This window comes from Fulmarus glacialis, unplaced genomic scaffold (assembly GCF_000690835.1).
Source record: "Fulmarus glacialis isolate BGI_N327 unplaced genomic scaffold, ASM69083v1 scaffold8191, whole genome shotgun sequence".
NCBI classification, from domain to species: Eukaryota; Metazoa; Chordata; class Aves; order Procellariiformes; family Procellariidae; genus Fulmarus; species Fulmarus glacialis.
In genome coordinates, this window is record NW_009194659.1 from 1 (window position 1) to 63663 (window position 63663).

Consider the following 63663-nt stretch of genomic DNA (forward strand, 5'->3'; position numbering starts at 1 on the left):
GATTCTATGATTCTATGGTTCTATATTGTCGCCATTAAAGAACTCCATCAGGTGAGGCAGGACTGCCATTTACAGAAGTCATGTTGGCTCTTTTCCAACAGATTGTCTTTATCCAGGTCTTAATTATAGACTCAGCAGTTTACAAGATGTTGAAGTAGACTCACCTGCCTGTAGTTCCCACAGTACATCCTAGGGCTGTTTTTTGTAGATGGGAGTGGAGCACTGATCTATCAGTGCAGCTCTGTAGTCCCTAAATCTAGCTTTTCTATCTAGACACAATTCCTAAAAGCGCTACGTCATGCAATCACATTACCACTGGAAAAAGCAAGTCATTATTAGGTGCCAGAAGAACTCAAAAATCCTTTTGCTTCCATTTTTCTAATCCTCAGACTACCTAAGCGTTGCCTAACTTTATTTTCCGTCTATGTCCTCAGCACGGAGCTTGTAGAGCAAGTAAAGGCCAAAGTGAATTTTACAACCTTACTATAAAAGTATGAAGAGAGGATTTGGTAATGGAGGCGCATGATAGTCACTTAGCAGTAATGCCACTGTTGAGAAGTAGAATGTAACATCCAATTTCTTTATATGCTATTAGTTCCGATAGCCATTGCTCACACACATGAACTGTGTTGACCAGTATGGTAACAGAATAATGCGCTGCTGTTGGTTGAGATGCTACATCAGCATAAAAAGCATTTAATCTCTTTGGACATATCAGCAAATAGGTAGCAATTCTTCCCATTACTGTCTGAAAAGCTGTCTTCTGTTGCATGGAACATAACTAATCACTTCATTTTCATGTCACCTCCTAGAGACTTGTAGCTTATCACAACATCATTTGAAAAGTTTGCTTGTCTGGAAGTGTCTGTGTCCTCATTAGCTGCTACTGATGCAAATTGGTAAAGATGTTGCCTTCCAATACATACAGTATTTTATGTGAAGGCATAAAACAGGATTAATCATGTTCTTCACCTCAGTGCTGCAGTACCACAATGGCTACTAACATACTTGCAATCACACTTCAGAAATCAGAGTAATAGTAATTAAAATGTTAATAGGTCAAGAAAATCCATTTTGTTTTCTTTTGAATTTGTGAAGCAAATTTATGGAGATAAATGCTTTCTGTTAATCAGATTTTGGAGCTGAATGGCTCTAAGTTTTCTAGTAATAGATAAAAACTATCTGAAATAATCACTGAAGTTTTATGTTCTCCAAGTCTGTTGAAATGCAAAATAAAATGGGGTTTTGTAAATTCTATTTTGTGGTTTTATTTTGCATTGCGATGGACTAGAAAGAGCAACATATGATCTGTTATCTTGTCTGAGTGGAAGTGCTGATTAAATTCCTTCAATGGGAACGAAAACATTGATTTGGTCTTGCGTGTAGGATTAGTCTTCAGAACAACAATTAACAGGAGTTGCTACTACCGAGATACTCAATATGACTCAGATCAGAACATTGGATTGTGGAAAAAGCACTTGAGCTACATGAAGTAAGCAAACAATTTGATTAGCTTCAGAATGATTGAAATAGCCAATAGCTAAACTGTGCGAAATTGAGCTTGTGCTCTGCAGCTGTGTCTCCCCAACGTTATGCTCTCAGCAATTTTCAAACTCCAGACCATATAATGAGAGGTTGAATAGCTCAAGTCCAAAGCACCGCTTCACTTGCGCTAGAGATTTTTAGGTATGAGTAAAGGTCTGATTAGCAAAACCAGATTTATAGCTAATGTGGATGCAGTAGTATACTATCCCTTTTGGGCAATGATGATTTTAATATTCATATTAGAGATCTGCAGAGTTTTAAAATTAAAAAGTCAGTGTTCCATACACAGCTCTTGTAGAATTTAGGATTCATTCCAAGTGAAAATCTGCCTCTGTGTGGGAGGGACTATAGAGGGCTTAGGGTTTGCTTGTATTTAAAAGTGATGTTTTAAGAGATGACATAAGAAGCAATAGCTGCTTGTGGGGGAAAAAAACCTGTCATGAACTCAAGAGCAGATGAGATGGCAGTGAGAATGTGCTTGACAAAAAAAAGGAGGCCGATACATTCAAAAAAAGGGTATGTAGGAATATACCTACTGTGTCTGTGTAATCTCCAGCTGTACACTGTACACTGTAATCAGTGCTATTGGACTACTGAAGCCAAACCATGAGACAATTAATTGGATAATGAGCTGGGATATGTGACTGTCCTTCACAGTACCTCCACATAGTGTGTTTGCTCTGTGCAAGTATGACTGAAGCAAACTGAATGTAAAAAGCCAAACAGAGTGCTTCCAGTAACTTAAGATTTTAGCTCTTCTTCGGTCTGTCATAGTCTACATTGACTCATATGGTCTGCATAAGTAAGCAAAGACAGCATCTTCTGGAAAAGGAAAAGTCTCCTTGGGATTCTAACTTCTCCTGGAAATTAAGATGTAATTCCTCCAACTAGAAATTCTTTTACTTTTTAAAATATACTGATTATCCATGCAGCTAACGGCAAAAATTTAATTTGGTATAGGAAAACAGACAGAATTTTTGTATGTTAGGTATCATTCTAACAGACTGTGACTGACTGGGACTGAAATATATTCATACTTAATTTTACCAAAAAAATGTGAACTGCAAACACATTTCTATGAAGCATTCTGCTTAAGAATGGCTCCCAAGAAGAAAAAAGAGCTAAATCAATGAACAAATTTATTATCATTATCATCATCATTATTATTATTTCATGTAGCACTGTATAATACTGGATAAAGTGAGGTATTTCAGAGGCAAATCCTCACCCATTGTAAATCAATAACACTTTAAAGTCAACAGAACAATGTCAGATTATTCCTACTGAGGAAGGGCTCTTCTGTGTTGGTTTGACACCAGGATTTACCAGTCTGTGAGCATTGATCTGAAAAGAACTATTTGGAATCAGAGAGTCACAGAAAGTTTGAGGTTGGCAGGGTCCTCTGGAGCTCATTTAGTCAAGCAGGGCCACCTAGAGTCAGTTGCCCAGGACTATGTCCACTCAGGTTTTTAGTATCTCCATAGATGGGGCTCCACAACCTCACTGGACAAACTGTTCCAGCATTTGACCATTCTCACAGTAAAAAACCAAAAAAAACCAAAAAACACCCAAAACTTTTTTCTTCCTTTCAGAAGGAATTTCCTGTGTTTTAATTTGTTCCTATTGCCTCTTGTCCTATTAGTGGGCACTACTGAAGTGAGTCTGGCTCCTTTGTCTTCATTCCCTCTCATCAGACATTTATACACATCATTGATAAGATCCCCCTGAGCCTTCACTTCTGCAGGTTGAGCAGTCCCAGCTCTCTCAGCATCTCCTTGTAGGTCAGATGCTCCAGTCCCTCAGTCATCATGGCCCTGCGCTGCACTGACTCCAAAAAGTCCATGTCTTTTTAATAGTGGGGAACCCAGCACTGGACATAGCACCCCAGATGTGTCTCCCCAGCACTGACTAGAGAGGGAGGATCACCTCCCTCAACCTGCTGGCAATGCTCTGCCTAATGCAGCCCAGGAGGCTGTTGGCCTTCTTTGCCATGAGGGTGCATTGCTGTCTCATGGTCAACTTACTGTCCACCAGGACCCTCAGGTCCTTCTCTGCCAAGCTGCTTTCCAGCTGGTCAGCCCCGCAGCGTGTACTGGTGCATGGGGTTGTTCCTCCCCAGGGGCAGGACTTTGCACTTCCCCTTGTTGAACTTCATGAGGTTCCTCTTCAGCCCATTTCTCCAGCCTGGTGAGGTGCCTCTGGACGGCAGCACACCCATCTGGTATATCAGCCACTTATCCCAGTTTTGTATCACTCGTCCCAGTTTTGTATCATCTGCCAAGTTGGTGAGGGTGCACTTTGTACCAGTGTATAGAATTAATGAAGAGTTTGAACAGTGTTGACCCCTGTATTGACCCCTGGGATACACCACCAGTGACATCAGATGTAATACAGACAGAATGAGGATTCACTTGTTTTTTTAATGGTAAATAGCTTTTTGAGGTTTGATGTGGGTATTTCAACTTGAATCACTTTGTAATTCCAATTCCAAAGTCAAATCAGCCTTCTCGTGATCATGTTTTTCAACAGAAAAATTAAAGTCTAGAATGTTGTTTATTTGCTGTTATGCTCATCTTTTCCCAGGCATATGTTTTTAAAAGACTTTTTTCCATAAAGCCCAAGTATGTTAACTGTCTAGTAAATCTAGCTTTGCAGAAAAATATATAATCCAATATTTTTAAAGTAATGTCTTTTCAGTGTTTTTAATACTTGTCTGATTCATTTCACTTAATTTTAGCCTCCTAAACCTAAACACTAAGTTGAAGATAGTGCTCTAGGCTTGTTCCCTGGTAAGTAGCAACAGAAAAGATGATTACATCTGTCTTAAGCACTTTCTTACTAGATAATGGAATAATGGAAATCATGGATTAGAGTTGCCCGTTTCTTCCCACAGATGACAGAAAGAGCCTAAGCAGCTAATTCAGGGTAGATGTGCAACTTTTAGATGGCTGAAGCTGGGTCACATGAATTGTATCCCTTATGTTTGCTTTGTTTGTTTAGCTATTTTAAAATATAAACAATTTGGAATAATGTCCTCTTTGTGGTGAAAAGAGATGTTGATAAGGAAAAACAAAGGGGTAAGGGGAAAAAAGTATATACACAGATTTGATTTATGTTTAAAATACACCATGGAGTCACAAATATTACATTTCATTTTACTATGCTGCTGTAGTAATGAAAGACTTCTTTTACCACGCATATGCAACAATAACTTTTTGAATCTTCATTCTGAATTTTTTCCACTCTAATGAAAGTCCATGAACTTTAAATTAATTCTGTATTTTTAACAGGGCTTCAAGCCCTGATCCTTAAAGCTGCTTTACATGAATATAAGGTTATACCTACATCAGATGGCTTCCAGGAACACGATCTAAATGCCAATATCTGAATTTCCAGTTATTAAAAAGTTAGACGCATTATAGAAGAAGATGGAAACAGCTTAGAGGCCAAAAGAACTGTTGTTTCTGGGTAGTCAGATTTAAACAGCAGTCATTTGCATGCAGTTTGTGTTCAGTACTGTGGATATAGCTCATATTTAGTATATCACTTCAGCAGTATATTGCAAGATATTGCCATTTTTTTACTTCTTTCTGAAGAACATGTATTCCATTGTAAAGCAGAATTCATATTAGTGCTGCTAGTAGTTTTTAAACAATTTCAATGAATACATCTTGTAACGGGTAATATTGTCATTTCTAGGAATAGTTCCTGTTCTGATGGGTAAAAAAAAAACAACCACAAAGACAGAAGGAATGTCTCTAGGCAGCAAAATGAGATTTGCCACATGAAAAGCACATCCTCTTCTCCTGGCAAATGAACATTCTCATTGTCAGGCTGGCTTTCAGGAATGCTAATTACATTGATGTTGTAATCCCACTGATTTCCATTCTAGACCTGCTAGAAAAATGCAGATTGTCTTTCAGTGTAGCTTTATCTTGTCTTTCCAGTTTTACTTCCAAGAGAAGGTTTGGGTTTGGTTTTTTTTCAGTTGCTTTTTGGAACAGGCAGATTTTGAGAAGCAGCAATCATTAAGCACATAGATACATATGTCATGGGCTGTCTTCAGATTAGCAGTAGTTGGTTAGCACTTTTAAAAAAAGTAGTATCAGCATCTGGTTCCTGTAACTCATTCAGAGAATCAGGCAGAGCTTCAAAACAGTCAGCTGGTCAGAATCCAGGTATTTCACCTCTCCTGATAGGATTTAACAAAAGTTATAAAGGACATCAGTGAGATTTCCTGTTCAATTAGCACCTCTGAAATTAGCATTCCCACCAGCTAGCACAACTGAGATTGTGTATTTGCATCAGCTGGTCACTCCAGTTGAGAGGCAGAATATGAGCTTTCCAAGTCGTGAACCCCATTTTGCAGCACTGGTATGAATATTCTTTAGCTTGCACTTTTTTTCCCTGGGAGTGCTGTCAGTTCCTGGAAATAGTAATATTACCAATTTAGGATATATTCGTCCACTCTATTTAAAAATTACTAGTTTTTCTAGTACAAATGTTGGCCTGTGACAGAAAAAAAACCATGTCCTTTGGAATGAACTAAGGGAGAAAAGAGGATACACTACAATATAATGTATTTGCCACATAGGTAAGGTTTTGTCTGTGTTGTGCGCTCCATAGACACAAAAAAAAACCCCAAATGAATGTAAATATAAGACCAAGGAACTCTGAAAGAAGTTGTCTGAGCTATCTTAAAATCAGGCTGAACTTCCGCAGAATACTGTGTCTCATTAGCAAATGTCCTAACATAGCTGGAAAGCTGCTGAGTTTTCTTGTATTCTTTGAAGAAATAGTTCTATCAATACTCGAGGAGAGGAGAAGTGCGTGGATTGTGCAGGGTTCAGTTCGTGTATTGTGCAGGGTGCAGCAGCAGTAAATAAAAAAGATTATTTTTAAATCCAGCTGGTTCCTAATTTCATTTTTACATGCCTAAGTTATGCCTAAATTGTTAATTGGCTGTGCTCTGTGCCACAACCATTTATAATGGCTAGAAGTAAAGGAGGTAATTAATAGATCCACAACTCCACAGATCTCCACCACCCACAGCTGCCCAAGTCCAGATCCACCAAAAAATTTTGGGATTGGTAAATAGAACTTGGAATCATGTATCGTTTCATGTCATTGCAACCTAAGATGATAATAATAATAATTACTACTGTTACGCGGCAGTTAGGGGCTATGGTTTCTGCGTCTGCCATTCCTTAAGTGTGTAAGTATGACCACATGTCAATTATGTTGTAGTATGGCTTGAAAACTCCTATGAATTTAACTACTACAGTAAGAATGTAGTTTAATTCTTGTGAAAAGCTTTTTTAGTTTTATTCCATAATTTCTGTTTTATTCAGATTAATCTTAGTAGCGTTTAAGTGGCTATGAGTTATGTAAAACTGGTTAATGTCGCTACTCAAAGATGGTAGAAATGTTATTTTTCACAGTGCCAACTTGAAATGTAAAAATCATTTTTCACATAAAGATTAATATATTTCTATATGAGAGCTTAGCAGAGGAGTTTGAGAAACTAAACTCCTCTAACTCCTTACTGCAATATAATTTAATTTTTCTTTTTTTTAAGTCATAATCACTGCTTGAAAACAGAATAAAATAAAGGTAACGTGTATCAGTGAATTGTTGAATGCTGTAACTTGAATAATGTTATAAACTCAGAGGAGGCATTTTGTATTTGGTGGTTAGACAACGGTCCTTTCTGAAATCACCATGGAGTGGTAGTAGTTTTCTGCTGTGGCTGTAAATTGGCCATATGGTGCATCACAGTCAAGGTTCAGCCGATCATTTTTCTGGGTTCTAAACTCTCCCCTGGATTTTGGGTTGGGCCTCCAGTTAGTCCAGTAACTCATATGGCAGGACAGCTGTGCTCCTTCACACTTTGTGCTACGCCATGTACTTGGTGTAAATTGTGATTATTTGGCATCCCCAGGTAGAAAAGAGAATAGGAGAGGAGACAGATACACTAAAGGCTATTTTAAGAAGAGGACATTGTTGTCCACGTTCATAGGATCAGGACAAGGAATAATAAATGGAATAAGAAAGATTCAAGTTGAACTTCAATCAAACAACAAATGGGATTGTTGAATGTTCACTACTGGAGCTTCTGAAAAAAGGCATTCAGCAAACATTTGTCAGGAATGGCATGGCTGTAATGTAGTTGACATGTCTTGGGATAGAGACTTTTCCAGATCATTTGAAGCTGTGGTTTTCTCTGGTAGGGATTCACAAACAACATGTCTTCATTCTGGAAGTCCTCTTCCCAGGCCAGTTCCATTAAAAGCATTTTCAACATGCCTAGGGATGCTGTCAATAACATTAATGTGATGGAGTTCAGCACAAACATAGCAGCAACAATCACTTCATGGAGCAATACTAAAAAAGTGATTTTTCTGATTACATCTTTGCAGATACGAGATTTTAGATGTACCCTTCTTTTTGAGCATAAGAATAACCATGCTTGGTCTGATGACAGTCCAATAGTCCTGCCTTGGACAGTGATCTGAAGTGAATGCTTAATGAATGAGTGTAAGAAAAGGGACGAGCACTAAGTGATGGTTCTCCCATTGTATTTTCCCAGCTGCCAGCAGTCTTCAGTTTACAGAGTTCCTAAATCAGAAGTTGTATCTTCCTTTAATTATATTCCTGTTGGATAGGTCCCCTCTTCAACTGTGCTGTATGTTGCAATTCCCCAGATGTTAATCCCAGTGCTTTTTGTGGGGAATTTACAATCCTATCTATTCTACTCAACCGGCAGAATGTGGAAATTGCCAAACTAGAACTGAGCAAATTAGTCCTGAATAACAACCCTCCATTTCAGACACAGCACTATATACAAAAGACATAATCTGCTTTCAGTGTCTGAGCCGTCGTCTCCGTATACTCCTGAGCTATGCTGGAAGTACAAGTTTTTGCAGACTTGCTCGGTATAGAAGATCCCTCTGGATGACCATCAGAGGAATGTGAATCTCACCCTGGGGACTGCAGGCCAATGTGGGAAAATGCTGATGTTCAGAGAGCTGAAGTCTCTGTGGGAAGGAACAAGAAGAAGAAATAGGAGGCTGAAGCCTAGATTGCATGGTGGGGAGCTTATGCGTGTATCAGCATTAATTACTGCAATATCAGAGGTCATCTGTAATCCCGTTGTGCAATGGTGAAGTTGGCAATTGGGGACCATCATGTCACTAAAACTGTGAGAGGGTCCACCGACATCTCTAGTAGGAAGGGAAGCTGTGTCTCCCAGCCACCTCTCTGCAAAAGCACTTTACATAGTATTTATAAAGAAGAGAGGATTCTAGCATTATCAGGTCATGATTGTGAAAAAACAAGCCCTACAAGAACATCCCTTCATACATTGCGTATGGATGGGCAATTTAATAGCAGACTGCTAAATGATTGTCCATATCCATCTAACGAGCTCCTGTAAAAACAAATTCACTGTTATCTCAAGAGAGCTCTCCTTGACAGAACAAACTGGGCAAGGATGTGTGGGTGGTAGGAGGAACAAGAAGAAGAAAAAGGAGGCTGAAGCCTAGATTGCATGGTGGGGAGCGGCATTAATTACTGCAATATCAGAGGTCATCTGTAATCCCGTTGTCAGGGTTTGTGTTCAGCACAATTACCGTGCTATGCTAAGCACAGCTAGAGTAATCTCATTCCAGAAAATGAGGTGCTTGGAGAAAGGCAGGATTGCAGATGTCTAAAGCAGATTTGTTTTCTGCATGCCTTCAATTTTGCATCTGTTTGTTTTGATGACGTTAGCTAAAGACAAACCAACAGAGGAAATGAAAGCTATATATTCATGCTGCAAAATCAGGCATGTTTCGTCGTCAGTAACAAGAAATCTTTTTATTCTGTTTGCAGAGGCATAATCCTCACATTTTCAAGCAGTTTTAAACCATTTGGAGATTTTGCTTAATTTGTGGACTGACATAAATGTAGAAGTCCAATTTAAATATACTAAAGTAACATGTTTACCCAGTGCTTTCTGCTTATTATCTTCTACTGTTGTAATTATTTATCTTAAAATTGTTTGTCTTTCCCCTATTAAGAGGGGAAATCAGTAACATATCTCCCTATTCTCATTTAACTCTGAAGAGATATCAGTGTAAACCACAGTAAGCTGTCATCTTCTTCTATTTCCTTTTGCACAAATATTTTTGTTCAGCTGGAGGGATTTATTGTTGTAAGAGGTAAGGGTGGAAACGCAGAACTCATCTTTTGTCTGGGGAGCTATTTGACCCCCACACCCTTGGTCTGGAAGTGAAATCTGGACTAATGATCATTTGCTTTATGGTGCAAAATAGTACATAACATTTCAGATCTAGTTAAGTTTGAGATTGTAAAAGAAGCCTTCAAGGTAGTTTTATAACCATGCCATCTTCACGTGAGTTGGTGGGGATTCTTAGGGGAACTGAAAAGATATAAATGAATCCTTCACTTTTCCTGTGTTGTTGACTTTCCCCATCCCTCACTGGATCCATTCACAGTCATGTAGTTTATTGGCACACCTTTGCATTCTTCATGGACAATGGGGCATTGTGGGCATAGGTTTGTGTTTGATGAGAACAAGAGAAGCGTCAATAGGGTTTTGTTAGTGCACACCAGTTGTCACTGTAGGATTAAAAACAATATTGCCTAAGTTAGTATTTTGCTATTTAATGACACTAAAGTAACAGCTCCAAGTGACAAAATCTTCCTTGTGAATCTGTATCATGAACCTGTCAAGCATCTTTTTAACTGCTGTTTTATTTTTTTTTACTTTCTTGCGTCAAGCTGATTGTCATACCCCAGTGTGTCAGCATTAACTAGTAAAAATGGTTTTCTATTTAATGACTGACACTGACCAGACTGAATTTTACAGAGTCACTGTAGTGATATTATTACTTCCTTGGAGACTGCGGTTTCCCAAGCTGTCGTGATTTTTGTTAAATGAACTGTGGATTTAATAGAAACAGATATATAACAACAAAATATAATACATCTTGTACTTGTTGTGCAAAATATGTATCTCAGTTTTGTTTAAAAGACAAACAATCTCCAAAAGCTGCATTTGCTTGTTTCCTTCATTGTTAGTAGTCAATGGCATATCACAGCCCTTAAGCACCAAAAGAAATAATTGATATCTTAACTTGAAGGAAAGTATTGTTTGTGTATCAAATTGAATATCTTATGCAGAAGCTAGTCTGTAACCAGTCCTTTACTGATACATCATGTTTGATGGAACCAGAGGTAGGTTATTCAGCTGACAGTTTTCAAGCAAAGAAAATTTCTTGGGAATTTAGAGAGTAATAGCCCCATTAGAGCTTTTGTAAGGAGAAAGCATGACTCACAAATCTATTGGAGTATTTGGAAGAAATTAATGACCATATGGCTAAGAGAAGTCCATTTGCTGTGTGGTATTTGACTATCCAAAAATGTGTTCAACTATTTCCTTTCAACTGATAAAGTAAATTGAAAGGTTTTCTTGTAAAATAATCTCTGATTAAAAATAAATACCTAAAGAGTGGGTAGATGGGCAGCTTTAACATTGGAAGGAGCTTACTCACAGAGTCCTCGCAAAATCTCTGGTGAAGTCCTGTCTGTTCAATAAAACAGAAAGATAGCGAAATGTTCCGATAATTTTAAGTGTACCTAGCATTATTAAAATGGAGTGAGGAGTTTTAAAAATATCTTGAAATACAGATTGACCTGGCTATGAAACAGAAGGTTAAATTCAATGTGGTCAAGTTCAAGGTAAGACTACTCAAAAAAAAACCTCAGGATGCATGTGGTGGTACCTGATGTCTCAGGAAGAGATAGATAACCTTGGGTGGGCTTCCTCAAGGCCCATCTGTGAGACCTGTGCCTAGGGAAATGCTCAATTTATCAACGCTGCTGTGGTCAGAGTAGGATTGCCTTGCAAGTTCTGTGATTTGGACCTGCAAGCAGGTCTTGAGCAGGTCTCAAGCTTCCCACCTCATGAGAATGATCTGATGTCCTTCAGGGCAGTGAAAAAAGTTGGTCGTCTAAAGACAGATCTTAGTGGTGCGTACATATATATTACTTTGTAAGTAATATTTCCTATGCATCTCATGTTGTTATGCTTGAACTGAACACTGAAGTAGAAGGTATCTCTAATGTGGTAGTTTTAATTTTTAGGAGTGGTAAATTTTGTGTTTAAATCACATTGAAAAACTGACAAACATGACAAACCAAGACTGGAACTGCAATTAAAATAAGAAGCTTGTGCAATGAAGCACCTATTCCCTGAAGGCAGAGATTTGCTTTGGCTTTCAGGAATGATCCTCCTAAAGCTAAGGAAGGTAAACACTTCTGACCATATATGGTCATAGCTGACAAAGTAGAGTTAAGTGCTGTACTTGGTAATTTAACTGCCTTCAATTTAGAAAGGAAAATTGACCTTTCTCTTGTAAGGAATTCACACATATTTCAAACGTCATTAATGCATCTCAAGCATGAGAACTAACATGCCTTCAAATCAAAACTTTCCACAGTTCTGCACCTTTAAACAAAGGATGATAAGCAAAAACAATGAACGTCCACATCTCTTCCAAGTCTGCCAAAGCTAGGTTGTCTTAGGAGATCAAGGGTCTCATCATAAAATACATGTTCTTCTTTTGAAAATTAAATTATCTGCTAAAGCCAAATACCCTTATTCTGGACCCCACTCAAAAGCAGCTCTGACACATGCTGGCAGTCTGTCCTTGTGCACACATATTTCCCATTAGGTCACTGAATAATGCTAGCAGGGCTGGCAGGTGTCCTCATCCCTGTGGTCCTCACCATGAGAGGAGAATATTTAAAAAGAATACAGCTCCACATCCATATTAAAACACCTACGATGCCTCCTTTTTAAGCTCCTCTTGGAAAGCTCTCTTCTGTTTTCTCACGTATCTATTTTTAAATACTTATCAATCTATACCAGCTGTTAGGGGTGGTTAATTTCACGGCAAGCTGGAATCAGTCCTGTGTGTACGTGCGTGTGTTTGTGAGTTACACATACATATAGAAACACGTGTGCACTTTCTTTTCCATCGTGAAGCAGCAAAGACATTTTAATAAGTAAACATAAGAAACTTCTGAAAATAGGCAGTTTTCTTAGGAAAGTAGAGTAGTCTACCTCTGGCTTGCAAGCAGACATGGCAGTTTATACACCAAAGGACTTTATTCTGATTAGATGAAAAGATTTCAGAAACAGAGCTAAGATTTGAATAGGTCTTTCAATTTTTAAGTAACACTTGATAACACAATGAAAAATGACACTTTTCCAACATACGTGGGTTTTTTGAATACATCCTATACAGTGCCTGCCTATGCTGGTGACAAAGAGTTTGTTTTCTTCTGGCACTACTACGCACCTGGCACAGCAGCAGGAGAGAGCTGCATTTTGTTACGTTTTGTGCAGCATGAACAGAGTTATTTGTCAAGTGCTGAATGCATCTTTATTGTTGGGTGGTAACATGACACAGAAAAGTAGAACTAGGACTTTAGATTCTAGCTGAGCTTTGTGGACTGTTAAAAATGTGGGTGAAATCATTGTATGGTGCAAGTCAGTCATTAATTTCAAGATTTCATTTAAGCATATCCTGGAAGTAAACCAGCTTTTGCATTTAAGTATCAGATTTGGAACCCCACCTTTCTGGGGGTCTCAGTTTATCTTTTCAGAGCGCAAGCACAAGCTTGTCCATGGCCCTTGCTCCACAATAAACTTAAAACTGCAATTTAGTTTATATTTGTCTCCATTATCAGTGACACACAATACCCAGGGACTGTATTGCCAGTGACTCCCAGCACTGTCTCCCTGCCTCAGCTTCTGCCAAGAGAAGAAAATTGCACTGGTCACTTTTTCTTTTCCGTACCTTTAAATTAATGAGGAATTAAATTATGTGTGACTCTCTGCTCATATGGCGTAAGGATTTCGTAGCAGTGCCATTTCAGCTTAAGGTGAAACACTGCCAGGCTTCTGAGAAAACCTAAAGTGTAAGTAAGTAAACATCTGCTCTCTCCTGTTGTGTTCGAAATTGCTGAAGTGCAGTTGACCCACAAAGCAGAAGATCTTTTGGGCAACTGAGCAAGATCAGCTGCTACAGTGGTTCCTGCAATTAGCTTCTCTTTATATGCTGCATCAAAATTGAGTTTAAAAAAAAAAACCTTATTTACTTGAAAGTGATTGGGGGTATTTAATAGTAGGTAGACCGCCAATCATTTGTATATAATGAATTTTCAAAATTTTCTCTGTTTGGACTGCTCACAATAACTGAATGCTCTTGTTCCTGTACCCAAATGGAGCAGCTTCAGAAAACAATGTATGCAGAAATATCTTGACTTTAAAAAAGATTACGTTTACAAGTATTTCAGGTGAATAAATTAATGATGAATACCACACATAAAATTATGAACATTTGAACATTACAGTTAAATACATACTTCGTGGTTTGCTGATTAGATGTATATGACCTTTAACTGTTTTTGATGTAACTGTTTCATATTTCTAAAGATAACTGCAATAATAGCATGTAGCGTACTGGCTAAATGCTAACCTCTGTGGCAAGAGCAGCAATATGGATCTCCACAGTACTTACAGAATTTTAAATTTGCTTTTAGCAACTACATCAGTATTTGAATCTAAGGATAATTTTCTTTCATTGTATCCATAAAACTCAAACTCACGATTCTTCAGCTAGAACAAACTAAAAGAAATTGAAAGCTTAATCTATTTCATTAATTTTGCAATGGGAATAGTTATTTATAAGGAATATTTTTGTACCTTTTTTTTTCATTTCTGCGAAAAGAAGGTGCTACTCGAGTACTTTAAATCTCTTTTAATAACGTATTTGACATGACATTTTGGATTTATTTGTGTGCTATTTGTAATTACAGCCACTTGGGACTCAGAAGAGTTGATCACTTCAGTTGCATTCATTTCTTGTCTTGTTTCAATTTGCAGGATGCTCTGGCCCACTAGGAATAGAAGGAGGAATTGTGTCAAACCAACAAATTACTGCGTCATCCACTCATCGAGCTCTTTTTGGACTCCAGAAATGGTATCCATACTATGCACGACTTAATAAGAAGGGTCTTGTGAATGCTTGGACTGCTGCAGAAAATGACAGATGGCCATGGATTCAGGTAACAGATGGAGCTCAGGAGGAAAAAAATCTCCTTGATTCAGTTGCCAGAGTCACTTAAGAAACTGATGAAGACAAGTGGTAAACTAACAGCTAGATTCTTATTCACTGTCAGAAATGTAGCCTAGACTAAAAGGGACTATTTAGTTGCAAAACAGTAATAATCTCGACTTTACAAATGCACGAATCTTTTTATTTAAAAAAATGCATGCATATGTTCCACTGTGGCTCTAAACCATGGAAGCAAATTTACAAAGACCCTTTTCAAGGAAGCTGCTTTCCACATATGTTACATTTGCTCATTAGGTCCTTAGTAGCATTTAGCAGCAGTATCTCTTGGTGGAGACACCTTGACACATGCAACCCTCCTTGGGCATAATTCTAGAGTGCTTTAATGTGGTTTTGGCCGTACCAGAGCCTGCAGGAATAGTTTGTCCTCTCTTCTGAGCTGCTCTGGGCACACAGGTTAAGCATTGCGTGCATCATGCTGGAAGTAACAAGAACTGTTTTAATTAAGGTTGAAATAGCTGTTAGTTCAACCACATCCATGGGGCTGAAAATACAGATTTTTTTCATTCCCACTCAAGGATTCAAATGGCAATGCCCTCTTTGGGGACTGGATTTCTCTGCGCCCAGCAAACGACTTCAGTAAAAGTCATGAAGCAGTGAATATGAAGTCCTCTGTATTTTAATGAAGATAATGATTATCTAGTGATTGCTGTAGCTCTTTACTTTTATGGTGTTTTCTTTTCATGATATGTGAATTGGGCTAAGCTTTGGCATTTTCAGCTGTTAGTTAACAAAGGTGATGTTAGATACTTATGGGAAAACCTTTTGCACTCATAAGTGTAGTCAATATGTGAAGAGGGTGCTTCCCTCCCAGTGAACCCACCACAGGAGTAGCAAAAGATGGTACTTGAGCATCTTGTCTACCAGCGCTGAGTAAGTTGGACTGTCCATATGTCCCTTGGGTGTGTCAGACACACTTTTCCTGAAGTTACCTTCGTGTACATGGCATAATTTTTGTTCATACTCAAGTTTTTGTACCGACTACCATTTCTGATTTTTCTGAGCAGTTCCCAGATATGTGGGGAAAAAGCGTACAGGATTACCTGTTCATTTTTCTTGTTTGGAGAGCAGGCACAAAGCGCTGTTTGATGAAGTTTTCTGAAACTGGTGTGGTGAGAGTACTGGATTTTGCCAGTTCTGAAAAATGAAGCCAGTGTTACTGTTTGTTATTCACTGCAGAGTGAAAACACAAAGGCCCTTTAATGTATCTTAAGTTAGTTTTCTTCCGTAAAGACCAGAGGGGTTAGGAAGTCTGTAAAATTTATACATTGAAAAAGAACTGGAAAGAGTAATGCTAAGGGACTTGAGCAGAATTATTTTCACAGGAGTAGAAAGCTAATGCAACTTTAATGGATAATGAAAAAGTCAGTGTTACAGTAGTTTATGGGCTGCTTTAGAGTGTGGGCTTTATTAAATGAGCTGGACAAGAAATTCAGAATCATTTAGCATTGGGCTCCTAGACATGTCTTTACCAGGAGATGAACTGGATGGGGATGGCTAATGGTTTGTTGCTTCCACATATGTACTTGGCAAAGCCACCACCCACCGTGGAGGCAGCTGTCAGGCAGCTGTGCAGGTTTCTACCCGGACCAGAATTATGTCTGTCTTGGACTTTGCTCCCAGGGAAGTCTTCCCTTTGCTCTTACCTGGAAGGAAGGTTGGACCAATGGAGAAAATGTGTCTACAAATCTCAGCCCCTGGCATCAGGTTTGAATAATTCGTTCTTTTTTGGAGTTAATGACCTAATCTAGGTAGTGCCAGTCCCATGCAGGTTATTCTGTAATATTGACAGCCATCGTATGTAAGGACTTTCTAGAAGCTAATTAAGTAGTATGATTAATGTGTACTAAGCACCTAGCATTCTCTTCTTTTTCTTCTCATTTTTCTTTAAAGATAAACTTTGGTCTATACTTTTTACAAAACTTGCCAAGTATTTTATTTTTCTTTTTAGTTCAGAGTAAAAATAAAAGTACTTTTTGTAGTTTAAAAATGGAAGTTTAAATCTTGAGAGGGTTTCTTTTTCCTTTTCTGAAGACTTTCCTCCTTAAAACATCTGGGAACAGAAAATCTGAATTTGTCAGGGAGATGATACTTGTAGAGAAGAAGTGCTTTTTAGTCTTCTGCAGAAACCCTGTTTTGATTTGGCAAGGATACAGACCTTCACAAACTCACACTTTATGCCCTGCATAGTAGTTCTTTACATCAGAGCACAGTCTTGTTCTTCAAGTGTGAAATACACTGTAAGAGACAGACACTGCCTGACCCTTATATGGGTGAACGGTTTCTGTTGAGAGAAGAGGAGAAGCAGAAATCCCGTATCTTATTTTTGCACAGCTTCTATAATGGCCAGGGAGATACTTTGTAAGCATATGTGGAAGGTTACAAAAAGCCAGCCCACTCTGATTTGTGCTAAGTTTCTGGCTACCTTCCTTCTGCTCTTGTGGGAGAAATGCTCCCTCTAACAACAGCCTACTCTGAGTTTCTACTTTCTTTATTGTATCACCAGCTTCTTCCTGGCTCCTAATGTGAGGGGTCTGCATGTGGGACCTTTCCATGTTGGTCTGAGTGATGGAGCAGCTGGTCCAGAAGATGGTTCCTGAAAAACATAGTGAACGTTTGCAGAGATTAAGTGGAACGTTACAAAGCCAGAAACTCCATTTTTTGGAAATGTAAATTAACATTTAGTGCAGTGAACCTAAAGCAGTAGCCTGTTACACACTTACAGTTTCTAATGCTGGATAAATTCTAAAGGAAGCTGTGTATAATGGGCAAAGTCCCCCAAAGTATAATTATGCACAGGCTTGTAGCTATTTTTGCCTTGTTCCATCATTATCAATTTTCTTTGTCATTTAATTTCTTTATTTATATGCAGCTTGGCCAATGAAAGGTTCGAGTGCTTTGCTTGTAACTCACTTGTAATGAGTGCAGAGTTTTTTTCTCTAATCTTTCAGGTGTCTGACACACATGAACTAATTAGTATGCAATTTCATTTTCCTGCATTCTCCCAATGAACTGAAAATTGAAATTGCCATTTTAAATTTACACTCTCAGCATGTAATTAGTAATGGCACTACAATGCTTGTAATTGGCTTGTGATTTAAAGGGTCAGTGACCATGTTTTTGAAAGCAAATTGGAGTCAGAGTAAGTCATATCTCCCTTTTAAAGTTCTGCTGACCTCTGTTTCTCCTCATAGGTTGGCTGCGATAAAATAACACCTGTGTATAATGTTTAACACTTTATTAGTGACACTAACTTCTAATGTTTCCAAATACAATGAGAAAAAATCCCAGGCTTCTATTTTTCATTAATTATTCCTGAGATATAACCAAAATGGTCACTTCGCCTGTTCTGGTAACAAGTCTTTTTTGCCAAAACTCTTTTTTTAAGAGACCACTGGTTTCTTTTTTCCCTTTTGTCCTTTTACATTCATGGCTGTTTCTTTTTATTCTGATTCCACTTCATCTCTACTCCTTTCTTGCACATATCTATATTTTTCTATTCATACCTATATTTTCTCAAGGCAGTATGGATCAGAACAGAGATAGCCATGGGCAGGATTGTTGTTTCTATTCTCTCTCTAACGTATCCAAAGTCATAATAACTGCTAACACAAACCTGCTAACAGGACCTTCTAAATGTTACTCCTCTCTGGTGATTTCTAACCTAGACATCCATGCCTATACCTTACATTTCTTCTTCTCTCCCAGTTTCACCACCCAAACCTAATATTTTTTAACTTATTTTTCCCCTATTCATGACTGGTTTCCCTTTCCTTCCAAAAATATTATCCTTTTTTATATCGCTGCAGTTCTTATTCCTTGTAATACACAAAGACTTCAGCCACAGTGGTTATGCCAAAAATGCATAAACTGGAATGTCGTGAAGAACAGTGTAAGACAAGATAGAATAATTTGGTATAACTAGCAATATAAGGACTGGCCTACAGTTCCGAAATCCTAAATCGTGCAGTAAAGGTGTATAAGAACTTTGGAAGAAGGATGGATGTTGAGGAACCGTACTCAGGGATGAGAGAACAAGGTGGGTGAATATTCTCTTGTAAGATAATAGTCCTGCTTCTTTAGACTTCTAGAGTAGGTATGGTCTTTTTGTTCTGCACGTAATACCAGTGCAATGGTTTCTCAGTCCATAGATGAACCTTCCTAAATGTTAATTTGCCCAAGAACAGTTAAGAGTTACACCACCTATGTCAGGGAGCCTGGAGTGGAGAAGGAGCTCACAGCAGAGCTTCAGTGGCTCCCCCCCAAGCTGGGCTGGGTCGGGTCGTCAATGTACCAGAGAGTCCTAAGAATATCAACTTCAGAAATGCATGACAGTCTTAGACCAAAGTGAGAAGGCAGGTAAAGGCATAGAAGAGGTATAGGGTAGAAGGTACCAGCTTTAAGGCTAGACAGCAAAAATCTGCGTGTACGGTGAAGTCTGGTAGGAAGCATTACACAGCAAAGATTGGTACAGTTGGCAAAGATGATGTTTTGAGTCAGGGGGGGTCAGGGAAAGTTTTGATTAAGGAAAAGATGGGGTAAATCTGATTTCCTCGTCCTGGCTGTAGCGAGTTGATTAAGCAAGGAGTGGAAAAGATCAGTGCCTGCTGGTTCCCGTGCAATTGCTGCTGTTGTACAGTGACCGAGCTATCACATCTGAGAACAACAGATCCCTTAATTTCTGCCCATCCCCTGAGTGTGATTGTGAAGAGGATCCCTGTGAGGAATGTGCCTGATGGTGCAATAATTTTAATGGTGTACAAGAGGCTACCAGCTCTTTTTTAAGTGCTTTGTGGTCTTTTGGACATGGAAATCGTTTTTACAAGGTTAGTATTAATCCACAGCCACCAAGAGCAGATTTGGGCATACCTTACATCTGGAGAATATTAAGAAAATGAACTAATTACAGCGTATCATATCACTGTGTGGGAGCTATGATTGAATACCTGAACTGTTGCTGGAGACTGTTGTATATAAATGCAAGCTATTAAATAGAAAAACAAAAAAGTCATTTTGTTATCCCTCATTAAAATAGCAGGAACCGTTTCTCCAGAGACATCAGTATGGTTACCAATTGGTTTTTAATTTTATATTTTATATATTTAATTTTATTCTTGTGGGAAGGAGGAGGATTCCTTTACAAAACAGCTGGACTGCTCAGTTTGGTTGCAGAATCAAAAAACGGGAAATAAAGTTGGTTCAGGTTGAGTAGTTATCTTTTTCCCCCTTTATTGCATACAAGAAGATCCAAAATATTTAGTTTGGGGTTTTTTCCTCTTCAAATAATTCATCCCTTTCATTCCTTTCAGTTTTATTTCATATTTTTATTCTTTTTGGGGTCAATTTCTCAATGTCAAATGTGATTTCAAAATGGTAAAGCTAGAAGTCTTATTTAGAATATATGAAAAGAGCATTCTGATTCTAGCATTTTTCTGATTTCTTCTCTAAATTGCTTTTCTTAAACTATGTGCTAAAGTTCAGATGAAACTCCATATTTTGAGATACAGCAGTTTGATGGAAAAGGTGCCCAACATCTAATTGGTAATTTGAATATATTAGTATTCTAGTCCAAAATAAAAAACATTGAGTTTATTTATTTTTACCTTCTCAGTGCATCTGTTTTAAATAATGCTTTTTTTCTTTTTTAATAACATTGCACAATTTTAAGAAAATTTCTTCATTGCATTTCTTGAAACTCTGAGTAAATAGTCTTCCTGTCGAGATGCTTAATAAAAAAGGTGACCTGTGATGGAAAGGGACCTACCCCAGCAGATTCAGGGTAAAATTTTTCCCAAGCCCCTGTGTAATTTAGAATTTTAAGGTCAACTAAGAACAGTTAGAGCCACAAAAATGTAGTTTTTATAAGAACTTGTTCCCACAGCAGAAATCGGAGTGATTAAGTAGCGACCAATACATTGGGCATTCCATGAAATGCATGGAAATGCCCAGTGCCTTGGAGGGTCTGCACAGAGTCAGCGTGCTGCATGGGTGATGGTAATGTTCATCCAGAGAAAAAGGAGCATGGGAGTCATCCTTAAGTATTGCCTGTACACAGCATTCACTGAAAATATATCTGAAGAATAATAATGTATTGATGTGTTCTTGGATATGATGTTTACATTAAGATAGTTTAAAATCAGCGAGGTAAGACAAGAATTGTGCAGCACAGTGATTAGGATACTTGTTTGAGAGAATATAAATTCTAGTTTCTACTCCAGAAGCCATGTTGGTAATTTATTTAGTGATTTGTGAGAATGCTTTTCTTTTTTTTTCTTTTTTTTAAGTCTAAATATATTGGAATAATGTTTCTGGTAGGTAGAGTGTATGTTTTTATTTGTGGCTAAATTTGGTTTTTACACAAGTGTCTCCCACATCACCTGTGGTTTCAATCCCACCTGGCACTCAGCCTCACATTTTTGGGAGCTGGCAGTCCCTAATACTGGCATAGTTAATTGTGTGTCTGTGAATCTCACAAACCGAATCATAACTACTGTGACACACAAAACCATGTATTTATAATAAAGACTTTCTAAGTTCCAACATTATTATCTCCAAGCAGAAATCATAGTGTTGGGGGTTTTTCTCCAAAAAAGGCAAGGAAAAAAATTAGCAGCTTCCACATCAAGAACTTCCAAAGAGCAAGTATACACCAGGTGATAGCTATTTGCTAATAAAATGATAAAACCCAAAATACACAGAAGTCTTGCAGAACATTCATTCAAACATCTGTTAGTAAGAGCTCTAAGCAAACTACCATCTGTCAAAACATTCATTTTGTCAAAGTTCATTTCCTCATTCATGAGTACTGTTATATCAGCTTCCAAAAATACCTGTCATCATAGGTTAAATATTTAATATTACTTAATATAGCTCTCAGCTTAGTATAATGTGGCCAAGTGAACCTCATGAAATACAATCTCAGAGTCATCATGTAAGGTGATTCGAACCATAGAGGAAGACCTAATCTGCTAAGTTAAATGCTGAAAAAACTATTAAAGCTCTGCATTTTCTGTCAATACTCCAAAATTTGACTTAGTATCATAGGAGGATTTCCTTGGGGGATATTGACAAGTGGCGGTAAGTACCTGAAAGCCCTTGGCAGGGGAGAACAGAAACTAATAACAAAAGTGCAGTTGAATTCTGTCAAAGCTATCCCACATAGGACCTTTGAACTGCAGGAATTAAAAGAGACCTTCAGCTTGTCAAAGGCTGCCATAAGTTCACTGACTTCAGTGAACTCAGTGCCAACGTCTGCTAGCTGCAGATCTCCCTCAACGTCTGTACATTTAGCTTACATGCTAAAAATGTAATTTCTGTACTCAAAACAGACAAGAAAACAAAAGGACTGGGAGCCTATTTCTTAGTGTAATCATCCAGATACTTTCTTGTGTCCCATATCTTGGTATCTATTTGATATCATCTTGTATCTCCTAGTTTCATTCTTTGTACACGCAAACACCCACGCACAGACGTATTCAAACAACTTTTGATTGAGGTTTCGGATACACAAAAGCAGTGAGTTCAGAGTTAGCATCCCCATGGCAACTGAAACTTGATGCTATTATGAACACTATCCATAACATGCTCTGTCAGCCGGCGTGCCAGCTTTCCTTAATTACTCCATGTAGTATGGCTGAACGACTGAAGTAACAGTACTTTTAATCGCATTGTTCCATGCATCTGTAACACCATCTATTTTGACTTAATTGTTTTTCACATTTGCCATCCTGATACTAAAAGTAACCAAACCAGCAAGTGGTGACACACTGAAATGAGCTAATGTGTGTCCGTCTGGTTTCTCGTGTCAGTAATAAGTTGCATGTGGAGATGCCCCAGCACCTATGTGGTGGCTTGCCAACTGTGATGGAGTGATGCGTGGGCATCATAGTCCTCCTGTGGGGAGGACAGCATGAGAGTCTGTAAGATGATATTATGCTGATGTGTGATAGTCAAACAAGTCATATTTTATGTTATAAACACTCCCTTTCAAAACCGGCAAAGCGAACGATCCTCACTTGTAGTTACTCTTCTGCTATTGACTTCTAGAAAAAAGCTGTTTCAAGTCACTTCATTACAGCTACGGTTCAGGAAACAAAGTTCATGACAAAGTAAAATTACTTTTTATATATTATATTAAGATTTAGTGTCTTAATACGTATTATATTAAGATTTAATAATCTTAATACATTAAGATTTTTTTGTGTGTGGTACAGAGGCATGTATATACACTTAACCTCTGAGTTGATGGCCCCAGAGCAGTATGTATATGCTGAGTTCATATGTGTATATGTAGGTCACAGAAGGGCAGAGCAATCTGCAGGGTGAAAATAGAGGCAAAGCCTTGGTACAGCTGTAGCTGTGGAGAAGCAAGCGTGCCGTCCCTGGCTGCACCTCCATGTTTCTCTGCGATTATACAGCTGGTGGAGAAAAGTTACTGTTTTATATAGGCTGTTAGAAGTATGGGAAGTCACCAGCACCATGATACTACAGCAGAAAACAAGGGCTAAAGTACTTCTTGACCTCCCCTGGAAATAACGACGTGTGCTTGTCATCTCGAAGACTTCTAATTTCACTGAAACATCAATTCTGTGGACTGAAAAATAGGAGTGTATTTTACTCTTGCATTTTTATAACCTTCTTATTCCATGAGTGGTTAAGATAAAGAGACATCGTTCAAGTCTTGAGTCTTTCAATGAGACTTTTCAGATTTTGAGGGCTTTTTTTCATCTATCACAAAACCAAGCAATGTTTAATGTTTTTAATCTAATCTATTGCCTGCCGACTTTTGTAGAAGGAAAAAGTATTTTCAGGAAAAATGAAGAGATAATTAAAATGAGTGGAAAGTCTCACTGAAGGGTAACTTTTTCTGTTTATATATCAACATTTTTGTCTGTTGATTCTTAATCTCAAGAGATAATGAAAAGTATATTATGAGTGTGTGTGTTGTGATTCAAACAATATTCAGCCAATTTCTTAAGATTCAGGAGGGGTTAATCGTTTGAGTCAACTTTTCGTTTTCTCTAATAGCATCTGTGGGTGGAGAAATCATTTGAGTGGCATAATCTTTTCAGCAGTCACAAAGCCCTGTGTGCTTAGTAATCTACCTCTTCACTCCACTTGTGTCCGTCTAAAACCTTGGCCTCTCTCCCTGCACAACCAGTCTCATAGCAACTAACAGATTATTCTCAAAGATGACAATATGTGGGAAGGATTGCTTTCCCGTGCTCCTATTTTCCTATTTGTTTTTCTCCCACAAATTTTGTCAGGACATGAACACAGTCTAAGAGTTGCCCTAATTATGAGCAGCATCACTAGATCAGTCAGAAAGCCTAGTTACAGCTGGAACTTCAATGTGCTTTGGGTCCTCTATAAACAGACAATTAAAAAGATTTTGCAATAACTAGACAAGGTATTTGCAGATACATGGGAAGAGCAAAAGGATGCCAGGCTTATTGGAAAAAAAAGTTTTAAGTAGGAATACGATGATTAGGATTATCTTGACTAAGGAAGAAGGGGGGTAAAGATGTGTATTTATGATCAGTGTTATGAAAATTGAAATACTGCTTTGTGAGTTACTTAGCAACTGAAAACAGCATTTCATTACTGACTGAGGAAGGGTAGCTAAAGTGTGATAGCATGAGAAGTGATTACTCATGAGGAGTCTGCAAGCACAGATGTACTGTGTCACTTGTTCCTTATGGACTCCTTGCAAAAAATCCAGACCTCGTTTGAATAGCGGGATTTGCAGCATCTCCCAAGGCTGATGTAGCCTGGATGACATAGGAAAGGAAGTCTGCCCATTGCACAGCCCGTGACGATCATGTCCTGTGGAACCACTCTTCAGGTAGACTCTTCCCCTTCCTTTACAGTAGTAATCAGTATAATTTCTGAAGATAAGCTTCATAGAAAGACAAGGTAGTGAAATATGGTTAAGAAGTACCCTTTGCACAGGTTGTTTGTGCACCATTTCATAGCACTATTATCACTTACTGGGTTTATTCTGGTGGAGGAACTAAGCAGTTTTAGTTTCCCAGTGTGTTAAAATGAGCTGGGAATATGTAATGATCACAAAGCCCCAGTAAGGATCTCAGAGTGCCAGGGAAGTTTGTGCTTTAGCTCCCATCTTTCAATGGATGGGTTTAATTCCAGGTTCAGCTTTAATATTCAAAACTAATGAAGAGAATTTCTTCATCTGGGCAACAGACTTGTCATTTTCTAGCACATTTCCTTCTTACTTAACATTTCTTGGTCTGAGAAGTTACATACGACCTAGACAAAGCCCACTGAAGTCAGAATGGGAATTCTTCCCAGTTGTCCTTCTTGGGCTTCAGGGCAGATCATATTTGTTATCAATGTTTTTACTACAGTGCATCTACCAAAGTGCCTTAAAAATAAATGGAAAGGATGCAATAGAAAGTACCTCTGATAATTGCAACAGGCACATTAAGAATTTTCCCTGCGTATATTTTCATGGTGATTTTAATATTGTACCTTTTGAATTTACTTCTTTTCCCTAAAGAAGAGGGTTTTCATGTAGGATTAAAAGAAAAGTGCATGTTTGTTTCTGTGACCTGAGTCTATCATCCCACCTTCTAACCTCTACGAGCTATTGATCAAAGCTATTTTACAAGTGGAAGTACATATAGATATTTTCTCTTGACATTTTTATTTACACATTCTTTGACTGGTACTTTAAGAAGTATTCTGAACATTTTAGGGAAGTTCTTTCTGGGAGGCGTTAGCATGCCAAAGGCAGGAAAAGTGTTCACAAGTTCAAGGTATATGAAGGAATTAATAATAGCAATGAACGACCTTAGTGTTTCTTAGCCAACCTTAAATTGCAGGTAGTTAATAACCATTTAATCAATACTTTGTAAATGAGATGAAATTTTACAAGGCCACAAACCTCTGAACAATGTGAGATTGATTATGGGCCTTTTCTTGAGATGACAGTCTAAACATGCCAGTATTTGAATAATTCATGTCATCCAGTTAATGGCATTCATAACAACTACCTTTGGGACTAAAATAATGACTTAATAATAAGAAGAAACAGACCAAGCAAGTTTTTAGTCTGTCTAATTATGTAAATTCTCTGAGGTATAAAGTGAAAATTCTCAACAAAAGTCAAATGAAGTGAGTGCTTTTTGGTAATATTCATAACATATGCTCCTCCATATTAGCATTACATGGGCCAAACAATCCCTGTATTTATGTTTTCCGTACAAGTAGGGTTTAACCTATATTCTGATCTTTTCACAGAAAGACAAATTAAATTAGTGCACCAATTTGCGTCTCTGATTCAGCATGGCTAACTTGAAGCATGTAAATAGTCTAAATTGAAGATAGCAAAGGTGATGAGTTGCTTTTAGATGGTTGGCTGGGGCTAAACTGTAAATGTGTACAGGAAGGACCTGAGAGATGTTTGTTGTTACCATAAGATATGATAGTCTGGCGAGGCACTCTGGAAAACAGTATCGGGAGGATGAGTTTGCAGAGGATTTAATAGCAAAGTGGTGAGGAGACTTTGCTGCATCTGCACTCACGTAAGCAAAACAAAAAGGGTTTGGGACCAAAAATAACTGAGTATTTAATTGGTTTGTCTGCAAGGTACAGTCCCATAATCACGTTAGGAATTATTATTTGTAAAGTGACCTGTAGCAAATGACCATGTTAGTTCTCCTAGACTGTCACAATTATAAGATAAACCATGTTGGCTTTTCTCCAAGTAATAAACCCCCTTCCAGAACGGCAGGAACAGCCGGAGTGCTACCATGGATAAATCACTGCGTTACCTAATCTGGACGCTAGTTAAAACACATATCACTGCTACTGTGCTGACTGCATTAATGCCCTCAACTAAATCTGGAGAAGCTCTGCTGACAGTGCTGATTAGGCGAGTAACAAAAAGCCACGGACAGGCAAGATGCATGAGCACCTTACGTCCAGGTGCCAGCAATGCTTTGCAACAGGGGAGATAATAGTAACGGACCTGCTCCGACCTTCCTGAACCTCATCACATGCCACGTCCTGCTCTGCAGCCCCTTGCTCTTGACGTGACATGAGGGTGAAACAGCAATCTTCAGCTGTGTTCAGGGCCTCTAGTGCTTGAAGATGGAAAAGGAAACATGGGAGGGAGCTTTCAAGCTCACTCAATTTCCCAGTATTGAGGGAAACATGTCAGGTTACTCCTTTCCTGAGTTTATTACAAACATTTCCATTGGCAAGTGTCCCTATTTGTCATCAGAAAATGTTTCTGTGGGTGCTTTCTATCTAGCTTTATCAGAATTATGAGTTTAAAAAAAAAGACAAAATATTAAATTTCAATCCTTCAAAAACTGATGAAATCAGCAGGGAAGGGTTGCTGTAATAAATCTTCGAATGCCAGTATAACCTTGATCCCTTATTCAACCCCATTTTTATATGATTAATAGTGAGTATTAGTAGAAATATTTATACTTTGTGCTAGAAGAGATGGAGAATTATTTATAGCAGTGCTATTGTATCTCATAACTGAAACAGGTAAACACCATAGTTCTCCATAAACTGCATTTCTGTTTATGAATGGAGGCTCATATAAAACTACATTTATAGTCTCAAAGACCCAATGTTTCGTGAAGGCTTTAATCTGAGTATTTCTTGGAAGCTTGCTGTTAAGGTTTTGTTCTGGCTCTTCAAACAAACCTGTTCTGTATGAAATGTTAGTGGTGTTATTGCTAATAGTGCAATAACAAATGAGGGGAATATGGTTATGTTATTCTGGCCGGGAGCATCACATATGGTGTCTTCCTAAAGTCACTCCATCTTCTCATCCCTCTTCTCTCCTGCATGTAATAATGTAGATGAGATCTATGCAACTGATTTTTTAATCTTTTTTGTCAAGTACATAGCTTCTGCACACTGAAGATACTAATATTTGGTCACAAATTGAAAAGGAATATGAACTTCTTCCACTGGTCCTGTCCCTAATCTCTGCTGTTCTGTTACATTGACATATTATGACTGTGAATTTAGTCTTTTTTCTACAATTCTAAGGTTTGTTAAGCATGCTGGGAAGTTATTTTTGGTCTTTGTTTTGTGGAGCCCCTTGGACTGTTTATGGAAAACAAGCATGAAGCAGTTCCTTCCTGTGTGATTGTCCTACATTTAGTCACACCTACAAGCGAAGATGCACACACACCATGCAGGTTTGCAGGACTGGTTCTGAATTGCCTTTGAAAATTATGCACTGTACAATCTACAGGAAGTCCTAAAATTACCTTGTTCATATTGCCACTTTCTCCTGGGAAAATACTCTTTTTCATTTGTTTTACTTCCTTTCTGATATGGATTTTTTCAAGTTCCAGTAAAATCTTGATGGGCTATGTCTTCATCAGTGTAGACAACTGAATGATTTAGCATCCTAAAACAGATTTGTGTGAGTCATTGCAGTCAAAAACATTAGTACACCAATAAAAGTTGTTTAATAGAAAATTACTTCTACAGAATCAGTGCTGAGAGCAGGAAACACGGCATGCTGGTTACTTTTTCCTCTCCTGTTGAAAGAGGCCATGACTCTATAACCTGCTGTGATGATAAAACTGATCTAATCATGGAGTCAGGATGATTGTGGTGGTTGAAAGGAACAAGGTTAAAAGAAATTTCATGACTGCTGGGAACTTTTTAAACTGATAGAGGCGATTTTATTCCCCAGCTCTTGGACATACACCACACTCAAGAGAGCATGCCTCAAGTGATTTTCTTTTTACTTAGTTTTGGCTATATGATATGGTATAGAAGGCACCGAGTGACTGGCAGTACATGAATTCAGCCTTCGACAGTGTATACAGCACTGACTCAGAGGTGTTGTATCTCGTCCCTCGGCACTGTCTATTAACTTGGGATGACTGCCGTGCCTGTGCTCTAGCTGAGTTTTTCTCCATATCAGCACGGTGACTTTGCATTATCCACCATATATTGTGTAGACAGAATCTATTTCTTGTAGCATCAGATTTAAATGAATCGATGTCAAGACTACTGGCTTTCTTTTACATGCAGTTTTACCTGAGGGATTCAGTGTTCATCATTTATTCTAGCCCCAGAAAAGTTCCTCATTGAAATGCAAAACCTGTCTGAGGCAGATTCCATTACCTGTAGGTGTTAAACGGCACCTTACCCAAATCTCATAAGATGCTTCATGCCCTGAGGGATGTTGGGCAACGGGCGTCCTCGGACCTGCTTGTGAACATCGCAGCCAAATCCCTGACGTATGTTGGGTGAATGAGGTCCCGTGGAAGTTGCTGGACCCAGGAGCCCCCTCTGAGCTGGGGCTGAACACAGGCCCATGGACAGGGGCCGAGTGTCAAGTCTGAATCCAATACTCTCAAAATAACCTTAAATTTAAGTAGGGCTGGTAGAACTGATCAGTCTCTGTTTTTTTTCTGTACGTGGTTTCCTCAAATTTCTATGCAAGTATCTTCTTACAAGATCTTTACCATGCATTAATACTTAAATTACTGAGGTAAATCCCTCAAAATACTATTGATCTTCTATCATCCTTGATTTTTTCCAGTTAATCTAGGTAATGATAAGGGGTCCTTTACGACTGAATACGCTATTACCTTTTTTAAAAAGATGTGTTTGTGTTATGTTCTTGTTCTTATCCTGGTGACTTTCACCTCTTCGTTTCTTTTAAAACACAGTCACCCAGTAATTAGAATATATAACATTCTGTCCTAGATCTGAATCCACAAAGCAGAGCTTCCTAAGCTGTTTTTCTTCACAACTGCTGCAGAAAAATACCTTTGAAAATGCTTTTAGTGCTAAAAGTGCTAGTTCACATTTCACGTGGGGAACTTTGCTTCCTACTGAAGTACATTAAGTAAGACAGATTTCAGCACCTGCTTTGTTATAGTCATTGCACAGTTGTAGTATTTTGAGTTTTGCTAAGCTCTGACTTGAAAAATTTAAAACACATAAAAGAACCCAGACACAAAGGGCCAATTAATTCCTGGTGTATCCATACGCACTGAAAGGAGCTACCACAGGCGTGATGTTAGCTCCATGGGGATTTTGTATGTAAGAAAGCTGCATTTGAAAGCGGTGGGTTTTCCCCTTTCATTGGGATTTTCCTGCAAACATTGACAGAATATGTAGACCTAATTGCAAAACACAGTATCCTGTTTTTATTTCCTGTGTTATATCAAGCTCAATGCTGCCTAAAGCCAAAGCTCAGTCTGTGACTCAGAGTATGGATACCGATCAAGAAAGCCTCTAAAAGAAAAGATTCTGTCTGTTAAAACAGGGAAGTAAATAAAATTATATAGCTTATGCGTACAGATATCCAGATAAGGGTATAGAGCAGACTGGCATGTAGCAGAAAAAAGATAGGCTTTTTACCTCCTGAAACTCAAAGAACACAGGTTAAACAGTATGTATATTAAATGAGTATTTAAAAATTAAATTATTTTTGTTTCATTTTTATGATTATCTGACCAAATCTTCCCTTCATTCAGTAGGACTTTTGTTTTTTTCAAGTTCGAGTCTCAACCATAGTATTAAACTCTTTGGCAGATTACTTTTGGGTGGGTTTTTTGTCATTGTTTTGCTTCTTGAAGTGCAGTGGTTGATTTGTAGTGCATTAGAAATGGAGGCTGGGCCATGGAAAGGAATCAGTCTGGGAATATAACATCCAGTGGTTAAGGCCATGGTTTTATTAGAAATTACTCTTTTTGAGTAAACAGGGAAAAAAAAATTCTGTATAAATTTTCACCCAAAAAACCTCCCCAAGATTATTATCTGGAAAAAGAAAAATTGGGAATGAAGCTGAAAGAATATTAGGTATGTGCATAACTGGATGAAAGAAAATTTATTTGGTTTTGCAATATATCTTCCTTTTCCCAAACTGAAACGTGAAATGTGAAGATACTACTAGTCAGTATATGCAAAAGGCAAATAATCAACAGCTGGTTTCTGTTTGACTGTGCTTTCCAATTTGTTTTTGGAGATGGTGTTATTATTAATATTATTAACAATTTTGTAAACATATGAAAAATTGTTTTACTTGCCTGTTTATTAATATTCTTAAATTCCACGTAGAGAGCGAAATCTGCATAAGAGAATTCCAGAAACCTTTATGTCCAGCTGGTTACTATTCTGTTATTCTATGTTAGTTAGGGGGCTGATAGTAGTCTGTGGAGCTGTCTTCTTACAAATATAATGTGTCTTTTTTTTTTTTCCTCTGGGAAACCAAAATGGGGGAAAAGAAGGTTCCCAAGACTGTAAAAAGTCCTGAATCTCTTCTAATTTATACCTGTCTAAATTCCTGGTGTGAGTCCATTCTCCCCATTGCAATTGCAAATGTTCCGGAGTTTTCCTGGTATGTGTGAGAAAGATCCTATAAGAAATTTGATCTTGTATAGGCAGCTTCTCCTATCTCAATGGGTCTAAACCTCTAAAATACCCATTGTTATTCTAAAGGTGTATGAGCGTTTCTTAATTTCTTATAGGGAGAACTATGGTAAAACTACACTGAAATTTCTTTTGCCTCAAGAAGAAAAACATCAGAAGCCCAACTATTTCAGATAAGTAGCAGAGAAATAGCTAGACTCCGTCAAAAAAACAGCAGTAAAATTCTGTCTTTCTCCACTTCCCCATTGTTTACACAGTAAGATATTGAAACACTGAAGTTTGATCATCTTACATCCTTAATAGAGGCTAGATTACACTACCAAGTAAGAGAAAATCTTGATACCACACTGTAAAGAATAAAGGGATTAAAGTATTTGGACAGCCTGGATACCTGACAAATTTGGACAGATTGGATACCTGATCTGTCTCTGACTCCCCATACTCCTGTACTGGGGCTGCTATCCCAAATAGCAGGGAGTGCACTGGGTCAGCTCCGCTAACTGGGGAGCAGACATAAGATTCATTTGGAGGAGGCAAGTGCTAATGTAGCTTAATGTATTATTTACATTGTCCCAGTGTTTACTCTCTGGTATTTCCTTTAGTCTCCTTTTATCACACCTTCACACAATTCTCACAGTATGACGGCTCTTTGTTAAGCTTCATTTGGTGCAAAAGTTACAGACTTCAGCTGCCTACCAGCGAGAGGGTGGGAGTGCGATTGCCACAAATTGCTTCATGATTGACTTCGTTGCAGGGACGAGGCTGATGATGCCTTGATCTGAATATCACATTCTGACTTTTGTGAGAATATAGTTGTCTTTCCCATATCACAGATGGATAAAGAAGGCAAGAATAAGGTTATCTGAATATTGTTGAACTCTCCATACGTCTTCATTTTGTATTTCAAGGTGTCAGGGTCAACTCAGCCATATCCATTGATAGCCATTGATACTTTGCTATTGACTGTTTTGGGATTAGCATTTCAACCATGATCTTTAGATATATGAATTTTCAGTGCGACGCAAGGAAAGGTCTATTTGTTTGCTTTAAAGAATATCCAGGTATTTTTACTTTCACAAAGAAATCTGACCTGAAGTTAACTGAGGCTCTTTTGTATGGGATTGCAAATTGGCTTCTAATAGAACAGAACATTCAGCTTTTGGTAAATTATTGCACTGTTGCATTTCCTTTTTAGGAAGGAAATGTAGAGCAGTAATCCTATATACCAGTAATATGCTATATCCCGGTAATACACCAGTAATATCCTGTATATCAATAACATATATGTGTGTATGTACACATGAAGACGTAAGCATAGTAGCTTTGGTTCAATTTTTTTCATTTATTTATGTGCATGTGTAGACAATGAAAGACAAAAGGAATTAATGCAAGTGTAAAGATAGTAATTTAAATGCTACTGCTACATTTTTTCCTTTCTGTCATTTAAAAAAAAAAAAGGAATCAAAGGAATCTAGAATCAGAATTGCGTCCCTCAGATGGTTAGTGATAACATTGTACTGTTATTTCAGATAAACCTGCAGAAGAAGATGAGAGTCACTGGAGTTATAACTCAAGGTGCCAAGAGGATTGGAAGTCCAGAATATGTAAAATCTTACAAAATTGCATACAGTAATGATGGCAAGTCATGGACAATGTACAAAGTAAAAGGCACAAATGAAGATATGGTAAGATTAAGTCATCTGTATATGAATACTTCTTATGGTTTAGCTGCCTTCAGAAGTATGACGTATCTCTAGTAGATAAGCATAATTGCCTGACAGTATGATATAGGTGGCCTTGTTACTATTTTTCTCTGAAAAATACACATCAATAAATTTGGACTTTCTGTCTGCTAAGAATTTCTTATATTTTAATTGATGGTTGTATAAATACTATGTCCCAAGGCTAGAATAATCCTGTTTATTACACGTAACTGATTTTCATTTTAATTAGTTTACCAGTAATTACTCATTACTCTGTTTTCAATTTAGTTTTATTACATTGGCAGATTAGTGTTAACCCTTAAAGGCATAGAACCCATTCATCAATGCTAATCTCTGTACTGCACAACCAGTATCATCCAGTGGGAAGTATGTGTTTACAGTTTATAGTTACCACTTACTTTTTATACAGCTGTGCATACAAAGCAACGAAAATCACTTTACTCTGTAAGTTAAGATAGAACTGAGGCACTTTGCAGCATTAGACATAGTTTCTCTATTAGGAAATTAAAATGCTGCGTGAAAAGGTATATAATGAGGGAAGAAAACAAAGTACAAGCATATCTGGTTAGAGTGAGGAGTGAATAGAAGAATGCTTGTAGGTTTAATTTTACTCCCCGTGTGATCAATGGGAGGGTTACAGTGCACTTCAGTGGGAGTTGGATTAGGTTCTTGAAGTAGAGGGGGAAAAAAAAATGTCAATCAGCATAAATAATTGCAGGCTAAATTGAATTGGGACTATTTAATACACTAATTAGAAAAGAAGACATAATTTGGTTGCATTAGTAGCTTCAGTGTCTAGGAGTGACAAGGTAGAGGTCCCGATTCAGCGCAGGTGGCAAACACATGCCAATGCAAGCCAATGGCAGTATGTTTTGTTTAAAAACTTGTATGTTGGGCACTAGAAATTACAAAACAGCCTCTATTTGGGAAAAACTTGCAGAGAAATGTGCAAGAAAGGTGAGAAGAACACAGACGTTTTTGAGGGCATGGAAATCAACTGAACCTCCAGTAATCCTCCTGGCACATTTTTATGAATATGTCGTTTTATCACAGGTGTTTCGTGGAAACGTGGACAACAACACCCCATACGCTAACTCCTTCACCCCTCCAATTAAGTCGCAGTACGTACGGCTGTATCCTCAGGTGTGCAGAAGACACTGCACGTTGAGAATGGAACTTCTCGGCTGTGAACTGTCAGGTGGGTTTTCTGCAATCGCCTCATCGCAGGAGCCGACCATCAAGCAGCACATTTTTGTGCCCGAGGTCTAAACCGCGTGCGCCTTATTCCTGGTGAAATGCAGTTGGCAGGGCTGAGTTTATCCAGACAGTTACTTATCTCTTTTTATGTAAACGATATAAGCAGCAACACTTACCTAAATGATGTAAGTGACAATAGTTGCTTGCAGTAGGGCAGTAATAGTAGTAGGGTAACGTGATAGCAGCCTAATAACACTTCATAAATCTTTCTGTGCACATTGGCCTCCAATTACATGCAGCCTAGAAAAGGTCATTTATAGCAGTTTTAGTAACGATCAACAGCTATCAGGACCCGTTATGTTACATGCTAAGCAGACCATGAGACAGAGAGTCTCCAACTCACAGTTACACTCGGCAAAGGCTAAACTAAGTGCTGAGAACGGTTTCTGAGAGCCGAAGCTGTTCGTGCAGCGCTGCGCAGCAGAGTCACAGCAGCAGCGGGCATCAAAGCTGATTTGAGTAATTTCTCCTGGCTGCTGGGTGACCACGCCGACGTGCTGTGTGACAGCCTCAGAGGGTGCTTCAGCTGCCGTCGAGGACCACTCAAAGTGCAGTAAGATATATTTGGCTGGACTGCTTCAGTCAAGATTTGTTTTGTGGATTTCTAGCAGAAGCAGGGATTGCGATTCGCAGCAAAAAGTAAATGAACAAGTGGAGCCAATATAAACCCTCTTAAGGTTTGTAGTAGCAGAAGTTACAGCTCATAAATGTAAAGCCTGACCTCTAGCCACTCTCTGCAAGAACCATGTTCCCTTACAAATTCAGTAAAGCATGTAAATTCTTTATCTTTTTCAAGAGATGAACCTTTTACCGGTGGGAGCGCTCCACTGAATTCATTTAAGAATGATTTTTATGTGGCTGCCTGCTTACTGTACAAACAGTAGTCATCCAGTTCACGAATGATATATCAAAACAGCTGGAGTTAAATAATTCTTAGTCCTCTAGTGGCATCAAAACCAGATTCAGAAATGAAAAGTTAATGCATTAATCTCACTGTAGCCCTTTTCCAATATAGATAGCTTTGAGAGTAAATAGAAAATTCTGTCTAGCTGCTTTAGTCTATTAGATTTTTTTTTTAATGTCTTCCATTTCTGGAACCACAATTTAGAGTAAGTCCTTGCCAGAACGACCAGGAATTGTTTTGCTCAAAGAACTGTGAAAGCTACTGAAGTGAATTCATTTCAGTGGTCTCCTAACAGTTTCAAGGTCATCATTCCTTAGAACTGCAGGCAGCCAAGGCTCAGCAGAACAATTTCAATCTTACTGAAAGAAGAGTGTAATTATACATAACGACAGACTAATTCACTCTAATTCCAGGTGGTTTGTCTTAGGCAGAAAAACACTTTAAGAGGCCTGGCTTCTCTAACAAGTCCCGATGCTAGAGAAGAGGGTCACTGCTGAAGGGAGGGAGACTGTCTTGCTGCACTAGATCATCATAAAAACTAATTCTTTCTTAGGACAAACTTCAGCAAAATGTTCAATATAATCTGCTCTAGGCTCATAAATAGCTTTACTTACCAGGACCCATGGTCAGATCTTATTGAAAACCATGATCAATGTTTGTGGAGTTGGCCATCAATAAATTAGGCATTAATTTTCATGGCCTTGTGTTCCTGCCTTACTTGTGTTTTGCACATATCTGTGTTGTAAATTCGCTTCCCTTCATACAGTATAGATGTGGGGGGAGAAACAGATCACAGCTACTGTTTATTAGAATGCCTTTATTCATTAAGCTGTTACTAATAGTGGCATCAAGCTGTTGTTTTTAAAAACAGATAACTGTTCTCACAACACAGTCACTCATGCAATTCACTCACACGCTCAAACATCTGCATATAGCAGGCTCTGCCTTCTTGCATGCAGTCCGTGTCATACATCGTTGGTGCTCGTGTATGTTGGTGGCTGTGTACCAATTCAGCAAATTCTTGGTGTTCTGAGTTTGTCGGTTCTTCCAGAGGGATGCTGGTCCCCAGAACTTAGTCATCCTTGTGAGACTTATTGCATCTTCTGAGCATGCAATTTTCCTCTTTTTGGCGTGTTGTTCTCTGGTAACTATTTCTCTACCCTAACAGTACCTATAGGTACCATTCACACAAACTCACAGACGAGGAGACTTCGTAACATCTGCATTTAATACTAGATTCCCCTTTCCTTGTTCATCTTCAGCACTATCTAATCTGGAAGGAAATCCTATGTTCATTAATAGGAAGAAAATTTTTTAAATCTCTTGATTTTCAGAAAATAAAAATATCACAGTATTAATCAAAAGAAAATCGCCTTTGCCCTCAAATAATTGACCTATGATGCTTTTGCCAATACTGCATGAATCCTGGCCCAAGGCAAGAGGTGTGTAGACCTTTGCGTGCAGATTCATTTGTGGTTTTGCCTCCACTGCATTGGATGTTTAATATTTGCTTTGAGGGTTTGAGCTTTCTTGAAAGAAGCGGTAGATGAGGGTACAGGATGAAGATTGAAGAGTAAAATATTGTGCCCGCAGAAGAGTCAACAGAGAATAACCTTCCTGTGGACTCTTTCAATTTTCAGATGCTAATCCACACTCATCTTCATTATGTCACTGCTCCTGTTCCACTGAGCTAGACCAAATAAGAAGTAACTGCAAACTTATACCTAGATAGGTTTAAACATACAGAGTTATCAGATATCACATATAGTGGTACCCAAAGCATCTCAAACATTTTGAACTAAGATGCTCTACTGAGCATAGCCATAAGTATGTCTACATCAGCTCCCACTAACTTTAACAGGTTGTAAAAATGGGAAGGGAGATTGAATCCTTTTGCAGGGACATTGCAAAGCAAATTTAAAGAAGATACAGTGCAGTGAAGAGGACATGTCCCGGGCAGTCATGAGCATTATTATAAATACACTTCTGTGAGGGATGACTATCTACAGACACAAAGTTCTGTACTAGTTTGATGATTCTGTCCTTTGTGCTCTAGGTTATAGCTTGCCTATCAAAACAAACAGTCGTTATTTTCTGTCATTGCAGCAGGGTGCCATAGGAGCTGGAAGCGACTGGGTCTGCTGTTGCTTTCTGTGACACAGCACTAAGACATTGTTCTGCCACTGGTGTGCATCATGTTCGTCCCTTCTGGTTCTCATTGTTCTTCTCACTTTCTCCTGTTACCTGTAACAACTGTCTTCCTCCTCCCTTCAGAGGATCCCATTAATGCATGCACGCATGCACAGACACACAAGCAGACACATCTGTTGTTTCATAAATCAATAATAATACTCAGAAAAGATAGAACTATTTTTGATGGATTGGACCAGCACTGAAAAACAGTTTTGACAACCCCTGTTTTTATGTCAGGAACCTCCTTCAGATTCCTCAGATGAAAACCCTTGTGATTCTGGAGTGATACTTCAGAATTGAATAATGAGCCAAGTCCTTCTCTAAAGCAACAGATGAGTCTCTCTCATTTGTGCTATCAGTTGCTCCCTCCTACTCCGAGGAAAATTGTTTTGTTGTTGTTTTGAACTAGGTAGTTCATTCTACAGACAAGGCTGTGCAATTTCCATTTGTGCACTAAGAATCGGTTCTGAAAGGTTGGGTTTTTTTCAAAAATTAACTCTGTTTTCTGTTTATTTTTTAATTTAATATGAAACATGTCAGTATTTCAAACTTCAAATACAGTTTTTACTACATTGAAGAGCATATTATTATTATCTGTCTCTGGTAATATGCATTTGCCCCTGCTGTTAGACCCCCCACAAAGGGGCTGGTCTTACCTTCCTGATTTGAATCCATAATAATTCCACTTAATTCTGTGTGTTAAACCTACGGGAGAAACAGAAAGTAGAATCTGACCAAAAGGTCTTTGCTAATAGTATCACAGAAACTAAAAAAGAATCAGGTCTTTAAATTTGGATAAACATACTGTGGAGGAAATGGACTTTTAAGAAAAAGAGAACCAGCTTTGATATCTAACTCAACTAAAGTGAAAAACAAAATAAAAACTTCGAAGGTGGTGTAGGTGGTCACACAGTGCTCTGGCTCTGTGAAGAGACACCAGCTGAGCAGGGTCATGGTCCCAGCAGGAAAGCCTTCACGACTTACATGTGTGCTTTAAGAAAAACAGCTGGTGACTCAACAAATTATTACCTGATAGGAACCAGTTCAGCGAAGTGGGATGTGAGTGTCGTGGAAAACCTCTGTCTTCACAACGATACATAAAGTCAAGGTTCTGTGCATTCACAGTGATGATGCACTGCTTCCAAAACCAGGTATGTTAGATGCTGGGCACACTCTCACTCAATGAGTTAGAGTATGTTAAAATACTATTTGCAATTTAACTGCATCAAGTCAGCTAGTGAACTAAGTAGGATCACCAAATTTGTGAAGTGAAAACTTTGGGAAACCTCACATATGCAGCTTTTTGACAGCTGGGCCAGGAAGAAAATGAGAAAACTGCTTCTTTTTATGTTCCCATCCTCATCTTTCACCTTTTCCTCAAACAACCATCAAACATTACTCCACCCAGCTATACATCCACCTCTCTTGACCTCTTAGCAGCCCTCTCACTCTTAGCTACTTGACTTGCCTCTCTTTTCCTTATTTTTTTTAATCTTAAAACCATGCAGCTCATCTATCTCCCTTGGCTTCCTGTACTGTTGTTACAGTGCTGCTATGGAAGGGTGTCTCTCCTGCTGTCAGCTTGCTTCTTCTCTCCTCTGGGTCCAAATGTACCTTCTCTGTTCCCGGTCTAAAATAGCATGGCAGAGGAACATAGACTCACTTATTAATTTTTTTTTTTTTTCATGGACACCCAACAGAGAAAGGAGAAGCCCAAGATCTATCTTTTGCTACAATCAAAATAACTCAGTGATGTGGGACATCCATCTGGTTTAAACAAATAAGTCTTTAACACTTGATTTCTCCTAAGCAATTATCTCCTACTATTCTCCTTCCTTCACAATTGTTTTTTTGTAGTCTTCCACTGTCAGTGGGCGTTGGGGCTTTCTAAATTTTTTGCTAGGGGCCAAGTAATTCGAAAGTGTAGAAGGCTCAGCACTTACGGACATTTTACTTCAGCGGTGGCTTTAAGAAAAATTAACGTTTCCTCAGTAGGCAAGCACATGGTTGATGTGATATGGCATAAAAGCATGATAAAATCGAACCGAATAGGGAAAACAATAGCAAGCTGCTGGACAGGAAAATAAAACCAAGATAAGAAGAGACAAAAGTAATCTTTTCTGTTTGTTTGCCTTCATAAATTTATGCCAGGATAAAATATGTTGAATTCTCAATCTTGTTTTTGATTCTTCCAAGGTAGTGTTGAAATAAAGTGCCTTGAATTGTCTATTTTTCATTTGTTTGTTTGCAACTTCCTCCAACAATAGTCTTGATTAAAGCCTTTTCTTCGAGAATTGCTAGTTTTCTTTTCCATAACGGAAAACCTAAACCACCTACAGAAATAAGTAGGTAGTATCACAGATCTTATTTTGCTGTTCCAGGTTGCTCTGAACCCCTGGGAATGAAATCAGGACATATACAGGACTACCAAATTACTGCCTCCAGTGTTTTCCGAACACTCAACATGGACATGTTCACTTGGGAGCCCAGGAAAGCCCGGCTGGACAAGCAAGGCAAAGTTAATGCCTGGACCTCTGGCCACAATGACCAGTCACAGTGGTTGCAGGTAAAGTTTCACATACATTTTCCCAAACGTTTATCTTCTTTGTGTGTCAGGTATGGGGAAGGTTGACTGGTTTAGGATTATACTCATATTCTCCAGCTTCTGAGTGTAACCATCCTAACTCTGCCGCATGTAGATGATGCAGCTATGAAAGCCCACAGAGATCTTCATGTCTTTGGTACCTCGGTTGCAGAAAACCTTGCTCAGGGAAACCGTCACCTCCACTAGCCAAACCTTACAAGTTGCCCAGCAGCCATGAATTTTTCTTTGTTAATGGACACAAACAGTTGTTGCAGATCTGTTCCACTGGCTTCTCCTCTTTTGTTGAGAGAGAGATGATATTTTTTCCCCCCTTCTGTTCTTCCAAAGCTCCCTGGAAAAGCATGTTCACTTCAGCTTTGTGCTCGTTAGCAAATCTGGCCCACAGAAATTACCTTTGTCTAATTGAGACTGCTAAAAATTACCTTCCGACATTGCTCTGAAGCTAGCAAGACTGATTCAGCATTTGAATTCATTATAAAGCTATGCACAGGGGTTGTTTTCAGCCTGGGAGTGATTTGTACAAGTCAGTAGTATGCTAATGTGAAAGATTGCAATAAATCACCAGTATGGAAGCCTGTTTGACCAGTCACTGACACATTTACATTTTTTGAACTGTTGAAAATAGCAGTGTTTTGAGTCAGCTGCCAGTTTGCAGTGCAGTTCTCAGTGGGAAGCTCAATAGCAGTAGACGTGGCCACTAACCCCCTGCAATCTTTTCACATATAAATTATGACATATTAGCTTTTTTACCTACAGTTGCTAAGCAATTTAGCAATATGATTACTATCTTTTCTCCAAGTTTACACTTGTACTGAAAGGAAGGAGCAATTGCCTTGTCTATTTAATTTTTGAATAACTGAAGATCCTGGGATTTGCTGAAAGTTTTTTAGAGCAGCTTGTTGAAACAGCAATTAGTAACTTCTGGAGAGGGGGAAGATTTTATTGCTGTGTTTTACGGTGGGGAAGCAGATAAAAACGTTTCTCCATGTGAGAGAGAGGCAGTTTTATCACATTTAGACCCATCAGTGATACCAAGAAACCAAGGGTGTGCAGAGTCTCCACAGAAATATCCTGTGGTGTGTTATTCCTCCTGTGGGTGACAGTGGATTTTTAATTAACTAGAGATGTCAAGGGGCTGCAGAGTTAATTCTTACATTCTAAAATTTTCCATTCTGTTCTAAGTCTTGCTATACTTGAACCTACCTGAACCTTCAAATTGAATCTGACCATTTGCACAGTCTCTGCAAGTCCTTGAAGTATCAGGCATACTTTTTTTTATCTAGTCAAAAGAAAGTTGTGAAGAAATATTAGTCTTTTATTTCATTTATCATATGGCTATGATATGAGTTCAGTAATTTCACAGGAATATGACCAATTTACTTACTGGTCATTATATACTTACAATATTTTTCCAAAAGAGTATGATAACATTTCTTGTTTGAAAAAAAACAGGTGGTATTAAAACTACTTGTTTTTTCAGTGCTAAAACTGATTGTTAATTTGTCCTATAGGCTGATTGTTTTTAATTCAGTCCACGAGTAGAGATGGGCTCACATGCTTCAAGTCTAGGTAACGATTCTCTAAGAAGGACATACCTATCATTTAAATTCATCCGTTCATTGTTGTTCTCTTTGCTGTTTTTTCTTTAAAACGTAAAGTATTTTATTGTAACCTTTTAACACACTGACTGCAATTTTATCATAATGCTGCTTTCATAGAGTTTAGTCAAAACACATTTGTAAGAAAAAGCGTGTGAAAGCAAACTTATTTGTAAGCCTTTTTCCCTCAGCAATTACATGTTACAAGGAATGATCCCAATAGCAATGCCACGGTATCCTAAAACAGGCTTAAAGAAAGACATGGATTTCTGGATTTTGCTAAAGTAGCTGGCCTACCAATATGATATTTCACAGTGTTAGCCTTCTGTGCCTATTGAATTTTCTCCACATGCCTTATTTGGTTTATCTTCTGTAATCTTCACTAGAAAGCCTATAAAATGGGGTAGAAGCCTACTGAATGCGTTTAACAATTATTGTTGTATGTGGTGTGTGGATGACTTGAACAGATCTGTTCTGACTTGCAGTTATTTTGGGGGATCCATGCCCAAATGCCGTTGCTATCAACTGTTCCTCTGAAAGCTTGTGTGCTGACACATATCTCGGAGCGCCTGCTGTGATAATGGTTGCTGAGAGGTGATGTTTGCATCATGTGCATAAATGCTACTTGCTACTTACGGGCAGTTCACAACACTTTTGGATGAACCCTAGAGATAAATTCTTCTCCGTCATGAGCTGGGGTTGTTTTACTCGGTTTCCTGTCAAAAAGGAAAATGCTGACACTTCTACGTGTTTTAAAATGTAGCCATTAACAAGTATGCCCTTTGTTTTAAAGTGTTCTGGATTGCTACATCCATAATTTAGCTCCAGAGGGCAGGAATATGAAGTATTATGTGGCTCCCCACGCAGACTGTGTATTTTCGGGTTCAAGAAGAATACCGACCTTATTGGTGCTGCCATTGTTGAAAATTTGTTGTGATCTAGACTCTACTCACGAGCTCCAGGTTCCCCACACAACACTCCTTTCCACAAAACACCATCGTTAGTAATGGAAGAAAGTATTTTTGTGATGTGGGGGAAAAGTTAATGAGATTAGATGACCAAAATCGTACTTTTCCAGCTCAGCCATAATCTGGGTCTGAATTCCCCCAGGCACTTGCTCAAGGGCACTCTTGGCATTCCTTTAAAGATGGTGCTGCAGAAGCCATGTCAGTTACCTGGCCTAATTCATAGCACAGGAGCTTCCATCAGCTTAGGTAACCTACCTCTTTAGTGTCTCTGTACTCATCGCAGTTGAAATCTCTGCAGTTTGGTGACACAGAACAACATAGCTGTTCAGGACGGTACCACACTGAATACAAATAATCAGTTCCAGCAACTCTCTCTGCTTCTGAATACTTTTCTTTAGGGATTCCCTTCCTTTGGAGACACCTCTGTGAAATTATCTGAATAACAGTAAAGTTAAAGGCTGGGGGGAGGTGGGGAAGTGAAATTAAAAAAAAAAAGAAGTAATGGTTTGCTTCCTGTAATTATGTATACACTTAGCGTAAACTAAGCGAGGTAAAACATTTCTGGTTAATTACTGAGAAAAGAAAGAAAAGCCTAAACTTCACTTTCCTTCAAGGCAGTCCCTTTCCCTCATTACTTTGATTTGCTTGTCAGCATCATTTGCTACCTTGAACCCGTTCACAGGCTTTCCTAGCATCTCTTGCTGAACTACCATGACCATGCTGCTTTGCCACTTTAGGGGGTGCTTCTGCTCCTCCTGGACACAGTCCAGGACTGTCATTCCAGCCGGTCACCGCACTTCCCATTTCTTCAGTTATTTGACATTAAAGGAAGTGTTAAAGTACTTCCCGCCTTATGCCCAGAATGAGGCTATAAAGTTTATTTGAAATGATTCTACTGATGCATCCTTTCAGATGCTTGGTGACTGCTCTTGTAAACAGATTTTCACCATTCTGTATCTCATTTTTCTAGCCGAGACTATCATTCAAAAGAATTAACATTTTCCTCAAAATCCATTCCCACTCTACTATGAATTTTCTGCAGTTATAAATTATGAAATCAGGACAGCGGCTTAATCTCCCTTTTCTCTATTTACTGTTAGTCAAGTTTTGGTGTTTTAAAATATTTCCTTGTTTCTGCTAGATCAGCAGATGCCATATCCATCGTTGTATTGATTTCCCACTCTCACTGCCTAATAAGGACAGCACACCTTGTACTTTAATGCCTTTGCCCTTTTGTCCTTTGCATGGTGCTGTTTTTTCTCTCATGCTGTTTCTCTGATCTACCATCCTCTGCAATATTCCTTGGAACTGAGGCATCTCAGTTCCTTTGGTGTCTCCAAATAGCTGGAGTTTTCTTCTCCCTCCCAACCATCTCCTTTGCATAGATTGTTTTGTGTGTTATCCTAGTTCTAACTTCCCAATTGTACATGGGTATTGGTAGTTTTTTATCTTAAAACCGGTGCTATGCTGGGTTTTTTGAAGGCCTGTATGTCTACAGAGCACAGCTGGATGAAAAGGATGTCCCTCTTGGAAGCCTGCTGAGGTTCCTTTTATATCTCCCTATTATCTTCAGGTCACCAGCAACACTGCAGTAGCTTTATGTTTCTAGTTGTACTTGAAACGTTAAAACAGTTTACTCAGTGCAAAAATTACTTTCATCTGTTTGCTTAGCTTGTATTTTGCTGCAAAGCTCGTGGAAGGTTCTGCAGCTTGATGTGCATGAGTGATAAACCCGATACAGTTTATTCACAGTTCTTATATATACTTACCATCCCTTAAATAGTAGAGTGGAGCAACAAGCAATGTCTTGTTCTAATGTTTCTCTTGCTGATTGTATGTGATGGAATCAGCTAAGCACTATTAGGGAAAAACCAGTGCTGGTAAAGATAGCAGATTGTTTGAAGATTGGCAAACCTACACATTTTTAAAATGTGATGATTGCCAGTAGTATAATATATTTGGGTTGGGTATTTTCCTGTCAACCTAATCTCCAGTATTAGACAATATTACTGAGATTTTTCATCAACACCGTTAGAAAACAATTGTCTCAGTGCTGTAGTTGACTTGTTCTTCTAGTTTAATACATGATCGTCTTTTATACATCACAAAGTCTCCTGTTTGAAAACAAAGGCAAAATGGTATTCCAAATATTTATTCACTTCTTGTTATATAGATGCAAAACCATCTCGATCTACAAAGTCTCATACCATTGTAGGATCTACTTATCTTCATTGTCCAGCATTTATTTACACTGTTTAAGCTTCTAAGTGATCAAATAAAAGACTTGTTACTTAAAGGCTAAACCAGACCCAGCTTCTGCTCAGTCTTTCTTATAGACCACTCTTACAGAAAGTAGACTTCTCCAGTATTTACAAAACTGGACAGTGGTACATGTTGTGCTTTGCACCACCAACACTCGTCATCTGAAATTGTCCAAATACTAAGATAAATGAGGATTAAGAGAAGACAGAGGGTAACTATGCCTAATGCTATCTCAGCTCCAGCAGCCTCGTGCAGAGCACAGCTAACATGAGCCTAGAGAGACAACCCAGACCTTTTTTTGCATCTCACCAAGTTATTGGCTATATAACCTGATGCAAAGGGACTAAAATACAGTAATTTTTCATTTTACAAATTCGATATATAAAATTTACATATGCAATTTATAGATATGTTAAAATATCTAATTGTAATTATTTGCTTAGGCTGCTTCTATAGTCAATGAAAAGAGGACAGCACTATCAGGGAATAATTCATCCTACCCTAAGTAAGTCTCTTAAGTTTCTTGTTATGAATCACCCTGGAAATATGCCTTTAATCTGTTAGCCACAGAGAGATAGACAATTAGCTTAGACTAGAAGATGAATTTTTGAATGATGAAAGTAACGCGAGGTGAATCCTTCCCTTTTTTAATGTGGGAAGAGAACATGATTTTTCATCTCGTATTGGTTAGCTGAGCTTATTTTAATGTTGTTGTTCATTCTGTCACTAAAAAAAAGGAATGTTGTTTCCTGTCTCTCATGTGGTATTTGCTTCTCGTCTATTATTGCATCTGCCTCTTTTTCTCCTTTTTTGTTGTATTAACCTGTTTATTTGTAATGAATTCTGCAGAGGCTTACTAGATAGGAAATCACTATACTGTAGCATTTCCTAAATGCTGAAAACAACTCATAAGGAGAAAATTGTGTGGATCGTTTAATTATCTTTTGAATTGTGTTGTTAGCAAAGCAAGCATTAATACCAATACTGGTTAAAGTAACCAAATAAGTGGTTTCTGTCTGTCCACCAGCTTAAATATTTTATTTTAACACCCACACTCTGGAAAAAAAGAAAATGCTTAACAACATCTTAATTAAATAAGGACTTGAAAGACCCAAAATTGGAATAGGATAAAATGTTAGCTTAAGACCAATCTAGTAATTAACATAATGAGGAAATTACATGACTTCTAGAAGGCTTGGACTGCTAAGCAGTGTGTTGTGACTTGTCTTTGAAAGATACAGTATTCTATGGGAACTGTAGGCTTAATTATAACACATTATAAACAAAGGGCATGTATCTTTCTCCTCAGCTTCAATAAGCCACAGCCATCACCAACAGATCAGGAAAGGAATCAATATGTCCTTTACCTGTACAGCAACAAAAGGTCTCTCTCATTCTTCAGATGCAAAGTTGGTACTGTTTTTTAATTATAATTTCTTACAAGCAGAAAAGTGAGTTCTCAGATTTCAGATGGCAAAAGACAAGTTGTGCAGAGATCAACCTTTCCTTGTGCCATGCTTTTTATTGGGATACTGAAAGATATTTATAGTCAATATTGGTCATTTTATCTTTTCAACTGAAAGTCATCTTTGTCTTTTCTTGTGGTTCTTGGCAAGGCAGCTGTCATTTTCTGCTTGAAGGTCTTAACTTGGACACTCAGCTTTGGCATCTCCTTAGCCTGATGCTTACCTCAATGAGGAGCTTCGCAGAGTAATACTCTGTTCACGCAGTCTGATAGTTCACAGGACGCAGCAACATAACAAGGCAGGTTGTGACTGAATTATTAATATGGATCTTTCGTTTCCCACACTTTGCCAGAAACTCACTATAGATAAATTTCCCTATGAAAAGCAGCCAGTGGTAGAATAAGGTAGTAATGGACAAATAGTTCCAAGTGATTTAGTCAAAGACAAAAGCAGGTAAAGAGAGATACCCGGCTTCTAAATTGGCCACCGTTAAATTTACCTACTTCGCACTGCCTAGGCTAAAATGCCAAACAGGTCACATTACTGACTCCTTTACTTGCCCATAAACCATAGACTTAAGTTTGCAACTAGATGATCACTGTTTGGTTTTAGGACAGTGTGTAGCTAGAAATGAACAGCAAGCTTTTTTTCTTTCTTTTTTTTTTTTAAACTCTGATCTCTCCGTATGTTGCCAATGCTTTTTTAACACTGCTAACAAACACATAGCTTAGAGAAATGGTATTAAGAGGTATGCCTTCATTTCCAAGTTGCAGTTACCTGCCAGCAAATATTTGATGGCCATTCCAGAGGTCAATCTCTAACCTAGTTTTTGCCCCAAATCATTTCAAATTAAATGCATTATTCACATTAATAATGTCACTAAATTGTGCATTTCAGCATTGCCCTTCCTAAATTGCTTTTGACTTTGCAAAGCTTTCTTCTGCAATTCATTTTATGGAAATGTTTGTAGTGGTAATTGAATTTAAGCCTTGAAATTAAATAAGGCAGCATAAAATCTTGGTTTATTTTGCCTTTTCAATGGTGTATTTAGGCTGTATTTTATCATTTAGGTAAAGAAGTCTAGAGTCTTGCTAGAATCATTGATTTTACTCTGGCCAAATACAAGGAGATTCTTAGAAGGAGAGGCAGAGTACAGAAGCTCTTTGTTGCAAGGTGTCCAGGAAATAGGCAACAAATAAATACAGCATGATTATTTCCTGGGATAAAATTTGCATAACAACACCTTCATAAACAGGTACAAAGGAAAGAGTCCATCTGAACTGTAAATTAGCTATGGTTAAGATTTTATAAGAGAAAAATACTTCATTGCACAAAGTCCTACTCTGTTCAGTAAATTATATTGCCTTACGCTCTCTGCTAAGTCTTCAGTAAAAAATGAGGGGTTAACTCAGTGTTCCAGAGCCTGTCTCTGAAACATAACAAATTCATCATCACTACCAAAAATTACTTGAGAAGTTTCCATAAACAGTTGAATTATGACTAGCTCTAAAGCATTGCAAGAGAGTACCGTCAGTGCCCGTACTGACTTGTAGTTTTTCCCTGTGTATGACTCTCCTGCAGATGAAAGTTAAATTGAATAATGACCCATTTCTTATTACAATAACAGTTTTTGATCTTGCTTTAAAAAATCTGGGCGTGTAAGTGAAAACTCTCTGGTTGTTCTGAATTTTGATGTACGTAGGATTTGAGTCTGAAGTATTTCTTGTTACTGTGTATTTACACTGGGAATTTTGCTCTTACTTGATGCCAATAACAGAACCTTCTGAAAATGGCATGCATTAAATTTTAATGGAAAGACGTTAGTTTTTCATTGTTTTAAATTCCTGCCTGTTTTACCTAGCTATCCTTTCCACTGATTTGAAATAATGTTCTGTCTCTATTTGTGAAACAAAACAGTATTTTCCTTGCCCTCTCTTAAAATAACAAAATGACTACAAAATTGGCTAGATAGGAATACAGAAGGAAAGGATGCAAATGAGTTTCTTATTTGTGCCACCTTCTTCCATGGCAGTGTTTCAAAATAGCATCCACTTTTTCCTAATAAAACTGTTCATTGTTTTCGTAGCTACATCTGAATTAGTTTTAGACTCAAGCACAATTGGACACAGTTCTTGCCCCACAATACTTTCAGTCTCAGCAAGACAAAAGGATGACAAAGAAAATACAGATGAGGGAGAGAACTGAAGCGACCTTGACAAGGTCAAGTATCTTTAAGCAGCAAAAAATACCTGATGTAAAAACAGATGAGGCAAAAGCCAGTGCAGGATGAAAGCAAAAGAATAGAGTGGAACTGGGTCCAGTTCTGCTTTCTGATAGCTTGATGCTTTTTTAACTGGGCTGTGCTGTTTTTATTAACCCTACACTTTTGTTCCCAAATGTTACTTCTTGACTAAGCAAGACACTTACATGTTCTTCATGTATCTGTAAAGATCTTATGAGTAAAATATACAAAAGTCTTGGAAAGCTATTCTCCACTGAATAGGCCTCTTAATTTTGCATTAGTATGATTTTAGTCTTTGCGCCACTGTAGAAGCAGTGAAGCTGTATTACAAGATTCGGGTTGACTTCAGAACGTGTTTGTTCAAAATCTGCTATTTATTTTCATATTCTGTTCCCTACATAAAGTAGATGGAAACAGATCAGTTCCTATCTTGGCAAATGGTGAGCAGAGATTGTATCTTTTTTGCTAAGTAAATAATGACAAAAAGACAAAGAAGTAGTGGTGGCAAAGGAACCTCAAATTAATCTAAATTATAGGGCAACAAACTACCTTGCAGCCTTCTTCAGAGGAGGGGGAAACGTGTTTAACCAGGCTGACATTTACCTAACAGTAAGCAGAAAAATTAAAAAGTCCTATCTCAGCATGTTAAAGCATCACATAAAGTAGATACGCACATTTCTCTTGCTGTTCCTGAATCTCTAGCCTATTCATTGGTTTCATCATGTATTTTTCCCCAATAACATCCCAATCATAGTTTAGTGTTGTGCTCAGCAGAATACTTAATAGCTTGGCTTTTTTGGTTTTGGTTTCCATGTTAACTCAGGTGTGTCTATATAGCAATGTATTGTGCAAGACCCTCTTTCCACTCTGCTTGATAACATTCATCCTGCTTGATCCTCAAGTAACGCAAGAGCAGTTTCCCTGTCCGAAAACATGACGTAAGAGAAAAGTCTTAGCAGGAAAGGTGAGAAAGAGAGGAGAATTTAAAAGGGAAATCACAGCAGACACAAAAATACTGCAACTAAACATTTCTTCAATTATCTGGGTCTTGTTCAAGAGCACCTTGAGACTTGTAATATAGAGTGTCAGAACAGGCTCTCGTCGGAATTTCCTCACTGATTTTGGGCTTGTTTCTGTGTGTACACCTACTCACAGCTCAGACTTACTCAACAGGCGTAAAGACAGAAATAGAGGCAAATTTTCTCGGAAAAGAGCCATGTTTTTTAATCTATAATTCATCTTTGATGTCAGGGCAGAGCTGAGATGATATCTGAGTTGACAGTGCTTGTGCTCACATTTGATAGTTTTCTCTACAATAAGTCAGATAATAGGTTATTTTAAAGGAATGCATACTTTAAAAGTTAGTCCTTGGAATTACAAGAACTTCCTGCCTAATTATGTCCTATACATAACCAAGTCTTAATTGCTTTTGTTGTTGGAGTGATCTCCTTAGAAGCTTCGTGTTTAATTAACCGCAAGATATATTAATCCTATTTCAACCCAGCCTTTCTTTGTTGTATAATTAAGCAGAAAAATATTTTCACAATTAGAAGTTAATTCTATATACAGCTAGTAAAAGGAAAACACCTCTGTAAAAAACACAGATCTCTTATTTCTACTGGCAAAAGTAAAAATATTCAGACCTATCTTAATGGATCATCTTTGTTAAGAAGTAATGAGAAATATAACACACCAATACTGTTTTCAGCTAAGAAGTATTAGGAAGAAGACTATCAGAATGTTTTTTAAAGGCCTTACCACAGATGGTTAATGATCTCCCTTTGGCAATATCAGAAATACTGCAAAGGTGTGGTACAGTATTTATAAATATAGGAATAGACCCTCACTGTATATTCCTTTATCTGAATTTATTTTTATTGACTTTATTTGTTGGATGTTTCTCAGTTTATTTATACTTCTTATGTCTTATTTATACTTCAGTTACATTGAACTCAAGCACTGCCGCTTTATACCAGATATACAAATACTGTGGATTCAGTTTTGTGTTTTCCTACATAATGCTGAGCGTCTTGAACTTCTAGAAACGTCAGTAGCACATTTGAGGAGTAGCTAAGACTTGCTTTTTTGCTTTGGATGTTTCTCAGTTTATTTATACTTCTTATGTCTTATTTATACTTCAGTTACATTGAACTCAAGCACTGCCGCTTTATACCAGATATACAAATACTGTGGATTCAGTTTTGTGTTTTCCTACATAATGCTGAGCGTCTTGAACTTCTAGAAACGTCAGTAGCACATTTGAGGAGTAGCTAAGACTTGCTTTTTTGGAGAAGTATCAGGCAGCTTCAGCTGATGTTTCATGGATCCAAACGATAAAAGTAAGAGATTTTTAGAAGGTGGTTTACTGACTCACTAGCTAACTTACATGGCAATGTTGAGACTATAAAACTCAGTGATCAGCTGAATTGGCAAAGCATAGGTACCTCCAAACTCAATAAGGGCCTCAGAGCACAGCAGTCACATAACTGAGAGCGGCACACAGGTCCACCACAGAAGAAAGCCATATTGTTTTCAGTGTCTCTCATTGAGCCTGTGAAGGTTCTTCATCCGCTTCAACAGGTTTTCTGGAAATAAAATTATTTTCTTCGGTATATAAATACATGTTGCATGCTAATACATGTACAGTAAACGGGGTGAGCCTCAATCAAAGCATGTGGACATCACAACAATGATGGATCGCACATTAGGAGAACGTGAGCCAAATCTAAATGAGCTAATGGGAGTGATAGCCTGACCATCGGTAAGGAGGTGCCCGGTGATGAACGAACGAATGATGCATTCATTTTGCTCCTTAGTCAAGCTTGCCTGTTTCCTTGCCCACAGGTCTATCTCCACTGGGAGGACTGCTTTACTCAAAATAAACCTCAGAGCTGCTTTAAAACAGCTGCCAGTTTAGTTATTAGTGGTTGACCGTTTTTCACAGCATCTGCCACCAAACCGCTTATTCTTTTCCCCCAAACGTACATCGATATGAATTGCAGTACCACAGTAGGATTTGCTTTGTGTTCCGAAATACATCAGAGTGGTTGTTTTCATTTGAGAGGAGCTTAGAAGTCTGCTTTCCAAGGCTCACAGCAATAATTCATAGTCCTAGAAAGTGTTTTGATATTAAAAATTAAATCTCTGTTTTATGAGTATTAAGGGGTTATTTGGGGGCTATTATAAGAGAGTTTTAATGTGGTTCCCTTTATTTTCTTTATTCCCCATCCTGCTGTACGTAATTTTGTGTTGCTAAGGCAATCTGACTCTATATATGTAAGCAAAATAATTTTTTTGTAATCCTAAGATAATTTTCCATTTAAAATATACATCATAAATAAAACACAAGAGATTGAAGGAAGGGTCTTTTGAGAGTTTTGCATGTCTGAGTTACTTTATATCTCTGCAGATGCATATGGGGAGGATGCAATCTTTCTTCTTTTTCCACTATGATTTTTTAATTTTTCTGATTGCTTTCCACTCATAGTAAAATGTCATAAAATATTATCTGGTTTTAGTTCTAATGAAACAATAATGACACCCACTGTAAGGGCAAGAGAGGATAGGTAGTGAAAGACCACAGTATTGTATTTTTTGACCCTCTGAAAAGTCAAACTTCAAATTGAATAATAGCATTCTGGGAAAAAATGGAGCAATTGGAAATACATGTTATCATGTTGAGTAACATCTAACTCTGTGATTTTAAAGAGTCTATTTTTCCATCTATTCCATCTATTATGGAAGCTCACTCGGAAGGTGGAAATTGTGGCTAATCAATTTACATTGCAGTCCTCGCACATTGCATGAGCCTTTCCATTTCATTTTGGCTGAAACAAGAACTGAATTCTGGGAATTAGATTTTATTTCTTGCATTAAAAGATATAAGCAAGTTAAACTTTAATGCACAAGAAAATAAATTAAAACATTAAAATTAATTATTCAAATTCAATCTGTTCCTCAGTTTTACAGAGAACTGTAAATCTCATTTGAGCATTGCACTTCAGCCATTTAGGCAATGTAGTCTTTAAAACTGGAATAGAGACTCTGTATGAGGAGCTTTCTAGACAATTTGATCATCTGTCACTTTGCATTGTATCACCCCATTATTTCACAGATTAAAGGGAAATGCATAAAAAGAAACTCAATCCATTATTCTAAAAAAGCATTGTTTATAAAATACAGATCTCTTCACTGAACTGCACTTGATTTTAATTGTCATGTAGCAGCGATAAAAACGAAGGCAGGCAGTTCTGTTATTTTGTTACATTAATTAGTTTATCACACTAACTTTAGGACCACATTGCCCACAAAAGACTGTAGGAGCTATTTGGGAGGATTTTTAGAGCTCAGGAACTGCCATTAACTAACCTATTACAGTAATGTAAAATGGTTGGGTTTTTTTTTACAGAAACATTAGTATCCAAGTTAAACAATGTCTACTTGAAGCAGAAGCAGAAGTAAAAGAAGCCAGCTAGTGTATGTTCAGATATGGGTGGCAGCATGCTGATCTTCACTCTTCGAGTTAGACTTAAGAATCGATGCTGTGATGTTTCAAAAATAAGTATTAGAAGCCTGATCCAGAATGTAGCGAAGTCAGTGTAAATGCTGATATTTATTTCTGTATATTTTTGCCACGGTACATAGGATAACGACTGGGAATAAACAGTGTCATGCACTGCAACCCCTAGTCGTACACCTTTACCTTACTAGAGCAATGGCTCCTGTTAAGCACAGGATTCATTGTCCATACCATCCTGCAAATGATTTCTAGCTCAGTTGCCTAAAGTACTTGACAGACTTTTATCAATTTGGTTTTGAGCTGTGGGGGTTTTTTTTAACTTTGAGACCAATCTTCTAAGTTATCTGTATGTAACATAACAAAAAAAGTCACAAAAGAGTATGTAGAAAGCATGCTGGGAATGCAATATGCAGTATTTTTCACAATATAAGAATTAAGTGGGTTATATTAGATTAGCAGGCAGCAGGTTTATACAAATAAAAGGAAAGATAGCCACATTAAGAGCTAGCAGTGAGCTTACTATAGTAGTGTACTAGCCACCTATAGACTCTATGAACTGAGGATTTAGGAATTTCATGCTTTCTGCACCCCCATTTCTTCTCTGTACTGCCTGTAAGTGGATAATAAGGTACTGCTTGTTTGCATGGATAAGGGAAGCATGTGTGACAAGAATTTCGAGGGCATCAATAGTGGGAGTCAGGTTTTAGGAGGTGGCTTTACACAATGCATGATAGACCAGAGAAACTCTGGCAAATGATTTTGTGGCTGTGAGAAGTTGATTTGAATTCAAGGGGAGACTGGACGTGAGCTCATCCAGTTCTTACAGGAAGAAATCCATTAGGAATTACTAAATAGACAAAACACATGAGGCTCAAGAAATTCCCGTACCTGAAAATTAATGGAGACTGCAGGTGTATTAGGCCAACATATATGTATATATTTTGCCTTTTGTATCCGCTTTTGGCCACTTTTGGAAGCCAAATACTGGGTCCTTGGTTTGCACCAGCTTGTCCTCCTCTGTCAGTCTTCTACAGAGACATTTGCCATACAAGCAAAGGTGCCACAGTCAAAGAAAGGGAAAAATAAACTGACAAGAACGTTGGGACAGCATAATGATACTTCATTAACATGATGGGGTTTTTTTTCTTTTTTTTTTTTTTGATTTTCAGATTTCTGTGTGATTTTATTGTTAGGGAAACTGCTTTCAAAAATTCCTGTTTCATTTAGCTGGAAGTAAATGCTCAGTGCTTCACGCCAAATACGAGGCACATGTTTCTGTAGTCTAACAATCAAAATAGTTTTCTGCACTGAGCTTGCATAATCTGATTGACTCAGGAGTAGTGTTAAAAGACTAATTTATGGATGCTACTCTAATTTTCTAGAACATTCAGGTTTCTTTCTGCAGAATCATATCCTGCAATTGTCGCTCCAGTTTACAGTAGGGCTTTTCCTGTTTTATCATCCTGTAAAAAGATCATTTCAGTATGATTCCTTACGGAGCACCAGTGTGTCTGTATTCTTCCTAAATCTATTTAGCCAAATCTAAGCAAGTCACTGGCACTCCATCTCTCTAGTCTCTCTTAAAGCGAGGCAAAGAGCAGTTACTGCTTTCCTGAGTTGCCCGTCTGGGAGATACAGAACGAATGGCCCTCAGGAGGAGACTGTTCTCTCCATTGACTCTCCATTCACTCTGCTGAGTTGACATGGCTAGCTTTGGTTAGGAGCCTGCCTTTCAGGAAAAAATAAGTCAGTCGAGATGAAGTCTATCCCAACTTGTCATTCAATATTTTTATTTGAAGTCATTTTAATATAATTATCTAACTGATTTTATTTCAACATTATTAGGGTAATAACTGAAATATATTCCTACACAATAATTTCAGTGCTAAGAATGATATTGTGCCAGCGTGCTGTCCCCTGAAATTAACACATGCCTTTTCCAGTTAGCCCTCAGAAAATGGAGAAAATCCTAGGGGTTGGCAATCAGGGCAACCTGGTTGTGAGGACAGATAATATGAAGTATTTGGAATTTGTTTTTAGCAGATCTGCTGGTTTCATCCACAACACTGGACTGAAAAGGTCCCTAAGGCACTGTCAGGTGGACAAGGAGGACTGCATTAGAACAGGGTGATGAGTACCTGAGGTCTGCCAAGGGGCTTCCTTATGTCTTATAAATCCTCTATGTGTGTGTCTTGCTCTTCCAATTTTTATACATTTCATCTCAAGCACTGGGCTGTATTTTGCATTATATAGCTGAAATACCTTCACCATAGAATGAATTACCTATATAAGCAATTAAGCAAGTAGTGAGGAGAACAACACATTTTATGTTGTTACTTAATTGTTTCATTATCAGTATTTCTAAACTCCTAAATTACAATTATGTGTGATAGTGTCAAGCGATCTTCACAATATTGTTTCGGTTATTAAGTAAAATTGCACAGAGGAGTTTACACTTCATAAAGGAATAGAAAAGCTGTTGTGTAAATGGACAAAAGGTGGTTTTCCACAGAAGAATTTTGAAGTGTTAGTGATGTTCAATGAAATTTTAAAGGTACTGAAAGTAGCTTTGATTTGTATAAATGACAATATTTTTCAGCCTGGTTAAATATATGATTGGAGAATAGGTAAGATGCTGATAGCGAGCTACGTATAAAAAGCTTGATTTACTGCAACATCCAAACATGTTTGTGGCACATTGATGAGTAAATAATCAAGGCACAGAACATAATTAGCTATGATGTCCACTATAAATGTTAGCAGGGGAGAAAAAATAGATATTTAAAATCTGAATACTCAAGTCTGCATGACTTTCTTAGTATCAAAACCACCATTATTAAATGCACCTGCTTTAATAGTACTTGTAAAATGCCATTATCAGAACACACTGCACAAATAAGGATGACATGCAGAATCTAGTGTTGGATTACAAATATCACAGGAAGCATAGCTGAGTGAATTCAGAAGTGTGAGCACTGTAATGCGCTTAAGAGTAACTTCATGCAACAAGAGCTTCAATTTTTTTGTGAGAACTCAAAGGAATCTCTTGCTCATACAGAAGCTGAAAGATTTTTCACTCTGCTCTGTTTCACTCTGATCGAGCTGAAGCTTACAGTAACAAAAATGTGTGATTTAGGCTAAAATGTTACGAGGAAAGACTGGATACTTGAACCTCCATTATAACAATATAAGCTGCTGTAGCAGTTGTGGGGGAACCTTATAGGGAGCAGAAGAGGCAGTAGGAAATTGGCATGGAAGTAACAGCTTGTCCACCCAACAAAGAACAAGCAGGTGTTTATATATATTGTCTGTTCTTGTCATCACTTGAAGGAGGAGGAAGTGTTGCCTACAAGATGTATTTTTTCTAAGTGTTTGGATTTTTTTTCCCTGGGATGAAGGGTTTAATTTGTACAGTGGATCAATGGATATTGCATGGATGCTGCAAATTAATGTTTGAAGACCTGTTTAGATATCTTACTTTATAGTTTAATGTTTTCATCGTATTTAGTGTTAATCGTTGTACAGGTTTCCAAATTAGTACATAATTGTGCAAATAAACATTTTTACAGATTTCAGCAAATATGGAAATATTTATAAAAATATTTAACCTTTCATAATAACACTATCAATGCATTTGCATTTTATTTTTACTGAGTTTTATACACACTTAACAATTATTATGTTGTCCATCCCACACACTGAATAATGTCTAGCAGTGACTCAGCTTTCTTTTGGTTTTGATTGAGTATATGTGCTCACAGGTCTCACCACAAACAAGCTCCAAGTGCTCTCCAGAGTAATTTAGGCAGCTCTGCCCTTCTGAGAGCACCTGAGTCTGAAGAGGCTACTGGCTGGATTCATGCAGAATGACCTGCTGAGGTGCTCAGCAAAAGTTGTGTTACTTTTCGCCAGCTTTGCAGGCTGAAGTCTTTCCTCATTCTGCTCACAACCCCTCTGCAAGAAAAATGGTTTTCCTGGCTAGAGAATTAGGTTAACAGGATCTGAATTTCAGAAGCTCCAACTGCGGCTGCTGCTGGCTTCCTCTGGGAATTAGGAACATGTTGCAAGACCTGATGAGCTGTTCTTGATTAGCTGCATCACAAGGGGTGAAGTGGTGACTGTTGTTTTTGCAGAATACATCAAAAGCCTTACATCATGTTCAAATTCATTGATCTGATGCATCAGGCTAGATTGGGTGATACATTGCAGTCATGCACGGGTCACGCTGCCAGAATAGAAATTAAATCAGTTACCCATCTGAGGTGGGAAAAAATGTTGTCACTAATGGCATCTGTATTTCTGTTCAAATTTGGGGAGAGATTTTGCTCAATAGCTGTAATCCACACCTTTGCACTTCTGTCTACCATGCCGAAATTGAGGGATTTAGCAGGCGGATAATGGTATCCTGAGGTGCATATTGATTTTATAATGTAAGTATGTCATTTCCAAGACAAAAAAGGGCAGAATATTTAAACATTTTACCAACGAAAAGTAACAGAGGTGCCAGACTCATGTTAAAAGTTAAGTCAGTCTTACTACAGAAAAATCTGATACAACCTACCTACCTTGAAAATTAATTCATATTAAGATAACTAGTCTGTCTTGAAACAGCAGCAGCCTGAGTCATGTTGCCAATATCCCGCTATAATTTTCTGGTGGATATTTCATCCCACATAATAAACAAAGGTTAGCATTTACACGCCTTTACCACTTCTGTTGCCTCCCGTCCTTTCACCCATTTCAGTCACGCTGACATATAGTGTAGGCTCCTAATTGTTGTGTTTGCCAAAGCCTGCACGAGCGGCCGTGCTGGAAGCCGTGACGGGAGGTTGGCCACCTGCCTCCTCCTCTGCATATGCCTCCGCATGTGGGTGGCAACCCTACGTAGAGGCCACCACCTTGCTGCTGGACATCTCTTTTTTTCCAGACAGGTATCTGACGTTTCTGTGGCATTGATGTTCTTCTACCATAGCACTTCCCAAGTCCTTCCACTCCTTCCGTGATGATTCATGAAGATCACGGACACCTCCTTACCGAAAGCAGAGGGCAGATATTTCATTTTGATAAGAGCAGCTGCATTACTTTGGGCAGGTACAATGTATAGGGCACAGTATTTTGGAAGCAGTGCTCAAGGCATCCATGGCAGTGGGAGTCATTTATCGCTGCAGCTAGCCAAACAGTCTGCAAGGTTTTGGCTCTTCTTGCATTTATACCATCACGCAGCAGCCAGATGGCAAGATTTCACATCAGCCATGCCGCATACTCTCTAAATACTTATGCTTCAGAAGAGGAGCAAAATTATTAAACTAGAGAAGCTTGAGCATTCACTAGTTCAATACAGGTAACTTGGGGAAAAAGATTTGATTCTGAGACAACCGGTTTAATATCAGGGAAACCAGTTACAGCATGTTACATCATAACTGATTTCTCTTTTACAGTACCTAAGTTTGTTACCTTAACCATCAAATGCAGTTACATGTATTTAATCTTTGGTTATGTTAACATATTTTTAGTCTGTACTTAAGTGCAAGTGGGTGCTGTAATAATCAGATCTTTGCAGGAAGGTTTGTGGCAGTAAACTTGTTATGAGTAACACATTTCAAACAATAAGTGAAAAATAGCAAATACCACTTTCTAAATACTTTCCTTTAAGAAGTGAACTGCTGGTTTTACTTCCCAGTGGGGAAAAAAACACAGAGTAGAGTTGGACTGTGTACATGGCCATGAAACTTGTTTGCGTGCATGCAGAGGCACCCTTAGAACAATTGGGATAGAATTTGGTAGAGAGAAAATTATCAGCATGTAGGGAGAAAAAAACGTATGTCATATCCCTTCTTATTGATTTGATATTCTGTTTAGAAAAGGCTTAGCTCTTCCAGGAGTTTGTGCAGATAAAAATACATACTGCAGAGCTCTGTGTCAAGTAGTACATAAAAATACTGGCAAGTCCCATCTCATTTATTTTAGTTCAGCACTTTCTCCTCAAAAAGGTTAGTTCCTTTTCTCCAGGATCATCGCATTTTGTCTGCTGTATGGAAATAAGCCTAACTTCTCTAATATGCAGCCTGAGAAACTATGAACACTATGAACAAATGAAATACAATGTTTGGTATGCAGTACACTTTTTACTGTCATAGTGGTAAATTTAAGACTCACGTGATGTGAGTTATGTGTAACTAATGCAGTCGTCAACAGTGCCTGGTAAAATTTTATGAAGTCTTTTTTGTCTTATTTTGGCCTAAATTATTTTTGTTGATTTTCAGAGAGGTCAGAGTGGATTGTATGATAAGTGTAAGTGCATGTAAACTGGTACAGAAAGCAATGATAAAAGAAGGATATTCCTGCAGTATTCCAAAAATATTTGAGGAAGAACAGATGTATATAACAAATAACATATCATTTGCATGCATCAGTGAGAATGTAGCTGAGGTAAGGTTTGCAAAGGAAATAGATGTTCCTTATGTGGCCAACTGATATATTTGCTATCATTAACAGGAAAATCACATTCTTAGTTTTGTCAGTATCCCCTACTTCTAGGGAATACCGAAACATTCCTGATTGTAGCTAATGGGCCAGCACAGGACTAAGTGTATCCTGTTGCTCTTAGATTTGCCTGCTTCCACAGGCCAAAAATGAAACAAACTGAGAAAGTGGGAAAATGGAGCTGAGAGATGATTGTTGGTTTCTAATAATATTGAACCGTATACTCGTAGAATAGTTTGAACTTGTCAGGTAAGGTGTCAGCTGTCTGCTCGTTACCTGCGCTGTCACCGTGGGTGCTCAGGGGCAGACGCTGTCGTCACAAATGTTCTCCAGAAGGTGCTTTCCACAGTGAACATCTAAGGCTCAATTATTTATCCCAGTATTGGCAAATACTGGAACATGAAAAGGGCTTGTGCCTGTGCAAAGTATTTATTCCTATGTGATTTTGTGTTTTGTTTAGACCAAGCACCAGCAGCTATTTTAAACCTTCTAAATGCAACTGCATTCTTTTCTGATAGTGTATGGCTATGGCACCCAGAGCCTACAGAGGGAAACATTAAATGTAGACTAAATAAAAATAATGTAAATGCATGGTTTTAATATTTCACATGGCTTTGGTGAAAAATATTAGGGTCTTAATTTCATCCGATATACATGTTGTTGGCACCAAAATGAAAATGAAATGTACTCAAGCTATGGGTGCAAGCTCTTAGCTACGACTGCCCCAGTTACAACAGCCGCACAATCCTGCAGTATTTTATTGCCATTTTTTCCTTAGATCACCCACATTACATCTCCTGGTCTTCGATTTCCTCTACTTCAAGAAATTCGCTTTTCCTACTTGGTTTCAGCAATGTTTTTCTTTTTAAATTTGCTGCTTCTTCCACATGTGCTTACACCTGATCACAGTTGAATTTACTATAAATAAATAAATAAATAAGTATATCCCTGACACAGGGACACACAATGCTATGGTAAGGGTTAGTCTTAGTGGACAAATAATTCAGAATTCAGAATTTTGATGGAAAGCTGAATTAAGGAGTATGTTTGGGAGTATGCTCGTGTAACCCAAATAGCAACTTCACAGATCAGGAAATGTGAAAACTGTTAAGCAAAAATGCAGTATATTTTGAATGTATATATCTGTGTATGTAAGTATACGTACATATGTGTATGAGTATTTCTATAATGGAGGAACACTTTTTGGCTACAAAGGACTTTCAACATACAAAAGAGAGCTTGCCAAATGTATGCAAATGCACCGAAAGAGTTGTCTTATTAAAAAACAATGTCATCTTTCAAAACTTTGCATAGAATTTCTTTTAGATTTTTCAATAGGCCTTGCATGAGTCATTTGTGTAGCATCAGGAATGAATCACGTCCTTTGCTACCATGCATGTCCGTGATGTTTTGCCACGCTCTGCTGAGCTACAGCCAGCAAGAAAGTCTCTCCAGGCTGCTCCTCCCACCTGCTGTCAAGAGCTGGTGCCACCTTACAACATCTCAAATAAAAGCTCTTTCGAAATCCTGCCGGTGTAAAGACTCCGACTGGCTTCTGAGCAATCAAAATGCAGCCAGGCTTCTTCTTGCAGATAATTTCACTACCATCTCAGCCAATGAGGCTTTCCTGAACTATATGAAGTCCTAAGAAAGTGGAAGGGATTGTGTGGGATTTTTTTGTTTGTTTTCTAAACAGCTGTCCTGGTTTCAGCTGGGATAGAGTTAATTTTCTTCCTAGTAGCTGGTAAGTGCTGTGTTTTGGATTTAGTATGAGAATAATGTTGGTAACACACTAGTGTTTTAGTGTTGCTAAGTAGTACTTACCTTAGTCAAGGAATTTTCGGCTTCCTGTGCTCTGCCAGCTGCACAAGAAGCTGGGAGGGAGCACAGCCAGGACAGCTGACCCAGCTGGCCAATGGGGTATTCCATACCATGTGACGTCATGCTCAGTACATAAACTGGGGGTTGGTATGGTCCAGGAAGTAGCGATTGCTGCTTGGTTATCGGTCGGTGGGTGGTGAGCAGTTGCATTGTGCATCACACGTTTTGTATATTCTACCATTATTATTATTATTATTTTCCCTTCCTTTTCTGTTCTATTAAACTGTCTTTATCTCAATCCACAAATTTTACTTTTTTTTTCCTGATTCTCTCCCCCATCCCATTGCAGGGGCGGGGGAGGGGGGGAGTGAGCGAGCGACCATGTGGTGTTTGGCTGCCTGCAGGTTAAACCATAACAACCGCAACGGGCCATTGCCCATTTCATACGTGCGTTATTTGGACAAGGAAAATAAAACTACTTTTCTTTAAGGTTCTTTTTTGCAGTTGAACGTGTAATCAAAAATAGAAGTAAAAAAATGCAAAGAAGATAACTTTAAAAGCCCGAACGCTCTGTTCTGATTTAGCCTCTGACCTTTATGCTCTTGTGCACCCACATAATTGCAAACATACATACCAAGTATCTCTTTCAAACGAAAGTATAAAATGTGCTGTCATCATAGGATCATCATCTCAACCTCAGAAACAAATTACTGAATACAGCAAATAATATCAGGGTTCATACAACCTGATTGCATTTGTAATTCTGGAAATACTAGGAATTAATATATTGGCTTTTTTGTCGTTGTTGTTAATTTAGGAATTATTTGCTTCACCCACTGCTGTGAATAAAGTACCCACTTTATATTAGGAAAATCAATACTTTTTGCAGTAGATACTTTCTCTTTTTTTTCCAGTCTTCCCTGTTGCTCTTGTTCAGGCTGGAGTATGGACCATTTGCCATGGAAAGTCACAAGTACTGTTAAATCAGGGTAACCCCTAAGTGTTTATGTGAACCCCCTTGCCTTCTGTTCGGCAAGGTCCCTCTAAAATCAAAAGTATGCGTAGGAAAAGCTTCATCTGCCTCAGTTGTGGCTTTGCAGTTTAAAAGAGCTGAAATACCTAACGTAAATAGTCTTGGGGGATGATCTGTAGTTTTGGGGTGAGACCACTGGCCTGTAATATAAGAACGTCAAGTTCACTGAGCTAGTAATTTCTCGTGAACTCAGGATCTCTAATGCCTGTACCTGTGTGCAGTGCCTATAGCCAAGGTTTTCATTGAAGTTTATGGGGATAAGCGCATTAGTATACACAAAGAGGTTAATCAGGCCCTTTTTTGTGGTGTTTGGGGGGCTAAGACGAAAACACTGTTTAATCCCAATTGAAATGCAGTGCAGTACTTGCTCCAAGCAGAATATTCTCACCCAGTTTCGCAAAGCCTTTAGATTCATATGACATTTGGGAAAACAGGACAGTTATATCCACTGTAGGTATAACCTTAGCAGTGTGTGGTGGTGCGTCTTCCCCCTCCCCTGGACCACCCTATGATCTCAGGAACTCCCGTTAGTCCTTAGCCTTTGTGTAACGAGTTGGGCAGTTGAGCGTCCCTTGACCGTCCCAGGCGCTCTTGCATGGCTAAGGTGGGGAGCGGCACTGACCGTACCAGGAACCTGTTGCCTGGCCAAGGCGGGGAACAACAGCAGGGATAATTCATCATTCCCTGACAGTCTTGAAACATTCCCTACCTGGATCCTAGCTGAGGTGGAACAATACCATTGTTACCATCCTGGATCATTCCAGGTGGTGACCAGGATGGAAATCTACTGATGACTAAAGCCAATCATCTTGCAAAGCTATAAACAGCAGTCCCAAGTTAGGCCCTTTGAGCTCTCCTGGACCTCAGCGGGCTGCACCCAGCATCTCCCTCTGAGTGGGACGCCTCTCGGAGCTCGCAAACTTAAGAGTTTGCGACATTCTGAGGACCGTCGCTGATGACGGGACCTGGGCTGAAACACTTCTCAAGGCTCAACCCCTCGCCCGTTGAGAAATGCCAAGACTTTTGACGTGAATATTTCACTTGACTCAAGGGGAATTTTTTAACAGGTATACCTTTTGTACATTTGTGTCTCTGTGTGTGTGTGTGTGAATTGATCTAGGTAACTGATAGCAAGTGTAATCTGTAATCAAGTCATAAAATCATAGAATAGTTTGAGTTGGAAGGGACCTTTAAAGGTCATCTAGTCCAACCCCCCTGCTGTGGGCAGGGACATCTTCAACTAGATCAGGTTGCTCAGAGCCCTGCCCAACCTGACCTTGAATATTTCCAGGGATGGGCCATTTACCACCTCTCTGGGCAACCTGTGCCAGGGTTTTGCCACCTTCATTGTAAAAAATTTCTTCCTTATATCTAGTCTAAATCTACCTTCTTTTAGTTTAAAACCATTCCCTGTTGGCCTGTCGCAACAGGCCCTGCTAGAAAGTC

At 38.3% G+C, this 63663-nt stretch overlaps 1 protein-coding gene across 1 annotated transcript; it reads left to right on the forward strand.

Annotated features, from left to right (window-relative positions):
- Nucleotides 1–14503: 14503 nt before the first annotated feature.
- Nucleotides 14504–39786, forward strand: LOC104084110 (EGF-like repeat and discoidin I-like domain-containing protein 3; the record flags this gene model as incomplete). Its single annotated transcript, XM_009587837.1, has 4 exons — nucleotides 14504–14685; nucleotides 32672–32827; nucleotides 33920–34064; nucleotides 39602–39786. Coding segments are annotated over 4 exons (668 nt in total), but the record flags the coding sequence as incomplete, so codon positions are not given.
- Nucleotides 39787–63663: the final 23877 nt, after the last annotated feature.